Source organism: Sciurus carolinensis, chromosome X, assembly GCF_902686445.1.
Source record: "Sciurus carolinensis chromosome X, mSciCar1.2, whole genome shotgun sequence".
In the NCBI taxonomy this organism is placed as follows: Eukaryota; Metazoa; Chordata; class Mammalia; order Rodentia; family Sciuridae; genus Sciurus; species Sciurus carolinensis.
In genome coordinates this window covers 129,466,151-129,538,239 of record NC_062232.1, presented here as the reverse complement: position 1 = coordinate 129,538,239, position 72,089 = coordinate 129,466,151, and the positions used below count along the sequence as shown (strand labels likewise).

At 41.6% G+C, this 72,089-nt stretch overlaps 1 protein-coding gene across 2 annotated transcripts; it reads right to left on the bottom strand.

Moving 5' to 3' along the window:
• Positions 1 to 12,441: 12,441 nt before the first annotated feature.
• Positions 12,442 to 30,026, bottom strand: Znf275 (zinc finger protein 275). Of its 2 annotated transcripts, none has more exons than XM_047537114.1 (6): positions 29,779 to 30,026; positions 27,624 to 27,798; positions 20,143 to 20,234; positions 19,589 to 19,694; positions 18,853 to 18,954; positions 12,442 to 18,521 (listed from the first exon to the last, which is right to left on the bottom strand). In XM_047537114.1, the coding sequence occupies exons 2-6, from the start codon at positions 27,649 to 27,651 to the stop codon at positions 17,365 to 17,367; spliced, it is 1,485 nt and encodes a 494-aa protein (XP_047393070.1). In that variant the 5' UTR covers positions 27,652 to 27,798; positions 29,779 to 30,026; the 3' UTR covers positions 12,442 to 17,364. The 2 variants fall into 2 exon arrangements, with proteins under 2 accessions (XP_047393070.1, XP_047393069.1); XM_047537113.1 differs by having other exon boundaries at positions 27,624 to 27,699.
• Positions 30,027 to 72,089: the final 42,063 nt, after the last annotated feature.

The window sequence follows — 72,089 nt, the reverse complement described above, 5'->3', positions numbered from 1 at the left end:
ACTGCTGCATCTTTACCAATTATAGTGGTAGCACGGCACTCCAGTCTGTTCCAGAAAGAAGATGTATTGAGATACCCAATCATAGAATTGTCCTCACTTTTCACAGTACCTACAACAAACTCCAACTTCTTTAAACTCTCCCCAATATTACCCAACCAAAGTCCAAATCCAATATGTGCCTTTTAACACCCTGAAGTTCCCCAGTGGTTCTTTCTCACTTTAAAGAGGAATAAGCATACCATATTCACCTACAGGTATGTTCCTGGGAGTCAGGAGGGTATTGACAGTCACAACAAAAAGATAACTAAAAGATAAAAGCTGGTGCATGCCTTTAATTTTAGTGACTCCAGAGGTTGAGACAGATTGCAAGTTCGAGGCCAGCCTCAGCAATTTGGAGAGACTCTGCCTCAAATATAAAAATAAAAGGGCTGGTGATATATCTCAGTGGTAGAATGCCCCTGGGTTTAATTCCCAGTACAAAAAAAAAGAACCCCCCCCACACGTTTAGAAATGAAGAAATTCACAAAGACAGTCCCATGGAAATGTTTTATTGAATGATAAAAAATTATACATCTTTATCAGTCAGCTGGCTGATAAGAACCAGATGGCATATTTAAACTGATTAATTTGAGGAATGTGAAATAAAGGGATTGAGGTGACTTTATAATATGCCAACTTGGTTAGTCTGAACTACATTTCCCAAAATTTCCTTCCCCAAAGATTTCAATTAGGTGGGCCACAAGAGAGATCGATGCAAAGTTTGAAGAAGAAAAGGGAAACACATATAACTGACAAATTTCTCATAACTAGAAGATAAGAAATAACAAAATAACATTAGGACAAATGACAACAGAAAAATGGACCAAAGACTTGAACACAACCAATGCAATTCAAATGGCCCACAAACATTTGAAAGGTGCTCAACCTCATTTGTTGTTACAGAATTGTAAATTGGAACTACCAGTATACACAGTGTAATGGGCTGAATGGGGGAATCTCAAAAGACATGTCCATGTCCTGACCCATGGACCCTGTGAATGACCTTATCTGGAAAAAGGATCTTTGTAGATGTGATTAAGTATCTCAAAACAAGATCATCCTGGGTTATCCTCATAGTTTCTAAATCCAATGACAAGTGTCTTTATAAGGAAGAGACAGAGGGAAACTTGAGAGAGAAGTGGGGTAGGAGGGAGTGATGTGAATGTGCAAGTAGAGATTGGAGTGGTATGGGCCACAGGCCAAGGAATGCTTGGATCCACCAGAAGTTGGGAGAGGCAAGGAAAGTTCTCTTCCAGAGCCCTCAGAGGGAGTGGGACCCTACCAACATCTTGATTCTGAACTTCAGAACTCTAGAATTGGAGAGAAAAAATTTCCATTGTTACAAAACGCCACATATATGACACTTTTGCTACAGCAGCCAGAGGAAACTAATACAACTGTTCATTGCCACATTTGGAAATGAAAACAAAACAAATATCTAGGAGGTACAAAATGAATAAATACACTTGGTAAAGATATGTAGTAGAATAATCCACCAAAACAAAAAAGAATAAAATTTATAAACACCACAGTGTGGATGAGTTGTAAAGACAGAGTTTTGAAGCAACACACAAAAGAACACATAAATTACAATTGCATTTACACAGAGTTCAAAACTGGCAATATTGAACCATGTTATTCACACATGGACGTGTGTTTAAATGGCGAAATTCTGATGCAAAGCAAGAAAATGTTTACCATGGGAGAGGGTTGTGATTGCACACACCCTTGGGGCCATGTGTGGGACTCCAGCCCCTGATCTGTGAGTGGTTATGTGAGTATGTTCACTTTATAATTGTAGATTATAAAATGCAGAAAATGCACATAAAATATATATGATCTACCCATTCCTCTGCATCTGGGCTGTACTTCACAGTTTGAAAAGTTGAAACTTTATGAACTAGAGTTAAAATAGTGGCATAATAAACAGAGCAATTAAAAAACAATGTCATACTAGTGTATGAATAGAACGACAGAACCATAGAAATGCAAAGTTTAAAATACACCAGAATACAAACAAGGATTTAGCATAAGATAAAAATATCATTTCAGTTCCTTAGGGGGAAAATGGATCATTCAATAAATGAGATCCATCTGGGAAAAAGACAAAGTCGAATTGTACCTCATGGCATTCAAAACACTAAATTGTGGATAGAACAAATTAAATGATTAAATAATGAAACCATAAAATACTAGAGTAACCATAAGAAAACACAATGCTGGAGAAGGAAAGGCCTTTTTAAGTTTGACTATACCTTAAAGCCAAAAAGAAAAGCTTGATTAATTAAACACATAAACCAAAAAGTTTTGTCAATACAAAAATAACATTAGCAAAGTTGAAGGCAAATGATAAACTAGGAAATTCTTTTGCTATTCATATCTGAGAGAAAGGGGCTAAAAATCTTATTACATGAATAGCTACTCCAAAATAATAAGAAAAATGCCAACAAAGCAATAGAAAGATGGACAAAAGCTATACATACAGCTTACAAGAGAGAAAAAAAACTTCTGAATAAGAAAAATCAAAATCAAAGTTACAGTGAGACACTCGTTTTAATTTTACAGATTGGCAAAAGCAACGAAGTTTGATAGCACAAAATGTTGGTGGGGGATGGGTCACAGGCACTGTCGCTTATGGAAGCTGGAACTAGTACAACTTCTATGGATGTAATTTGAGGACATTAATCAAAATTACAAATGCATGTACCTTTTGACCCAGCAATTCCACATCTAGGAACTGATTCTACAGATATACTAGCATGTGTGTGAAAAGGTAAGGGAGTACTCAATAGACATTAAGGAGAATGAAGAAACTGTGTGCTGATATGGAGCTATCTCCAACATACATTGTTAAGAAAGGAAGGTAAGGTACTGTGTCAGGAGAGCAAAACAAAAATATGTGTGTGCTTGTGTATTTGTGTGTGCGTGTGCATGCATAGATTACTGATGAATAATTGAAGCTGAGCAATGGGTACATGGAAGTTCATTGTACTATTTGCCATTTTTTGTAAATGTCTGGTAATTTCCATAATAAAACTCTTAAACTATACTTAGAATAATGACAACAAAGAGTATGTTTATAGAAATAAACACAAGAAACAAAATATTGGTTACATCCACAAGCAATGTGTCAATTAGGAACTATGTTCAGTGGAGTAACAGTCAACGATGGTGATTTAAACACAAAGAGTTTACTTTTCTCATGTATTGAGATGTTTGGAAGCAGGTATTTGCTGGCTTTGGACAGTTGCTCAAGGATGTCAAGAGAAAAATCATTAATGATTCTTTTGGCAACTTTTTTTTTACTGTATCAACATAGCTGCTGAAGCTACAGTCATCAAATACATATTCCAGGTTAGGATAAAGAGAAGGTGAGGGGAGTGCCAAAGTGCAGCAGCTCCCACTAATTCAGTCCACTGTAAAGAACTTTCCAGAAATCCCAGCCAATTGCTTCTATTGTCATTTTATTGGCCACTTTTATCTGGGAACTGTAGATTTGAAACTTGCATCACAGCTAACCCAATACACTCAGGATCTTGTTACAAAACAGATAAGACGTGCTAAGACAATTTTTTAAATTTTTATTGTAAACAAATGGAATACATGTTATTTCTCTATGTACATGGAGTAACAGCATACCATTTGCGTAATCATACATTTACATAGGGTAATGGTGTTTGATTCATTCTGTTATTTTTTCCTTCCCCCACCCCTCCCACCCCTCTTTTCCCTCTATACAGTCCCTTCTTCCTCCATTCTTGCCCCCCTCCCACCCCCCATTATGTGTCATCATCCGCTTATCAGTGAGATTATTCGTCTTTTGGTTTTTTGAGATTGGCTTAGTGCTAAGAAAATATTAAAAGAAAGAAAATAGGTAGAACAAAATTAACTAATAGGAAACATCCCCAAACTGTTGAAAAGATCAAAAATTTAAAAGATGTACAAATTCATAGTAATTTTGGTCAGGAGGAAATAAGGTGAAGGAGCAAATATGGTAAGAAACAGGATGGGGTGTAACTTCACATGCAGTCAAGTTTTCTAAAACTTAGAATACTATCTGTAGTTTTATGTGAATAAATATGAAAATCTAGGTAAATAGATAGCTTTCTATGAAAATATTAATTGACCAAGAAGTAGAGAACAGAATAAACCAATATCTATAAAAGAAATGTTAAGAATGTCAAAGATCTATCCTTCAACACTGTATCAGATCCAAGTTTTTTACGGCTAAATTCTTCTAAACCTAAAAAGAAACAGGTAATTCTTTTTAAAAATATTTTTAAGTTGTCAATGGACCTTTATTTTATCTTATTTATTTCTATGCAGTGCTGAGAATCAAACCCAGGGCCTCACACATGCACTTTTCCTACCACTGAGTCACAATCCCAGCCCAGAAACATGTCATTCTAATATTACATAAACCCTTCTTTTCACTGCAAAAATGAAAACCTTCCAAACTCATTTTATGAGGCTATTATAATTCTGGTACCAAAACTGGAATAAGATAGCACAGTAAAATCGCTGTATAGACCAATCTCTCTGATGAACAAAAGCACAAAGATACTAAATCATACCAATAAAAGAATTTCTTACCATGCCCATGTATGGTTTTCTCTAAGAATGCAATGATAAATCCGTATTAACAGAGTTATTATTGCAAATCACTTCATTACTTGTTAAAGGGGAAACAAATTTAACATTACAACTAATGTAGGAAAAGCATTGATAAAAATCAACCATCACCCCTTCATTGCCAGTCTCTAATGGACTCATTCTGATAAGATGACAAAAAGAAAGAAATATGGAGAATAAATACAGGAATAAAAAAGATTATAATTATTCAAATATGCTATGATTATTTTCTAGACTCCAAATGAAACATTTAACAAATCATTAGTGCTCATTTAAGAGGTTTTTCACAAGCTTTATCTTCCCAACAGTGATGGAAAAACAAACATATTTTTCAAAAACCTCCTACTGCTAAGAGCAATATAAATTATAAAAAGCTTTGAACTAAAATGTATAAGGTGGATGTGAAAAAATATAAAAAATCAGGACATAAAATTGCCCATAAAAATTATAAGATAATGTTATAATGTTATAAGATTATGTTCTTGGATAGAAAATTTTCAACTTTGAAAGATGTCAGTTGAAAGATGAAATCAATTCATACCTTCAAAGCAATCAGAATAAATATCATAAGATTTTAATGGAAACTAACAAGCTAATACTTAAATTGATTTGGAAAAGAAATATACAATATTGGCCCAAAAAACTTAAAGGAAAAAAATCTACTAGGTATCAAAACGTATTATAAACCTATGGTAGTTTAAACAGTATTGATGCAAGATTCTGCAAATTAATAACAGGATCCCAGAATTCCAGAAACACATATGAAAATTTGTCAATTTGGGAATAGGTGTGATGGCATATGCCTGTAACCCCAGTGACTCAGGAGGCTGAGACAGGAGGATTACAAGTTCAAAGTCTGCCTCAGCAACTTAGTGAGGCTTATTTTTTGAGACAGGGCCTCACTAAATTGCTGAGACTGGCCTGGAACTTGTGATCCTCCTGCCTCAGCCCCCTGAGTTCCTGGGATTGTAGGCATGTGCCACCATTTTATATAGATTTTTATGTTCATATATTTTAATCATTCAGGTATTTAAAAAAAATTTTAGGGTGCTGGGGATTGAACTCAGGGGCACTCGACCACTGAGCCACATCCCCAGCTCTATTTTGTATTTTATTTAGAGACAGGGTCTCACTGAGTTGCTTAGTGCCTTGCTGTTGCTGAGGTTGGCTTTGAACTCTCGATCCTCCTGCCTCAGGCTCCCAAGCTGCTGGGATGACAGGCTTGCACCACTGTGCCCAGTTAGGAATATCTTTTCATCTATGATATCTAGGTAAAATCTACCTATTCCTTGTCCTTGGAAAAAGATGCTATTCAACAATGCACAAAATGCAGACACTCTTAAAGAAAATCCCAATATTTTTGATGGCATAATGATGAAAAACACAATTTCTGCATAACAAAAGATGCACCACCATTAATTAAGTTAAAAACAGCAGCATGGAAGAAAGTATTTGCAGCTTGTGGAGCAGATGAAGGGTTGCTACCAAGCATGTAAAAGGAACTGCAAGTCAGGAGGAAAAATGGCAAAGAATATGAACAAGTAGTCCACAGAGGAGTTCATTGGAATGGACTATAAATATTTGAAAAGATGCTCAAACTGAAAACACTAGTAATGAGAAAAATGCAAATGATCATATGAAGATATCATTTTTTTTATCATTAGCGTGGCTGAGGTTGGGGGCCAATGGGAACTCTTTTTAAAAATGTTCTCTTATCTTTTTTACCATATTTTTATTGGTGTATTACAGTTGTACATAATGGTATGGTTCATTGTTACATATTCATGCATGTACACATTATAATAATGTAATTTGGCCAATATTTCCTCTTCCCCTCCCCTCCTGCTCCCTTTCCTCTACTGATCTCTCTTTGATGTTTAGGAGATCCACCCCCATCTTTCTTTTCCTTTTTCTCCTCTAGCTTCTGTATATGAGAAAAAAAATACAAACCTTGACCTTCTGTGTTTGACTTATTCTGCTTAACATAATGTTCTCTAGTTCATCCATTTTCCTGCAAATAACATAATTTATCTTTTCTTTTTGGCTGAATAAAACTCCATTGTGTATATATGCCACATTTTCTTTATCCATCCATCCATCGATGGACACCTAGGCTGGTTCCATAGTTTGGCTACTGTGAATTGTACTGCTATAAACATGGGTCTGCATGTATCACTATAGTATGATTTGAATTCTTTAGGATAAATACCCACTAGTGGTATAGGTGGGCAATATGGTGGTTCCATTCCTTGGGAACTCTTGTACATACCTCATACAGTCTCTATATTTAATATATTTAATATATTTTTGGCACTGGGGATTGAACCCAGGGGTGCTTTACCACTAAGTCACATCCCCAGTTCTGATATTTTTATTTTGAGATAGAACCTTGCTATGTTTCCCAGGCTGGTCTCAAACTTGCAATTCTCCTACCTCAGCCTCTTTAGTAGCTGGGATTATAGGCATGTGCCACTGCACCTGGTTAATAGTATCTGTTTTTAAAATGCCTGTACCCTTTGAACCCAGTAAATACCACTTTTCGGTATCTGTGAAGGACATTGTTTGTTGCCTCCCCTGTCTGAGGGCTGTTTCTTCTGGCACTGGGCTGCTCAGTTGGACTAGCTGCCTTTGGGGTAGTTAGGTGCCACTCGAGTAATAGTTCACCTGTGGAATTGGAGCAGTAGTGATGTGTCCAACTTTTATCTCATGTGCTTAGAGGGACAGTGCTTGCCCTGATGTTTACTCTCTTCATCCCCTTGCTCTTCACAGGAGCCAGAGCACAGATATGACACTGTGACAGCCGGACTGTGGTCAAGGCAATGCCATCCACAGGACCACTGTGCAGCCACAACTGTTTGTTAGCACTCCATGATTGGGTGAGTACAGATATCAGGAAGAAGTGCTTTGAAATTCCTACAAAAACTGTATGTTACCATGACATATTTACTGCATGTTAGAGAAGTTTCAGTCTGCAGTTGATCAGGGGAAGTAAAGTATTTTTCATCACGTGTTCTTTGAGAACTGCTGCCCTGGTGGAGAGAGGAGAAACATGATGTAAGGAGCCGGGGTCCCTGAGTGACTGCATGGATCAGGGCTGCCCCCATCAAAAGGCTGCTCAGCTCATACTAATGTGAGAGAGAAACAGTATTGAATTCTCCCTACGCCAGGGCTAGGAATAGAGCGCAATGGCAGAGCACTTGTCTACCATGTGCAAGGCCCTACACTCGATCCCTAGCACTACAACAAAGCCAAAAAAAGCAATTCCCCTGAGCCATTGCATCATTGCAGGTGTCTTTGTTGAAGCCACCTAATTTCTGCCCTCCCTCATGTGGCGTCTGTCCTATAGCTCACACAGAAGCACAAGAGATTGGGGTAAGGCTGAATACCCCTCACTATATCCATGCTGTGGAATACTGAGCTGTATTTAACATCCTCCTGGGTATGTTTACTTGAAAGTAAGTTGCAGAATGAACATACAATATGGTCAAATCTCTATTGTATACATGCACATAAATAAACAGAAAAATGTCAGAACACATCTTCCCAGAAAGGATAGGTTTGGGAGGTACCAAAGAATGGTTAAAAGGGACTCTTATTTTATCCATATTTATTAAAAAATTTAAAATGAGATTATATTCACATTTTGCTTGTGTAATTAAAAAGAAACTTTGAAAGAATGTAACATTAAGAATGTTCAAACATTTTTAATAGCAATAGAAGACAGAATAATTATCCCACTCAATGGTTTGGCATACTGGTTTTGGTGGCATTAAATGAAAGAACTTTAAGAATGGAATCAAGTATTTGATTGTTTGACTTCATTTAGGTCATGAGTGTTTCCAGGAAAAGCCCCAAGGGGAATTCTCATGTTGCAAAGATAAATAAATAAAGGAGGAAAAGTTCTAAAATTGTTTATGCTTGTGTCTTTCATATATCATCTCTGATCCCAAAATAATAAAGAATATGAATATATAAAGAAAACAATAAAGTGTTAGTGAACAAGAAGGTTCTTAAACAGATTTTTATATCAATTAAGCAAACTTCAAACCAGACTTTACAAAATGCTTTAGAAAAACAATTGCTGAAATTTATTTTTATAAACAGATTATTTATTATTCTGTGTGTGCATGCATTTTTTCAAAATGTGTCATCTTTATTCAATTTACAAGTTACACACAGGAATGTATACAAACGCACACATACAATTTTTCTCTTTTACATACATAGGATCACACTATTACAGTATTTTGTAACTTGCTTTTCCCTTTCAACAATGTTTCATTTTTTATATTAAGTATTCTAACAGTATATAATTTTAATGATTCCACAGTAAACCACTATGTAGTGGTATTATAATGATATTTGGCCAGTCACCTATTGGTCTATTTGGGTTTCCAATTTATTATTATATAAATATGCTGCACTAAATATTCTGGTAGCTGACTCATGTGCATCTATAATTACTTCTTTTTAATAATTGCTAAACATTTTAAAGGGAATCTTGTTACAAGGACTCCTATAGATGCTGATTGTTTTCAGTAGTTAAAGGCAAAGGAGTTTTAAGATTTGACCAAGCTGTTAACCCTAAGAACAAAGTTTCTTGTGGTAAGCAAGCTGCTAAAACCCTTCCTCTGAGATCCAGTCAGCAAAAGCTGTGGTATGAAAATGGATAACAAAATTATAACAGTTATGTTATGAGATAAATTTCAGAATTATTGAGCCTCAGAAATTCATTCCCTTATGGTAAAATTTGGACTTTGGCCTTGGCCATTTGGCATTAGACAAATGTATCTTCGATGCCCTTCCAAAGTGAGCTTGGTACTTTGTGACCTCTTGAGGATCCAGGTCAATAGACTCCAACCTCTACTACTAGACTCCCCTCCATTTGGCCACCAAGTCTGTAGGCAGCTCTTGGCCTTGGGGACCATCTTAGTCCATTTTCTTAGTCCATTTAACGGAATACCAGAGACTTAGATAATTTACAAAGAAAAGAGGTTTATTTTGCCTCCTGGTTCTGGATGCTGGAAGTATAAGACTGGGTAGCCACATCTGTTGAGGGCCTTGAGCTACTTCAACTCATGGCAGAAAGTGAATGGGCAAGAGGTCCATGGGGAGAGAGAACATGAAAAGTGACCTTGCTTTATAACAAGTGGCTCTCTTGGAAACTAATTCAGCCCCAAGAAAGTGACAACTCACTCATGGCAGAAAAGCATTCATTCATTCATGCCTCCCCCATAACCAAACACCTTCCAATACTGCCACATACTGCTCAGGGCGCTGGTTCCTTTCCCCCAGTCCTCAGCCCCAACAGTTCTCTGCCATGTGGCATGCTTGCACACCACCTTCCCTAGGGCCCTGGGCCACACTTCACCCAGATGAGACTCTCTGGTCTCTCCTAATGTCTGAGAGCAGGCCAGTGTGAGCATAGGAGGTGCTATGGGGAATGGTAGAGAGGAGGTCACCCTGCCCCCAGCTCCCCACCTGGACATGCTGCCAAATTCTCTGGGTGAACCATCTTCCAGATCCATGTATTTGCTTGCCAGCCTTGACTGCCTCCCGGAGCTGCATCATGGATCAGGTTGAGCAGCATCATGAGCACTGCCAGGTGATCTGTGGTTGGGCTCTACAGGAGCCGGGGCTGGCCCAGACTCAACAGGTCCTCTCACAACCAGTGGAGGATCTGAACCATCACCTCCATCGCTTTGCTCTGCAGGGAGGGGAAGCAAGGGCAGGCCCAGGTGGAGGCGGTGTTTTCTCTGTCCCAGATGCCCGATGCCTTAGGAATCTATAGGGTAGAGAGGACTTGTCCCTGAGGTGGGAGGGCTTTGCTCTTTCACATGTTCCAAGGACACCTTCTCCAAGGGCTACTCTGAGACAGGTCTGAGGTCAGGTGCTGGGGACCAAGCGGATCTACCCCATCCTGCATCAGGTCTCCCAGTCTGCGAGTACAGGCCAGTCCCAGGCAGAGGGACTGGGGTCTATAGCACAGGGGGCCAAGATGGGAGAGGACCCCTCCCAACCAGACAGGGGATATGGATTGCTGTCCAGGGCCTTGGTGGAGGTACAGAATGTGTAGTTCAGAAACGAAGACCTTTCTGGAGCAGGGAGGAGACACACATTGACCGAGAATGACAATATAGTGCAGTAAAGGGAGGCATTGCTGGGCCTCAGGGGCCAAAGGCAGGAGTTCAGGATTCTGCAGAACTTACAATAGGGAAGAGAGGACTTGAACTTTCAGGTGAAGTTGGCATTTTAACCCTGTATCCTGATGCTGAGCTGGGCCAGCTCTGGCTGGCACACACAAAGCATGCCTGACTGTTGGACAGACTAGTGAGGGTGGATTGAGACAGGTAGGGACTCTTCAGGAAAATGGGTCGGGAGACCACTGGGGAAGTGAAACTAAAATGCAGTGAGCATCAAAGCAGAAGCCATTTCTATCCATGGGCCAGCTGTCCTCCTGGGTGGTCCTCTAGCTAGAAGTGGGCTGGCGCAGAGGATGTGAAGGGAACCTGGGCTAGGGGAACGAGGGTCATCTAGACACTGGCCCATGAGGTTGGTATGCAGAAGAGTGCTAGGGGGCCTCACAAGATCTCTCCAATAATTTTGAATGTGCCACTCAAAGGGAGAGCTAGAATGCATGTCCCTGTTTCATCGGATGCCTTTGTGCTTGTTCTATAGTGGGTGGTGTTGGAGAAGCTACCAGACTCAAGAAGTCAGAGGCTGTAGGAAGGGCCAGAAGGATTATTTTGAACTCTGTACTAGAGGCTTACAGGACCCCTGGCGAGAAATCCCAGATTGTCTCCTCCCCCACAGTCTTTGCTGGCTGTCCAAATGATCTGTGGCTTTTACCCATGCCAAGTGAAGCTTGCCAGAATAGCTTGCATACGTTTTAAGGAAAAAAGATGGAATTCTAAGAAACAAGCACCTCATGAACCCATAAAAGCAAGTGAAAGGTTCTTTCCCAATGGCTGGCTTGCAAGCTGATGTGGCTGGGTCAGACTGGGGCAAGCGCACAAGGAGGTAGTTGCACGGTCACGTAGGTATAGTGTAACTCCACCTGCCTAGAGCTGCTTTGGGATGGGGCCCTTGAGGAAAGATGACATGGCTTTCTTGGGTCCCTGTTAGAAGCCAGGGAAACAGTTGGTGGGAAAGTCATTCTCCTTCCTAGAACGTTTCCCTCTCTTGTTAGGTTCCCCAAAGTTAGCTGACTTTGTGCTTGTCTTTCCACAACTGGGCAGTTGTCTTCACAGTCGAGCCCTGTTTGCATTTGGAAGGGTAAGAAAACCAGGGGCCTGCCTTTGTTTTCTAAAGCAATGGTCACCAGAGAGGGTCAGCCACTAGCCACCAAAATGACTGACTTCCCCGCCCACTCCCACCACCTCTCAGCTTGGAGAGGTGGGCTGATTCTCAAGTTCCAGAAGCCATTTGTCACCCATCGCTGATCCCTAAGGGAGGAACTCAAGGTCTGACCTTATCTTCTGCTTTCATCTGGAATTCAGACCCTGGGAGCCCTAGCTGAGGTGGGGAAAGTACCTGGATGGATGAACAGTCCTCTCTGCCAAGGGATAGCTCAAAGTTCCAGGAAAACCAGTCCCCACTCACCAGGGTGCTTCTCTCCCTCCAGGTGTCTAGCAAGCCAGTCCCAGCAGGGACCAAGAAAGCACCTGGACTCCAGGAGGGGGTGGTTCTCCAAGTGTAAAGACATGCACAGGACTCCATGGTATGAAGAAGGGAGAAAGGGAAGACTTGGTAAATAAAGATTTGACAAAATAAGTCAAGGAAGACCAATGCCATTTAACATTTATTTATTGATATCTACTTGATGCAAGGCACTGTGCTAGATTTGGTAGGGGATCAGACATGAAGGGCCACCCCTGTCTTCTAAGAGCTCACAATCTAATGGGCAGGGGAGGGCCAGGGAGGGGAGAGGAGAAGCCAAGTCCACAAAGAGCTCTAGAGCAAGGCTGATTATAGTGAGTGCCAATAAACAGACAAGGTCATGAGACTGGGGAGGGATAAGAAGAGTGGCGACGACCTAAAGACAACCGGGGCAGGACACAACTACTGTTGTCAGAGTACGCAAGTAAAGTTGAGGGTCAAGTTTAAAGAGACCATGTGTGTTTTGGAAAGTAAACACCCAAACTGATGCAATGAGAACTACAGAACACAGGTCTAGTAACAGGAGTTATCAACCTCCCAATCTGATGGATTTGCTGGAAACAGGGTGATGAACTCATTTTATGGACCAAACACGGATCAGGAAAGGAACCATACTCAGAAAACCAATTAACATACTCACTGAGAGGAAAAGGCATAGGTGTTCACCCATCTTGGTGAACAGAATACAGTACCACATTTAAACTGGTATTCACGACAGTCAAGGTGGGACTTGGGCCAGGAATCCTGGCTGGGCAGAATGAGAGAAAAGCCAAGGTTGATTCTTCTCAGAAAGTAGACAAATGGTCAAATGCAATTGGCTATTGACAAAGCACAAAGAAGAGACCCATTCTAGCTGGCTCAAATCTAGGCTGGGGACACAGTGTGGACTGATGAGGGCAGGAGCCAGCCATCCAGAAAACATAAAGCAGTCAGGCCTCCTACAGGTGCTGGGACTGGAGCATCTCTGGGAAGCCCAGTAAGAGCCTAGAGATCTCCAACCGTGTCACCCACAGGGGCAACACCTCTAAATACCACATGGCTTCTTCGATGGTCCAACACCAACTAGAAACTTTGGTTTTCTTGTTTGTATTTCGCAGATGTGAGAGGCTCACTCCATCATTTCCAGCTCTGACAACTGAATGCTGCCCTTGGGTCAGGTGTTTGGTTCTGCTTTAATTAACATGACCTAGAAGGGGGGTGTCGGGTCACACGGTACACAGCAGGGCCATGGCCCAGGGCTGTGGGCAGGGCAGGTGCCATGCCACTTCATGCACACAACAAAGCACAGAGAATGCAATACGATCGAAGAAAGATGCCCACTGTGATCAGGTAGGGATTTTTCCAGAAAGGCAAGTATGGTTATGACACAACTGATTGACAGTTAATCATAATACACAGGAAAATGGTAAATGATTACTTTCTTTGAAAAATTTCAGCAAGTAGCCAAACTAATAAAATCAATGGAGGGTTTCTTTGTTAATATGGCAAGAAATTCTGAGATGCAGAATTCCATGTAACCCAACTGCTCTCCATTTCCCTTGCAATAGTAATACATGTGGTTAGAAAGAAAAACAGAATGAGGTAGATACACGAATGCATAGACAAGCACATACCATGGGAAGCTTGCTCACACTTGCATTGGACACAGCAGTATACCTAGAGAATCCAAGAAAATCCACCCTCATGTTCCCAGAGGCAGAAGATGAACTCGGCAAAACTATGGACACATGCTGAAGCCACAGACTAATTGTGTTTGGACAGAGCTGGGATTTTACCACCAACACCATGAAAAGCTGCTTCATCAACAGGGATGGAAAAGACATGACCTTTAGTGTTAATTTTAAAGAGGATTTTTTGAGAGAAATTTAAAAAACTGAAACTAGAAAACAAGTAAAGGAGGGCAGGAAGGAATGCTAAGATGCCATGTCCTGGCTGGGAGCAGTGAGCACTGTGCTACATTCAGAGCCAATGGTAATCTAGACTTCAACGGGACCCTTCATCAAACCTCATACATGATGAGTGAATGGTCAAGAAATGGCAGAGTCCTTCAAGGTAAAGGTGCCAGACTTGCCCCTGGTAGATGTTAACTTTGCTTACCCAACGATAGCTGTACAAAACATGTCCTAACAGCTCCAAAAGAGAAAACTGATCTGAGAAAGTAGTGAGTTCAGACAGATTCACAACTACTGCAAGAACTGAGCCCACACAGCAAAAGGAACTGCTATGTAACAAGTGCTGTTGGCTTGTCTCCAGCCTGGGGTCAGGATGGAGATGTCGCACAGGGCCAGGGGCCATCTGAGAGGACCTTCTGGCCAAGGTCATGGCGGTCACTGTCAGACCCTGTTTCCAGGACAGGGCCTGGAAAGCCCTTCCAGGCTGTGCCTGTTGGGGAGCTCTGCCTCTCCTCTGGGCTGCTAGAAGAGGACACTTCCTCTCCATGCACCCCCAGGGCCCCCTGGGCACAGTTGCTGGGAAGTTTCAGGCCACAGTCCTGGTGTGGCCAGCTACCTCTCTACCCCTTGCTGCTGTTCCTCTTAGGGGAGGCTGCAGAGTGACAGCCCAGCCCCAGGATGACCAGCTCCTGTTTGGATGCCACATGGGCCACCAGAAGGGCTCAATGCCCTCGAACCCTTGCTTTACTGCCCCTCCCAGGCACAGCTACTGCAAGTCCTAGTCCAGGCCTTGTGTAGCCAGCTTCTAGCAGCATAGCACGCAGGCAATTGGAGGGATGTGGTTCCTCTCTGAGCCTCGGCTCTCTTGAGCCCTTCGATGTGGCTACAGAAGTAATGCCAGAACACATGGGCAAATTTCTCCTTAGTTGCCCAAAGCAGTGGCCACCAAACCAATCTCTTTCTCATTCCAGAGTCACTTGCTGGGAGGAGGCTGTGGTCCACATGATGATATCAGTCAGGTGAGTCTTCTTGTGTCCGAGGAGATGTCTCTTGAGTGGATCTGCTGCTCAGTCACCAAATCCACACCCGGCATTGTCAAGGCTCCCGGGAACTTGAATGATGGCCGGCTGCTGCCAGACCAATTTTGGACCATCCCATTGGTCTAGGTGAGGCCAAGCCCTGCTGCTGGTGGCTGGGGCTGTACTGGTGAGTTGTCACAGAGTGCTCCTGGCATTCCATGACAGACATATCTCTAGTGTGCCTCAGTGGCTAGGTTGGATAGTCAAATGCTGCCCACAGATATACATGGAGTCTGCATCTTGGATAGGAATAGGCCTGCTTCTCTGGCCCTTTCCCATCCAGCCTGCCCACCTGGTGCCTCCACCTGCTGGTGGGCAGAAGTTTCAACTTTTCATTTGTGATTAAAATTCTAGAAGAAAACATCATATTTAAATACTGAAGCAATGAAAGTTATGACTTAACAGACAAAAACGAATGCTGGGATATGTAAAAATTAAAAGCTCACACAACAAAAAATGTAAAAGAACCGCTACAAAGAGCAAAGCAATAAAATCAGAAGAGAACACCACAATCAATATAGAAAGAACTGCTATATAAAGTCAATATATTCAAAGGTAACTTGATAATTAGTCAAAGGAGATGAACGTACAATTTGCATGCGAGAAAACAGAAACGGTATTTAAGTCATTGCAGGAAAGAAAGATGAGGCTAGTAGTCAGGAGGCCTGGGGTCCACTCCCAGTTCTAGTACTAATGAGCTGTAAAATGATAACAAGAACTACGGTGATGCCAGCACATGATCTTCACTGAATGCAGGTGCCAGGTCATCACGTGCAGTGCTCTGCAGGCATGATGCCAGTCCTCTTGATAACCTTAGGAGGTAGGTACTGTGATTGTCCCCCCATTTTACAGATTTGCAAATAGAGGGCTGGTGAAGTACCATCTAGGCCCCATACCAGGAGAGGCTTTTGTTCCCAGCGAGAAGGCATCACCTCACCCTTGAGTCCTGGAGACGTCTCTCTTATTTGGGGCTGCACTCTCACCTACTGTATTTTGAACAAAATAGTACTGGGTGAGGACAAGAGTCACTAGGCTGAAACAACCCAATTGATGCTTGTTTTGGATATACATAGGGGTCACCAGATTGAACTGGTTTAAGAAACAAGAAGGCAAAGAACCTTTAATCCACATTCAATAATTTTTACTGGGAGTATGACCTCAGGATGATACTTCAGGTGCTCAAACAAAAGGAAACTAAACAACCCCCAGCCTTTTATAAGGCCATTTGAAAAAGCACCACCTTAAGTAGCTATGTTGTGGAGCTATAGGACTAATTACAGAACACACTAAACAACTGTTGTAAGGGTACAGGAATATGTTCTTATGGCTTGGGAGGAAATTTCTGATGAGAGCCTCATGCAGGGATTGTCACAGTGCTACCACTCATAGCTTAGATGGAGTGACTGGATGTGCTCTGAGACTCCAGGGTTCCCACGTTGGTGAAGACGGTGAGGTTGAAAACGTACGTGAGGAGTTAGAATAAAATGACTTCCTGAAATGGAGCGTGGCAAAAAGGCATATTTCCTAAATTAATATATTATTCTATATAATATGTGATTTACAATATGTATGTATAACTAAATTAATAAATTAAATATTATAAGACATTTGAGTATTCTATTTACATCCCTAAAAATTTATAAATTCAAGTAGGCCAAAAAACTCTTTGGGAGAGGTGGGGTCACATTATCTTGATGTCATCGTTGAACATCTCTGCACTGGTTTCCTCCAGACTTGGGGCTTGGAGCGGATGAGCCGCTGAGACCCTCCCCACCCCCACATTCGAATTTCTCTTCTCATTCAAGGCATGAGGATCGAAATCCCTTGACGGTTCTTTCTGCCAGGTGAACTAGCCAAACTAAGTTAAAATGGTAAAAGCTACTCTCAATGGGCATAATGGGCAACGTGTACACTTAAGAAATTGCTGGTGGCAGTATAAACTGGTTCGACCTCTTGGACGATAAAATAGACAAGCGCTACAAAATTGTTCATCTCCTTTGACTCCCCCGCCGGCCTCTGGGGCCCCCTCTCGTCCCACCCGCGGCGGGTGGGCGCAGGGCCATCTACTCGCGGTGGGTGGGCTGATGCTTCTGCAGTGCCGAGCGCCTCTTGAACACGCGGCCACACTCGCTGCACTCGCAGCGTCTCGCCCCACTGTGGATGCGCCGGTGGCGACTCAGGCCCGAACTTCTGCGGAAGGCCTTGCCGCACTTGTCGCACTCATAGGGTTTCAGTCCGCTGTGGATGCGCCGGTGCTTGATGAGGTCGGAGGGCCCGCGGAACGCCTTCCCGCACTCGCCGCACGCGTACGGCCGCTCGCCGCTGTGGATGCGCGCGTGCTCCAGCAGGCTGGAGCTCTGGCGGAACGCCTTGCCGCACTGGCCGCACTCGTAGGGCTTCTCGCCGGTGTGGATCCGCCGGTGCTTCGTAAGCTCCGAGCTCCGCCGGAAGAGCTTGCCGCAGTGCGGACACCCGTATGGCTTGGCACCGCTGTGGATGCGCTGGTGCTCGGCCAGGCCATTGACGCCACGGAAGGACTTTCCACAGTCGTCGCAGTCGAAGGGCAGGTGGCCTGTGTGCATCCGCTGGTGCTTGAGGAGCTCCTGGCAATCCAGGAAATCCCTGCTGCACGACTTGCACGCGAAGGGCTTCTCCGAAGTGTGAAGCTTCTGATGTCGGAAGAGGTGGGTGTTGGCTTTGAAGGAGCGCCCGCACTCCTCGCAGTCGAAGGGCTTCTCTCTGCTGTGCACCCTCAGGTGCTGACTGAGGCCTGCGTTCTTCTTAAACCTTTTCCCGCACTCCTCGCACTCAAAGGGCTTCGCCTCCCTCTCCATTTGCTCCCTCTTCTCCACGACGTCATCCTGGGCCCGACTAGGGCCGGGCTTGGGCTCCCCAGCCAGGTGGCTCTTCCTGTGCTCATTAAATTCTGACACCCCCCTGAAGACCTTCCCACAATCTCCACACTCCCAGCCCTTCTCCTCACTGTGAACCCTCTGGTGCTGAACAAGGAGCACTTTTAGGCGAAAGGTGTCCCCACACTCTTTACATGCAAAATGGTGTTCTATGGGCAGATTCTGTGGGTTCCCTCCCCTTCCCTCAGCATTCCCATTCTGTTTGACCTCAGCACTCGAGTCACTGGCCCTTGGGGAGCTTGTGGAAGCCATCTCCTGAGGCTGGACTTCTACATCCATTGTCTGGTGGTGGGTCACAGAAGTGCTTTCTAGAAGGATAAACATAAGACACTGCAGACTACAGAGGGCATGAGGAAGGAGGTCACTCTCTCCTGTCAACAACACCCCCCAAAACATAGAGCTGCTGGGCACCAGGCCTGGAAGCCAAGGAAGCAAGTGCCTGCCAAAGGGATCCTGAGGACGCCTCTCCTCCTCACCGGACAGCATCCACACCTGGCAAAGCCTCAGCTAGGCTCCGGAACCTAACTTTAGACCCCATGAGTTCAGCTGAATCCTCCAATCCTAACTTGAACCCCACAATAGCTCAGTTGGACCTCTCCCCAATTTCTTCACATTTCCCTAGGTTTCTTTTTCACTCACCTGGGTGCTTAGCTTGATCCGTGCTGAGGGATGGGTCTGATACCAACATCACTTGTCCTTGAGCCAGGTGTGAGACCAAAGTAGGGTTCAAAGCAGGAACTCCTGCTTATGGAAAAGGAGGAAGCAGCCACAGATGACATCAGAATGGAGGAACAGGGAAGGCATTTGAAGGGGAACTGTTTTGGATCCTCAAGAACTGGGCTGGCTATAACCTTAGGTAAGTCATTTATGCAGATCGAATGCAGTTCCCAAGGGCCAGCTCCTTCCAGGGCTGATCCTTACCTTACTTCCCACCCTCCTGGTGCCCACACACTGAACTTGAGCTCTTCCCAGACCTGGGGACTTCCATAACTCCCAAACACAATCCCGAAAGTCTTTCTTTCTGAACACTACTCCTCCCAACACATAAACATCCCTGAGAGGTAAATAAGAGCTTGACCTCTCAAGAGCAAACTCCAATCAGATGGCCATGTAGTTTGTATAATTCGTGAATTAAAAAACATTCTTAACTATAGTGGCAGGTTTTCTCTAATATCTTTCCAATGAGAGACTAAGGGGGGCTGTTTACATGCCATGAGGAATGTGGAGCTCATGCCACTGAAGATGTCAAGTACAGCAGGCCCTTTACATTTCTCTGCAACCTGGAGACAAGGCAAGCTTGTGTGGGGGTGGCCATGTGCCCACGGCCCACTCCCAGCAGGTGGTGAAACTGGGGAAGGGTTAGGGAAATCCTTACCCACGGAGGTCATGTTCCCATAATATGCCAGTGTCTTCTGCTCAGGGTCCAGGCTCAACCACTCTGTTTTTGTCAGGTTCCACACATCATCAAATGGCACCAAATCCTGAAAGAATTCCCGGGATAATCAGTCTATCCATCTGGTCTCAAATGAAGCAGGGGTGGCACCCAAAATGCCAAGGGCAAGGGGTGAGGGCCTGGAGTGGTGTGTGTGCTGCTAACATGGAGATTCAACAACGAGCCCTGAGAAGTCCTGGAAAGAGAACATGACCAAGCATGAGGAGACCTGGCCTCCCACCATCTTCCCAAGGGACCTCAATTTATTGACTTTCCCGGATGAAAACTCAGCTCTCCCAACTGTATGATAGGAATTCCAAGCCCAGTGGGCCTCCATTCCTTGGCAGCCTCCAGGAGAGAAGCAGAGGGTGGGAAGGAAGGCAGCAACCAGGGTTCACACCCTGCCATGTGTCATGCTGGGCAAGAGGCAGTGGCTGAGGCCAGAATCAGGGAGCAGTGATGGAATCCCAAGCAAGGCAGAGGGAAGCACAGCTCACCTGGGCCTCCGGCATCTCAAGAGGGACTGCCAGGACCTGGTTTCCCGGGGTTCCATCCTGGGGAAGGGCAAGACCTTGGGGAGCAGGTGGAGCTAAGGAAAGTGAAAAAAGCCATGAGTGACAACAGCCTTGTCTCTGGGTCCCCTGGGATGAGACTGGTAATTTCCTGTTCCCTGGTTTTAAATTTTGTTGAATCTTCTCTTGCATGTGGCCGAACAACAAGCCAGAGCATGGGAAAGCCTTAGAAAACACCTCAATGGCAGAGTGGGATGGCAAAGAATTAACTCAGGCAGGACGGAGGGAGCCAAGATAAGTCAGACAAATGCCAGCTCAGGCACAGCCACAACACAGCCACAGACTGTGACAGAGAGCCAATGGCAAGGAGATAGCTCTCCAAGACAGGCTGACCACAGGCCTCCCTCATCGTGCACAGGATGGAGGTGGACCAAACAGGATACCAGAAGAAATGATAGGAGATGAGGCGTCCTTAGGAGCCTTGTAGAAGGCAACACAAAACTGGATCAGGTGACTGAAGGGAAAAGAGGCAACAAAGAATGGGAACCCAGGCTTTCAGACCAGCAGCAAGGCCCTTCAAAGCCACACCACACAGAAGGACTTCATCAGTGAAAGACAATGAGAATGTTTCTCTCACATACTCGACAGTGAAAAACTGAACAAAATGGAAAAGATCAAGGCCAAGATCTTCAAACAGCAGGTTGCGAAATAAAAGACCTGAACAATATAGACAAGTAACCTTTTCCTTCCAATATTCAAAATTAGTAAAATAAGACCCTATCACAGGTGTCTGTGTATCATAGGCAAGAGGCAGTGACTGAGGCAACTCTGTGAGTTCCAAAGTTCGTGTTCTGATGTCAGTTCAACTCATGGTTAAATGAAAAGGAAGCACATTTTAAAAAATTTCATGGAAATTTATTCAGTAAAGTAGAAGAAAGAACAATGAGAACTTAACTCCATGAGTGACAAGTGAATGGGCCTTGTGATTATTTTCTGTGCACCTCCAGCAACCCCTGAATTAATTTCTAAGGTTCATGCTTTCAGTTCCAGGGGCCAGAGGCCCTAAGCTATGAATAATAAAATAGAAGAGTCAAGAAGACTCCCAAAGGGGTGCCTCTCTCAAGGGAAGTGTCATCAATTTTACCTGTGCAGTGTCTTCTGAAAACCTCCAATATTATTCTGAAGATTTCCTTTTGTCATTGGTGCATAATAATTATATATAATAGTGGGATTGTGATAAATTTGTACATGCATATAACATAATTTGATCAGTTTCATTCCCTAGAACCTCCCCGACCCTCACTATCCCTAATCCCCTTCTTATATCTTACTGGTCTCCCTTCTATTTTTCTTGAAAGGAAGTATTTTGATAGTAGCTTCAAGCACTACAAAACCCTAATACTCCAGAAAGATTTTTACATAAAACTGAAGATGTTATATTAAAAGAAATGAATGGAAACTTCCACTTATAGCCACAATGGAGTAACAAGAAACAGATTTCACATCCTGCCATAAACAAGTAGCAAACTGGAGAAAATATATGTGAAACAACAGTTTTCAGACACTGGATAGCAGGAAGCACAGGATCATCATCCTGGAGAGAAACAAATGAGGCGAGTCCACTCAGTACCTCAGCTCTCTGCCTGGAGGCAATTTCCAGACTAAGAGTGTAGGAAGGGTGAAACTAAATAGAGGTTAGTGGCTTCACCAAGTTGAGGAGACACAGGCCAGCATTCGGGGTAGCAGAGGCAGCTGGAAGTTGTGGAACAGAGTCCCAGAAAGGAGTGTGCTGTGCAGAAAAGAGCTTCAAAAATCTGCATAAGGCTTCCCTTGAGTCTTCCCTAACTACTAAGTCATGCATGCATACAGTAAAACTCCAAAGGGCTTCGAAAACAAGGACCAGGAAGCTGTAAGATGAACAATACCCGGGATACACAAAGGTAGAAAGATGTTCAAGGTCTGACTGACCAGCATCCTCTGTGATCACTTAGGACATTCAGAAGAGAATACACAGGGATCATGCCTCAGTAGTAAGGCTGGTCTATTCTACCTACAAATGCTTAAAACTCAGCTTCACAGAGAACAAACTGATACAAAAGTAGCTATTTCCCAAAGTCCAGACACTCAAAAACATAATCCTTACAATGTTCAACATTCAACAAAAATCTGCTGGGGGCAAACTCTGTCTTTTGATTGAAATGTTTAGTCCATTTATATTTAACCTAATTATCCATGTGATGGAGCTTAAGTTTGTCATCCTAGTATTTATTCCTCTTTGTCCCATCTGTTCTTTATCCTATTTTCCCTTCCTTTTCTTCTTTCATTTTCTAAATGAAGCTTAGGAAGAAAGTTATATAATCATAATCAAGTTTCTGAAAACCAGTGATAAAAAGAGAAATCTTAAAGTAAACAAAAGAAACAAATGATATTGTGTACAGAAGAACAAAAATAAGAATAGTCAGTGACTTCTTATTGGAAAACATGCAAACTAGAAAATACTGAATAACATTTTTAAGTGCTAAAAGTGAGGGAAAGTCTGTCAACCTACAACACTACATTCAGGGAAACTATCCTTCAAAATTGAAGGAAAAAATAAATTATTTTCTTGCAAAAGCTGAGAGAATTTGTCTCCAGCAGATCTGTACCATAAGAAATATTAAAGGATGTTGTTTGGATATAAGGAAAATGAAATACATGGAAACTTACATTTATGCAAAGACATGAAAAACATGAAGAATGTACACATGTGGGGAAATATACAACACTTTAGTCTTCCTGATTTTTTTTTTACGGTGCTGGGGATTGAACCCAGGGCCTTGTGCTTGTGAGGCAAGCACTCTACCAACTGAGCTATATCCCCAGCCCCCTCATTTTTAAATCTTTAAAAAATAATTGACCTTTTCAAGGGAGAATAGTGAAAAGGTAGTGTGAGGTTTGTAACATGCAGAAGTAAAACATGATTGTGTGTTTTAACAAGTCCTCAAGATTCCTGTGCATACTAGCAAGCTGATAGTGGAGATAAGATACAATACCAACAATCATCCAAAAGAAGAAAAGTAAAGAAAAAAAGGAAAAAAGAACAGATGGAACAAAGAGAAATAAATACTAGGATGGCAAACTTAAACTTGATTACATGGATAATTAGGTTGAATATAAATGGAGTAAACATTTCAATCAAAAGGTAGATTTCTGGACTGTATTAAAAAACAAAATGTGACTATGCTATCTACAAGGAACTTTGAATAGAAATACACAGACGGGTTACATGAAAGGATGGAAAGGATGGAAATGATGTACTATCCCAAAGGATAGCACTGTCATCAAAAAAGGTACTCAGTGGGGGTCGGGGGATGGGGAAGGTGAATGAGCTCTGGAGGTACTACTGAATAGTCCTAGAACTTGCAGCAGGAAGAAAACCTGAGGGTTTAAATACAAAATCACCAGATAGTCAATGTAGGATGACATGCAGAGATTACAAATGCATACATTCTTTTTTTTTTTTTTGTACCAGGGATTGAACCCAGGGGTGCTTAACCACTGAGCCGCAACATCCCCAGCAAGCCCCTCTTCCTTTTTAAATTTTGAGACAGGGTCTCACTAAGTTGCTGAGGCTGGCTTTGAACTCATGATCCTCCTGCCTCAGACTCCAACGTCGCTGGGATTACAGGCATCCGCTACCATGCCTGGCTTGAATTCTTCATAGAAAATGCAGACAGATATAATAACTCTTGATTGAGAACCCAAAGAGGGTGAAGAAAGGGGAGTAGACAACTGAGTATATATTTGTATTTTCAGACAATAAAGAAAACACTGGGAGTGCCTCAGAGCTGGAACAAGCACACCTACCTACACTGCAGTGTGTGTAGCCACATAGGAGGAGAGGCAAGGTCTAGAAATATCTGCTTACTGTTTCTGGTTCCATTTTTAGTAATGAAGGTGAATTTCATGGGTATCAGAAAAGAACAATTTAACAAGATTTTGGTGGGGCTGGGGCCGTGGCTCAGTGGTAGAGCACTTGCCTAGCATGTGTGAGGCATTGGGTTCCATCCTCAGCACCACATAAAAATAAATAAAAGTATAAAAATACAATAACATTACTAAAAAAGATTTCAGTAATCTTTGGGTAAGAAAGATGCTTGGCATGCAAGAGGACAAGGGCTGAAGCCAAGGAGACGATAGGGAGTGGCCCCTGGGGTCAGGTCAGAAGACTAGCACTTCCTGGGATGCCCACATACGCAAAGCAAGCACAGGGGAGAAGGCTAGGGGTGTGTGGGGGCAGTCTGAGAAGGGGGATGATCAGAAAGCATAGAGACGGCCCTCCTGGCTCCTTCCCACACACCATCAGCACCGTGGATGGGTGCGGGCAGAAGCTCTCATTTGCTCCTAAAATCCATGGCCGCCTGGCACAGGTGCTTCCCCAGTGCGTACATTCACCCTCAGGTACTCGGCAGCCAAGCCCTTCCTTTTGGGGCAGGGCCCCTCTGGTCCATTGCACTTTTCCTGGCCTATGTTCCCTAGTCTAGTTTGATTGTGGCTTCCCACACAAATAAACTGGTCCTGAATTATTTACATAATTCATTTTTTTAACAATTTGCTTCCAATTGATATTGATGTCTGGCTACTGAATGAAATGCAAAGGGGGACATTGTGTTATATATGCACTTTTTGAGAAAGATGACCCGTATAAAGCCCTTATTGCTGCCCTCAAACCAGAAACCTAAGGCCTTATCACCCCCTACAAGGTCCTGGCCCAGCCTACCAATTGCATATCCTGTCTCCCAAGTGTCAGTCACTCCATCAGAAGACTGGCCTTCATGTACTTCTGGATATGCCAAGGCTGTGGCCCTCAAGGCCTTTAAACCTGCCACTAATAACATCCCTACAGCTTATCAGAGAAAGCTCCTTCTAATAATTCAGGCCTCAACTCAAACGTCACCTCCTCAAAACCTCTTCACTTTCCAGCCACATCTGTTAGAACACTTTCACTACCTAAAAATTCTTCTAGGAAGTTGCTTATTTTTCCCAGGAAAAATATCAGCTCCAACAGGGCAGGGCCTTCTTTTCTTGGTTACCCCCGCAGTCCCCAGTATCTGCAGCAGCTCCTGGCACCAAGTAGACATATGATATATTGTGGAGCAACTACAACAATGCATGTGATGACTGGAGTGTTAAATGGAGTGAACTTCCACTTATACAGCACTTAGTATGTGTATTTGGAGCTGTGTGTCTTTCTTCCCCTAATTTAATGATCACAGCTATGGTCACTGTCACCTCCATTTTACAGAGAAGGAAACTATGGGTCCATGTGGTTAAGTGGCTTGTGTAAAGTCCAGCTCCCAAGACCAGAGAGGAAAGAAATATGCAGCCCTATTCTAAAAGGCCATCAGAAGCCAGGCTGGCAGCAAGCACTAGAGAAACCTCGTTGTATGCACGGGTGTTTGGGGGCTGCCTTTCAGTCATCCTGTTAACATGCCACTGCAGATCCTCACCGAGCAAGCCACACAAATCATTCTCTCTCTGACGCGCACGCGTGCACACACAATCATTCTTTCTCTCACACACAGTTCTTCCAAGCCAGCCATGTTTAATTGAGTAAATCCTCCTGAAGTGTTCCATTTAATTGAGTGAATCCTACCAAAGAGTTTTTACTTAATTGGCATGATTAACTGTTGAAATCCTGGAGCCACAAGCCCCAAATGAATTGTTAATTATCCTTTCCCATGTAGCAACAGGAGTGGCCCTTCCTGTCCCAGCTCACTGGGAAGATTTGGCTTGAGAGCACTTCAGCTCTCGGTGGCCGTGTGATCACCACCCAAAGTAACAGAGCCCATGGACACAGAGAGCTAATTTAGAAGGTGTTCAAAAAAATGGGAGGAAAAATGTGGACTTTAATTTCACAAAATGAAGCTAATCTCCATGTAATTAACCAAGCGTATCAGGTAACAGAGTTTCAGGAAAAGCCAAGGAAGATCATTAAAAAAAGATAATACACATGAATCCCCACTGTAGTTAAGAATAAAATTATCATCAATCCTGAAGACAATCAGATCACTTAGAGTGCATGTGGCACAACTGTTCTACTTCAAAATGGTGGAACAAATCTGCAAAAGAAGCTGGATGCAGTGACCAAAGTGACAAACGCAGGTGTCTTACTGCCTTCTGAAAGGATCTTCCAGGATCAAGGTCAAAGCAATTTCAGACAGAACATGAAAATCATTGTAGTGCACCGGATGGACACAGAGGGTAATGCTGACCTTGAATGGAAGGCACTTTCACTCAGAGCAGAAAAGAACACCCCAATCTCACGAGGTGCACTCCTACTTATGATTGGGAAATGGAAGCAGAGATACACCACAGAAAAACAAATCTTCAATTCTCAATGTAGGTGAAACCATCCTCCTTCTTTAAGTGGGATCTGAAGACAGGCTATCAACTCCCACAGAGCAAAGACCCTCTAAAGGTCAACTACAGATTCCACACTGGACCTAGCCAAGTGCCATGTATGCTACAGCTGTTTAACTAACATCTGCTTCTAGAATACATGGACAGTAATGATGTCAGTGTTAACATACTGCTGGACAATTTGAAAAATGATGCTTGAGCCCACACCCATGAAAAAATCTTCCTGCTAATTGCTTTAGATCACGATGTAAGTTTTAACCAACCAACCTATTAAAAAATTTACTGCTTGGAATCAGAAATGCTAAGAGACCCCCAAATAATCATTTTATTTTGATCTGAAAGAATAGAAACTGAGAATTTATTTCAACAGAGACAATTATTTCAACAGAGACAAAAACCCATGTCACAAAAAGTGGTGAAGAATTAGGTGTCTTCCGGTCACCTTGGACTTAGGATGTCCTGAGGGTGTCTGACTACTAGTAAAGGCAGTTCTTGAGCCTAAAAGATCAGCCTTCAACTGATATGACTGCACACACAGCCAAGCAATCTCCCTGGTCAGGTGCTGTCCTTCCCTGGGCGGTAAGGGAGGGGAGAGGCAGCAGCTCACCCAAACAAGACCCACCTGGCACCTTCCAGGGCATGCCCAAACACCTGGACTCTAAAGCACCTAAAGAATGACCTGCAGCAGAATGTCCTCAGGCCAGAAGATAGCAGGTGGCTTGTGATGTTCAGTTCAGTTCTGGGCCAAAGCAAACAAGCTCCAAAGGGTATAGACACAAGAGACCTAGTTCCGATGGGTTCCTTCAGCTCCCTCTTCCATCCAATGATCACCTGGACTCCCAATTCTCTTTATTGGGTATCTTCTCTCCCCTGTGCTGTGTCTCTAGGAATGCAATAACTGCCTCTGGGCAAAGACCATTCAAAAACTCTGTCATATATGGAAATCAAAGAGCTTTCAAATTTTGAACAATACTCTTTACCATCTCATATCCCCACCCATGGGTCTTCTAAAAGCAAGGCCCACCTTAAGCTAGCAGACATGGTCTGTAAACACCCAGACTTACCCAAAAGAGACACACAGGGATGACTCATCGTGTCTCTGAACAATACTGTCGATTAGTTCAGTAGGTAAGGTCCCACCTGTTGGATTGAAATAATCCAGATAAGCAGAAGCAGACGTGAGTGCACATTCCAGGAAACCTCTCCTCTTGTGCGGCGAGTGCTCAACAGCAGGACAGACTGTGAAATTAAACGTGCACTGCTGAGGTCCTCATGTGCCCCAGGCAGGCCAGAATGTGAGTGCTGAATTGGTCTCTGGGCAGCAGCCTGTCCTGGCCTTGATGTTCCCCTAACCTTGCAGGCTGGGAAGTGGATGTGAAGGCTCCATTTGGGCCCATCCCATATTCTGCAAGCCACTGCTACTGGAAGTAGCAGGATCCTAAAGGGCCAAAAGCGGGTGTCTCACCAGGAAAGTCTGTTTCTTTTGGGATATTTGTGTCTGTGTGTGTCTTTTTCTGTGTGCGTGGGTGGAAAGGCATCTGTTTCCTCTCTCAATTTGCCTGGGCACCTGTCTCTCTCTGTTTAGGTTTCTATCTTCTTTTCCTCCTATAAAAAGCCAGAAGGTAGACCAGAAGGGGATTTTGTAGTGTTTGTTGTACTTAATTGAGGAAAGGTTTATGTTCCCATTTCCCCAAGAAAATGCATGGCATCTTACTAAAAATCAAAATAAATTGTAAGTATAGCACTGAGGTTACACTGCCTAGATATAAAAGATCTTAAAATGGGGGTGGAGTGGGATGTTATGCAAATCTCAAGGAGCACTGGGCCATCCAGGGAGCCCAGGCAGGTTTGGAAGGGCTGGATCACTGCGTTAGAAACCTGGTTTAAGTGGCAGAGCAGCAGGTCTGGGTGGGCCAAGAAATCTGCATTTTCACAAGCACTCCAAGGACTCTGAGATGGACACCGGGCCTGTCTAGAATCTGGAGGTTCCCTCACCTCTGGCTCATACGAGACAGTGGTCCTGCCCAGGAGCCTCCTGAGATGAAAGCCCACTGAGTCTGTGGCAATGGTCAGATTTCTGGGAAGAGAATTCTTTTTCAGGAAGATTTTCTAAGGGGTCTATCACCACCTAAGGAAGGCAAGAAACCACTGCTTCATAGTATTCTAAATATAGATCCAAGAATATTTTGGGGGAAATTCACTGGACTATGTTAGACACTGTGCAAGTTGCTTCTATGGAAAGGTTCAATGGCAGGGTAAGTACCTAGTAGAGCTGCTATTCCAGCAATCCCATCTGAAATCATCTTATAAAGGAAAATGTTGGGGGCGGGGGCTGAGGTTGAAATGTTTGTTTCACTGACCAAGGAGTCTGGGGGAGGGGGCGCCAGCTGGGCTAGGCCAAGGCTGGCTGGAGGATGTCAGTTGGAACAGGGTGGGACCTCTGGGAAGAGGGCCAGGAATGGGGGGTGTTTGAAAGGTACCATGGGCTTTGGGCAGCAGTCAAGTGTGTGTGTGTGTGAGTGTGTGTGTGTGTAAAAGGACATGTAATTAATCACCCAAATATAGACTGGAGGAACCAGAAAAGGAGTTTAGGAGGAAAGGGCAATGGGGTGGGGTGTAAGATGGTGGGCCCCAGGAAGGCAAGAGAAAAAGCTCTGTTCAGACATTGGGCCTTAAGATCTCTTTACCCTGCAAGGGCTTCCCCTTTCCCCCATTTCCCTCCCTCCAGCTCTCATTCCCTAGACAACCTAACTGCCTCATTCTCCCCACCAAGCTGAGACTTGACCCCCACCCATTAGGAAGGACCGACTCCCCTAGCAGAAACCATCCCTAGCGCCCTAGATTGTGGCTCAACCCTTCCCCCATATTGGGGCAAAGCCCTTTAAGGCGCCCCCCGCCACACTTCCTACCCCATCGCCTCCACTGTGCTTGGGGTTGCGGGGTGGGCACTCTTTCTCATTCCCTGACCAGTTCCCACCCATTAGCGTCCTCCATAGAGCAGTGTAGGCCTCTGCACATCCTCGATTCCCGCCCTTAACCACCGCCCCCCGCCCGCAGCTGGAAGGCCTTCGGGCCTCTTCGTACCCGCCATCTGGGACCCATCCCCCTTGGCCACTGGCCCGCACCAAGGCCGAGCAGTTCTCCTTACACTGAGATGCCCCCTCCCTCGCATGTGCTCCCACGGCTCGTACATTCACTTCGGCCCCCAGCACGTCCTACCTCGACCCCGTACGCTCACTCAGGCCCGTACATCCTTTCGCCTCCTTCGCGATCACTCGGGCTGGTACGTCCTTCCCGCCGCCCGCACGATCACCTCGATCCTACACACTCTTCAGCGGACCGCACGCTCACCCAGGCTTGGCGGCGACCGATGCACAGCCCTCAGCGGAGTGGAGCTGGCGCGGCCCAGGCAGGCCTGGCGTGGCAGGAAGCGCCACGGAGCCACCCGCGCCTAGTCTAGCCCAGCAGCCCCGCGGCGCGTTTCCGGAGCCGGGGGCGCAGCCGGGGGTACTGGGGAAGCGAGGCCCCGCCCCAGTCCTTGCCCCGCCCAGCAAGTCCGCTCCTATTGGCCTGTAAAGGGGGCGGGGAGGAAGGGGGCGGGGAAGAGGCGGAGCGAGACTTGGAGGTGGGGCCGGCGAGACCGCGGAGTAGAGGCGCGCGCGGACTGAATATCTAGTCCTAGATGTGGAGGAGGGAGGGGTGGGATGAATGCGCGAATGAATGAATGAACGAACGAACAAACAAATCGACCAGCTGATGAAAGAGAGAACGAAGAAATGGACAGGATGGTTCTCTCTTGGGAGCCTTCAGGATGATGGTGGGCCTGGTAAGGTGTCAAAGACCAAGCGAAGCAGAGAAAAGTCAAACCTTCACTGCCGCGTTCAAAGATTCATAGAGTCGTGTTGTGAGCCCCTGCTGTGCCAGACCTTCAGAATACTGCTGTGAGCAAAACTAGATAACCCTCATCCCTGTCCTAAGGGGGCACACATTTGGCACCCTAGAGCTTCTGTGAGTGTACGTGTGTGTTGAAGGTGCACACTATGAAAGAGTAAATACTTGCCTTACTTTCAAAATAGCAGCTCATATAATGAAAACAAAACAAAGCAAAACAAAACAAAGGATCTTTGAATCAAGGGAGCTACAAGCAGAAGACAGCCAGTTTCAGATGATTTTTTTTTGGTCAATCAACAGAAATCTACAATGATGCTATTGTCCTGCCCTGTGATAAGCCCTGGAGTCACAGGTTACTGCTTTCTTGAAGATTTTGGTTTCTTGAGGAAGCCAGGAATAAACAAGGAGCAACAAAAACACCTGAGAAATGATGAGAACTTTGGAGAACATCACTCAGGTTGAAATTTCAGAGTGACAGGTGTGTGTGTGTGTGGGGGGGAGTGCTAGACCATCCTCAGGGAAAAGGAATAGCAAGTGCAAATGCCTTGTGACAGGAACAACCTTGGCATATTCTAGGACCAAAAAGGAAAATACAACTGGAGTTCAGTGAACCAAGGGGGAAAAGAGAGGTGCTGGAGACGTTAAGTCCCACAATGAATCAATTCTAACTTTTTTCGTCATTTTTTTATTATAAGCATTTAATGCATTATTAGCAATAATGATTATAACCTACTTTCTAAATATTCTTGTAACAATTTTATCCACTAGATAACATTTTTCTTATTTTCCTTCTACATTTTGTTGAGAGCTTTGCAATGTACAGAACAACTGAAAGAATTGGACGCATGTACCAATCACTAATATTCTACAATTAGCATTATGTTGTATTTGCTTGATTGTAAGGTTGTGCTCATTTTACTAATACATTTCAAACCAAGTTGCAAACACAGTACACATCACCTCTATCAAGATACAGTGCATTATCAACAACCCCCAAATCTCCCTTGTGCCCTTCTCTTGTCAGTCCCCCCACAATCCCCCAGAGAAAACTACTGTTCTAATTTTTCCCAGCATGAATTACTTTTGCCTATGGAATCAGAGTATTACTATTTTGTGTTTTTTGAAAGTATTTTGTGTTCTTTGAAAGTATTTTGAATACTTTCATTTGATATGATGTTCTGGGGATTTATATGTCATTGAACCTGTTTGTGCTCCTTTCTTTTTAATGTTGAGTAATTTTCCAGTGTATGGGTATATCAGAGTTGGTTTATTCATTCACCTGTTTATGATCTGAACTGTTTCCAGTTTGAACTGTTACAAATAAAGCTACTAGATGAACACATGCTTGCATTTTTCTTGGGTAAATACGTGGGAGGGGAATTTCCATGTTATAGGACAGTTGTTTCATCAGAAACTTCCAGAATATTTTCCAAACTGGTTGTGCAATTTACTTTCTCACCAGAAATATATGAGGGTTCCTTTTCTTTCCCATTCTCAGCAACATTGGGGTTGCCAGCTTTTATTTTTATCCATTCCAGTGTGTAGAGTGGTATCTCATTTTCATTTCAATTATCATTTCCCTGATGACTAATCACATTATGTTTTTATGTACTAACTGGTCATTTCTGTAACTTTCCTTATAAAGTATGTGTTCATGTCATTTGCCCAATGTTATATGGTTGTATTTTCTTGTAGGTATTTTCTTTTTTAAAAACCAGATCTATCAAGGTATATTTGATATATAGTAATTTGTACATGTTTAAACTATATAATTTGATAAGCCCCCCCACAACTATGAAATGATCATCACAATCAAGGCAATAAAAGTATCCCTCAATGTTTCTTCAGCTACTGGTAATGTCTCCCTTCTTCCTCCAGTCCTGGGCAACTACTGGTCTGCTTCCTGTCACTACAGGGTAGTTTGTGTTTTCTACAATTATATAGAATAAGTATTCTTTTGTGTTTGGTTCTTTTCACACAACAAAATTTGCTTAGTCCACTTGTGTTGCTGTAACTAAATGCCAGAAACCGAGTGCTACCGTTTCAATATGTTCCCTCCCAAATTCAGGAGGATGCATTAACAAGGTCTTTATGAGACATCAAATGGACATGCCTTGGTCTTGGACATCCCAGGCTCCAGAACTCTGAGAAAATAAATTTCTCATTTTTTTTAAATTACCTAATGTCTGGTATTTCGTGGTAGTAGCCCAAACAGACTGAGACACTGGACAATTTACAAAGAACAAAAATTTATTTCTCATAATTCTGGAGGCTGGGAAGTCTAAGGTCAAGGTCACAGAGGATTTCTTGTCTGGTGAAATTTGCTCTCAACTTCAAAAATGGTGCCTTCTTTCTGTGTTCTCCCATGGCTGAAGGGGTAAAACGGAATGAACACGGTGTCCTCACATGGTAGAAGAGATAGCAGGACAAAAATGGCTAGGCTGCTCTCTGAAGAGACTTTTATATATAAAGGCATTAGCCCCATTTGTGAGTATAGAGCCTTTGTGACTTTATCACTTCTCAAAAGGCCCCACTTCTTTAAACCCACTTTGGGTTTATTTTCCAACATAAGAATTTTGGGGGCATAAACATTGAAAACATAGCATAGATTCACTATTGGTGAAGACACAGTTCATTGCTTTTTATTGCTGAATATTTCTCTGCATGCATATGCCATAATTGGCTCATTCATTCTTCTGTTGATGGATGTTGTTTGTTTCCAGGTTGAGGCTACTACACAGAAATAAAGCTGCTGTGCAAATTCATGTACAAGTCTTTATATGTACATATTTTTGCTTTTATCTTAAGTGAATACCATGGGTAGTATGGCCGGATAATATAGTAGAGGTACATTTAACTTAAAAAACTATCAAACTGTTTGCCAAAGTGCTTGTACCATTTTACCTTCCCATCAGCAGTGTATGAAAGTTCCAGTTGTTCTGCATTCTTGTTAACATTTAGTATAGTTAATCTTTTAAGTGTTAGCCATGCTAATAGGTACAATCCACTTTTAAATCTGAATTCATTTGACTACTGACATTGAGCATATTTTCAAGTCCTCATTAACCACTTATATGTATTCTTTGGTGAAGCATCTGTTCAAATGTTTTCCCATTTTATTATCAGTGAGTTTCGTCTTTTTATTTTTAAATTGTAAGAATTCTTCATATATTCTAGATTCAAGTTCTTTGTCAGGTTATGCTTTGCAAAAATTTTCTCCCAGATGTTGGCTTGCATTTTATTTTCTTAGCAGTAGTTTTTGAAGAACAGAAATTCTAAATTTTGATAAAGTAAATTTATTAAGTTCATCGTTATGGATTATGCTTTTGGTATCATGTAGTAAATCTTTGTCTAACCTAAGGTCACAAAGACATTATTTGCTTTCAGAAATTTTACAGTTTTAGGTTGCATATTTAAGTCTTGGGTCCCTCTTGAGTCAATTTTTGTATATAGTACAAAGTAGAGATCAAAGTTCATTTTGGAGTGTGTGTATATCTAATTATTCTAGCACCATCTGTTGAAAAGGCTGTCTTTCTCCACTGCATCACTTTGCAACTTTGTCAAAGACATAAATGTGTGGATTTATTTTGGGACTCTGTAGTTCCATTGAGTAATTTCTATTTTTACACCAATACCATACTGTTTCAATGAGTGTAGTTTTATAATAGTCTTTGAAATCAGATAGTGGAAGTTCTCCAACTTTGTCCTTTTCAGTGTTGTGTTGACTAGTTTGGGTTTTTTTTTTTTTTTTTTTTGCATTACCATGAGAATTTTAGAATCACTTGTTAGTTTCTAGAAAAAAAAAACTGAGACTTTTGATGGGATTGAATTGAATCTATTGATTAATTTGGGAAAATCAACATCTTACCAATACTGAGTCTTTTGACCCACAAACAAGGTCTCACTTTCGCTATCCATTTATTTTGGTCTTCAATTTTGGTCTTCAATTTCTTTCAGCAATGTTTTGTGGTTTTCAGGGTATCATTCTTTCATATCTTTGTTACATTTATTCCTACATATTCCACATTTTTGATGCTATTTAATTTGTATTTTTTACAATTTTAATTTCAAGTCACTCGTTGCTAATATATATAAATATAACTGATATTATACTGTATCCCAAAACCTGCTAAACTCACATTTCAATTCTATTAGATTTTCTGTAGATTCCATTATTGGATTTTCTACATAAATAATGATGTCACTTGTGAATAAAGACAGTTTACTTCTCCCTTCCAAATCTGGATGCTATTTATTTCTTATCCTTGCTTAATTTTCCTGGTTATCACTTCCAGTAGAATGTTGAACAGAGGTGTGAAAATGGACACCTCTTTCTTGTTTCTGATTTTAGGAGGAAAACACTTACTTGTAGGTCTGTCATAGATAAGCATTATCACAATAAGAAAGTTGCCATCTTTTTTTTCTTTTTTCTTTATTTGTTACTTTAATCAGGAATGGATGTTGGATTTTGTCAAATGCTTATTCCATATCCAATGAATAGATTATACAGTTTTTCTTTCTTTTTTTTTTTTTTTGGTTTGCTAATTTGCTGAATTACATCGAATAATTTTCAATACTGTGCATTGAACCCTGGGACTTGCACATGTTAGGCAAGCAATCTACCACTAGGCTACATCTCCAGCCCTTTTATTTAATTTTCATTTTGAGACAGAGTCTCACTACAATGTTCAGGCTGGCTTCAAACTTGTGATCCTCCTGCCTCAGCCTCCTGAATACATAGAAAAATTTTCAAATGCTCAAACCAAAATTGTATTCTCATGATAAATTCTATTTCCAATGTGTTATTTTTACTATTATTATTTTGGTACTGGGATTTTAACCAGGAGCAATTTACCACTGAACCACATCCCAAGCCCTTTTTATTTTTTTATTTTTATTTTTTGAGACAGTGTCTTGTTAAGTTCCTTTGGGCCTCAGTAAGTTGCTGAGGCTGACCTTGAAATTGCAATCCTCCTGTCTGAACCTTCCGAGTTGCTGGGATTACAGGCATGTGCCACTATACCTGATTTTTTTTTTCTTGGTATAAGGGGAGCTTAACTATTGAGTCACATTCCCAGTCCTTTTTATTTTTTATTTGGAGACATGTTCTCACTAAATTGCTCAGGGCCTCACTAAGTTGCTGAGGCTGGCATTGAACTTGTGATCCCCCTGCCTCAGCCTCCTAAAATGCTGGGATTATAGGCATTCACCACCATGCCCAGCCTGGCTTTATTTTAAACTCAATGTGCTAAAATTAAAAAAATTTGCATGTATTATCATGAACCATATTGGTCTGTACTTTCATTTATATGTAATGTTTTTTGTATGATTTTGATATGAAGGTAATGCTGGTCTCATCAAATGAGTTGGGAGAATTTCTTTCTCCTTCCTTTCCTAGAAGAATTTGTGTGGTTTCTTGCTTTGATAGTTTGCAGAATTCTCCAGTGAAGGCATTTGAGCCTGAAGTTTTCTTAAGGGGAAGATTTTAAACCATAATTATATACATTATATGTAACATATATATACATATATATATATATATGGCTAATACACACATATAAATGGCTATTCAGATAGTCTTTTTTTTTCAATGAGCTGTGCTAATTATATCTTTCAAGCATTTCATTTAAGTGGTCAAATTTGTTAACATAAAAGTGTCCAAAATTATAAGAGAATATAATAATTATATCAACACTTTCATTCCTGATATTGGCAGATTGTGTGTTTTGTTTTTTTTATATGTGTATCTCTCTCCTACAGATCTTGTTCTATCCATGTCATACTATATAAAGCAGAAAATGGCAATTTTTTATTCTCTACAACATAGTTTTCTTTATTGTCATTAAAAAAAATTTGTAGTGTCCATTGTGTTCAACATAATGAATATTTCATGCCACTTGCCCCCAACATGGGAAACATGGGAAATGAAGAAAAATCTCATAAGAGTGAAACAAGAATGCCCTGAAAACCCAAGGGAGGGAAGGATACATTCTGCTGCTACTTACAAAATCATTATGGTATGGTCTTATCATAAAGATGTCTTCCACATTATTTGTGTGTGTGTGTGTGCCTGTGTGTGTGTGTGTGTGTGTGTGTGTGTGTGAGTGTTTAAATCTAAACTGCTTTTTATTAGTACATTATAATTGTACAAAATACTGGGATTCATTGTGATATATTTCATTGCCTGGCACCTCTTCTTTCACTCCCCTCTTCCTACCCCCACCCCATCCTCTACTCTTCTGGTCTCCTATTTTCATGAAATCCCCTCCTTTTAAAAAAAACACTTTTTACTCTCTAAAAAATTTTATGAGAGGAACATACAACCCTTGTGTTTGAGTTTTGCTTGTTTCACTTAACATGATATTCTCTAGTTCCCTCTATTTTAGTGCAAATCACATAATATCATTCTTCTTTAAGGTGTTGTATATATACAACACATTTTCTTTATCCATTCATTCTTGTGTGGACACCCAGGCTGGTCCCATAACTTAGTTATAAATAGGAGTATGCATGTATCACTATGCTATTCTGACTGTAGATTTTGGTGATAAATACTGAGGATTGTGATAGCTGGGTCTCATGGTGATTCCATACCTAGTCTTTTGAGGGATCTCCATACTGATTTCCATATTGTTTGTACTAATTTACAGTCCCACAAACAATGTCAAAGTGTTTCTTTTTCTCCACATCCTCTCCAACATTAATTATTACTTATATTCTTGATGACTGCCATTCTGACTGGTGTGAAATGAAATCTCAGTGCAGTTTTTGATTTGCATTTCCCTAATTGCTAAGGATGTTGAACATCTTTTTACAAATTATTGGCCATTTGTATTTCTTCTTTGGAGAAATTTGCCTATTTATTTCATTTGCCCATTTATTGATGGTATTATTAGTTTTTTTTGGTGTTTTTTTAGTTCTTTATATATTCTGGATAATAAGTCTCTGTGAGAAGAATAGCTGGCAAAGATTTTCTTCCATTCTGTAAACTTTCTTTTCATAATCTTGTTTCCTTTGCTGTGACAGATGATTTTTAATTTGATGCCATACCATTTACTATTTTTTAGACTTGTTTCCTGAGTTTTAGAAGTCCTATTGAGGAAGTTGTTGCCTGTGCCTATATGCTGGAGTGCTGACCCTAGGTTTTCATCTAGGAGATGCATAGTTTCTGGTCTAATTCCAAGATCTTTGATCCTTTGGGTTGACTTTTGTGCAGGGTGGGAGATAAGGTTCTAGTTTTATTCTTCTACATATGGATAACCAGTTTTCCCAGCACCATTTGTTGAAAATTATCTTTTCTCCAATATTTGTTTTTGGCACCTTTGTCAGGGTTCACATGACTGTAGATGTGTGGGTTTTTAAATGTGTCTTCTATTCTGTACCACTGGTCTATGTGTCTGTTCTTATGCCAGTACCATGCAGTTCTTGTTACTGTAGCCTGTAGTGTAATCCAAAATCATGTACTGTGATTCCTTCAGCATTGCTTTTCTCTCAGAATTGCATTGGCTATTCTGGGTCTTACATTCTTCCATGTGAATTTTAGGACATTTTTTCTAGTTCTGAGAAGAACGTCCTTGGTATTTTGATGGGGATTGAATTTAATCTGTAGGTCGCTTTTGATAGTATGGCCATTTTGACAACATTAATTCTGCCTATCCATGAACATAGGAAGTCTTTTCATTTTCTAAGGTCTTCTTCAATTTCTTTCATCAGTGTTCTATAGTTTTCATTTTAGAGGTCTTTCACCTTATTGATTAGATTAATTCCCAAGGTGTGTTTTTAGTCTATTGTGAATGGAATTTTTTCCCTGATTTATTCTTCAATAGATTCACTATTGGTTCACCAATTTTTGTATGCTGATTTTTTTTCATGCTATTTTGTTGAATTCATTTATTAGTTTTAGAAGTCTTCTGGCAGAAATTTTTCATCTTCTAGGTTTAGGACATTATTATTGGGGGATGGGGTTGTAGCGAAGTGGTGGAGCACTTGCCTAGTATGTGTGAAGCACTGGATTTGATCCTCAGCATCACATAAAATGAAAATAAATAAAATAAAGGTATTGTGTCCATCTACAACTAAAAATATTTTTTGAAAATATCTTATCATTGGAAAACAATGAATATTTGCTGTCTTTCTTATTTGTATCTCTCTTATTTCTTTCTCTTGCTTAATTGTTCTGGATAAAATTTCCAGTACTCCATTGAACAGGTAAAGTGGATATCATTGTCTAATTTCTAATTTAGAAGAAATGTTTTCAGTTTTTACCCACTTAGTAAGATGTTGGCTATTGTATATAGGCTTATTGTACATAGGCTTTATTATGTTGAAGTATGACCTTTCTGTGTTTAATTGGTTCAGTGCTTTTACTATGAAGGGACGCTGAATTTTATCAAGTGCTTTTAATGTATTTATGGAGATGATCATACAATTTTTATCCTTCAGTCTATGTGATATATTACATCATTGATTTATATATGTTGAGCTATCCTTGCATCCCTGAAATGAAAACAACTTTATCATGATATACAATCTTCTTGAGGTGTTTCTGAACATGGTTTTCTAATATTTTACTATGGATTTTTGCATCTATGCTCATCAGGGATATTAGTCTGTAGTTTTCTTTCCTTGGTATGTCCCTATGTTGTTTTGGTATCAGGGTGATACTTGTTTCAGAGAATAAATTTGGAAGGATTCCTTCACTTCCTATTTCAAGGAATAATTTGAGGAATATTGGCATTAGTTCTTTAAAGGTCTGGTAGAATTCAGCTGAGATTTCATCTGGTCCCGGGCTTTTCTTTGTTGGAAGACTTTTCATTACTACTTCTATCTCAAATGTTTCTCATTGGTCTGTTTAGGTTTTATATATCCTCTTGGCTCAATTTTGGTATGTCACATACATGAATAAATTTGTCGATTTCTTCTATATTTTCCAATTTATTGACTATAAACTTTCAAAATAGTCCTTAATCATTCTCTGGATTTCAGTGATGTCTGTGAGAATACCTCCTTTTAAAAGTTTAAATTTATTAATTTGGGTTTTCTCTTTCTTTTGGTGAGTTTGGATAAGGGTTTATCAATCTTGTTTATCTTTTTGAAAAACTGTTACATTGATCATTTTTGTTTTTTATCTTCTATTTCATTAATTTTGGCTTTGATCTTAAAAATTTCTTTCCTTTTAATGATTTTGGAATTGGTTTGTTCTTGGTTTTCTAGGACCTTGAGATGAATCATTAGGTTATTTATTTGGAATTTGATTTTTAAAAATGTAGGCACTCATGGTTGTAATCTTCCCTCTTAGAACTGGCTGCACGGTTTCCTAGGGATTCTGATATTTTGTATCTCTATTTGATTCTAAGAAATGTTAAACTTCTCCCTTGATTTATTCTGTGATCCATTTGTTGTTCAAAAGTGTATTGTTCATCAAGAACCTAAGCATTAGACCAGAGACCCTGCACTTACTAGAAGAAAAGGTAGTCCATAATGTCTCCATCATATCAGCTTAGAAACCGACTTTCTTACCATGATTCCTAAAGTGTAAGAAATAAAATCAAGAATCAATAAATGGGATTGTATCAAACTAAAATCTTCTTCACAGAAAGGAAACAATCAAGAGCTTGAAGAGAGTATCTACAGAATGGGAGGCAACCTTTACCACCTGCACCTCAGATACAGCATTAATCTCCAGGATATACAAAGAACTCAAAAAAATTAACACCAAAGAACCCCCCAAATAACCCAATCAATAAATAGGCAAAGGAACTGAGTAGACACTTCTCAGAAGAAGGAAAACAATTGGTCAACAGACATATGAAAAAATGTTAAATATCTCTAGCAATGAGAAAAAGGCAAATAAAAACTACACTGAGATTCCATCTCACTCTAGTCAGAATGGCAATTATCAAGAATACAAGTAACAATAAATGTTAGTGAGAATGTGGGGAAAAAGGTACACTCACATATTGCTGGTGGGACTGCAAACTGGTGCAACCACTCTGAGAAGCAGTATGGAGATTTCTTAGAAGACTTGAATGGAACCACCATTTGACTCAGTTATCCCATTCCTTGGTATATATCCAAAAGTTTTAAAATCAGCATACCACAGTGATGCAGCCACATCAATGTTTATAACAGCTTGATTCACGATAGCTAAGCTATGGAACCAACCGAGGTGCCTTTCAACAGATAAATGCATAAAGAAAAAGTGGTACATATACGCTATGAAATATTACTCAGTCATAAAGAAGAATGAAATTATGGCATTGGAGACTATCATGCTAAGTGAAATATGCCAATCCCAAAGAACCAAAGACTGAATGTTCTCTCTGATATGTGGATGCTAACGCACAGCAAGAGTGTGGGGCAGAATAGAACTTCATTGGATTAAACAAAGAGGAATGAAGGGAAGGGAGAGGGAATGGGAATAGGAAAGATAGTAGAATGCATTGAACATTACTTTCCTATGTTCGATTATGATAATACCAACAGTGAAACTCCATGTCATGTACAACCACAAGAATGAAATCCTAATTAGTATCAGTTATACTCCATGTATGTGTAATATGTCAAATACACTCTACTGTCATGTATATATCTAAAAAGAACAAAGAAAAAGTGTATTGTTCTAGCTCCATGTGTTTATACGGTTTCTGTAGTTTTTCTTGTTGATGATTTCTAATCTCATTTCATCTGATAAAGTCAAGGAATTATATAGACTCTTTTTTTGTATTTGCTAAGACTTGCTTTGTGACCTAGAATATAGTCTACTTTGAAGAAAGTTGGTGAGCATCTGATAAGAAAGTGAATTTCGCTGTTGTAAATTTTAGTACCCAATTTGTTTACATGCCCCTTTGCCATTTTGGCAGCTACTTGAGAACAGGGACTATTTCTAATTTGTCCCTAAATTCCTAGATCTTAGAATAATGTCTAACGCAATAGGTACACTGTAGATTCTTATTGAATGAGTAAATAGATGACAAATAAATAAATGAATGGATGAATTATGTGAAGCAGTCCCACCTAACACTTTGGCTAGAGTTTTTATTTTTTTGACTCATACATAACCAAGTGTATACTGTAAAAACGTAAATGTGAAGTATAAGATACGAAAAATGTAAATGTCAAAAATGGTCATGGAGGAGGTTTCAAGATGGCGGACCAGAGGGTGGCTGCATTTCATGTTGCTCCAGGACTCAGGACTCAAAAGAGGAGAGTGTGAGAGACTTGGGACCAACTCAAAGCCACTGGGTGAGTCTCTCCCGTTGGGGAGGTGTCCCGGATGGGGCGGTAGCCCTGGAACGCAGGGAACTTCGTGAAGTAGAGCTGCCCGGCGAGACGTCCCTCCCCCCACTAGAGCGGCAAACACAGACCACTGGGATCATCGTAGAGGACGCAGCTCAGCACAGCGCTTGGACTCGGAGCAACCACTGGGGCTCTGGGCAACTGCCTGAGGAGGAGATGCGTGGCGAGCTGTTTGGACTCAGAACGACCGCTCCTGAACACCGGGGGGCTGCCCGGAGGAAGAGGAGGAGCACGGCGGGTTGCTTGGTCTAGGAGTGACTGCATCAGAGCCACAGGCGGTTGCCAGAGGAGGAGGCGAGTGGTGAGCTGTTTAGACTCAGAGCGACCGCTCCTGAACACCGGTGGCCTGCCTGGAGGAGGAACGCGGTGGGTTGCTTGGTCTCCGAGCGACTGCTCCTGAACACCCGGAGGGCTACCCCGAGGAGGAGGAGGAACAGGGCGGGTCACTTGGACTTGGAGTGACTGCCTAGGGCTACGGGCGGTTGGCAGGAGGAGGAGACGCGAAGTGAGTTGCTTGGACTCCTAGTGACTGCGTTGGAAACCCGGCCGCTGTCCGGAGGAAGAGGTGTGTGGCGGGTCTCTGGGTCTCGGAGCTATTGTACGGGGCTCCAGGTGGCGGCTCAGAGGAGGGGCCGCATAGCCAGGCGATTAGGTGCAGAGCAGGGTCCCAGGAGCTAGGTGGCTTCTTGCTGGAAGAGCCGCACAGAGACACGCGTAGGTGCGGAGCAAAGTTTCCAGGACTGCAGGCAGATTCTCTGAGGAGAGGCAGCCTAAGGAGACTCGCCTGCGAAGGGTGAAGCTCCCAGGCCCAGGAGGTAGGTCCGGGCCCCTGGGAACGTTGCAGAGGAAGGCAGCCTAACTCAGGTGGTAGTTGTGGATTGAGGGGAACCTCTAGGAGGGGAACTGACCAGCGAGACCTCCTCACTGGGTGAGTCTTCCCCGCCGGGTGAGATTTTCCCACAAGGACGGTAAAACCAGAGACACAGGCACAAACAGGCCTTGCCTCAGTCCCCAGCCTAGTTCCCCTTTGGATGACCATTGGTCAACAAGTGGAGGCACCTCTGCCCAGTATCAGGGAATATACCCCACCTGAGGGTCACCACCCCTAGAGAGGGAGCTTCCTTGTCGAGCACCGCATTATCAACTTCCTCCAAGACTTCAGGCTACTGAAGGATAAGAGGGGATATACTAGCAATCTTCAGGGACATTATTAGTCGATAGAGGAAATCTGCAATATCTTAATGACCTACTGATTCCTGAACATTATGAGAAAACAAGGGAAGAAAATGCCCCAAACAAATCTAGATGTTACATCAATAAAATCCAACAACAGCATGGCAGAAGAAATGACAGAAAGGGAGTTCAGAATGTACATAATTAAAATGATCAGGGAAGCAAACGATGAGATGAAAGAGCAAATGCAGGCATTGAAGGAGGAGATGAAAGAGCAAATGCAGGCATTGAATGATAGCACCAATTGACAGTTAAAAGAGCAAATACAGGAAGCAAAAGATCATTTCAATAAAGAGTTAGAGATATTGAAAAAAAACCAAACAGAAATCCTTGAAATGAAGGAAACAATAAACCAAATTAAGAACTCCATAGAAAGCATAACGAATAGGATAGAACACCTGGAAGACAGAACTTCAGATATTGAAGACAAAATATTTAACCTCGAAAACAAAGTTGAACAAACAGAGAAGATGGTAAGAAATCATGAACAGAATCTCCAAGAACTATGGGATATCATGAAAAGGCCAAATTTGAGAATTATTGGGATTGAGGAAGGCTTAGAGAAACAAACCAAAGGAATGAACAATCTATTCAATGAAATAATATCAGAAAATTTCCCAAATCTGAAGAATGAAATGGAAAATCAAGTACAATAGGTTTATAGGACTCCAAATACACAAAATTACAACAGACCCACACCAAGGCACATTATAATGAAAATACCTAACATACAAAATAAAGACAGAATTTTAAAGACTGTGAGAGAAAAGAACCAAATTACATTCAGGGGGAAACCAATACGGATATCAGTAGATTTTTCAATCCAGACCCTAAAAGCTAGAAGGGCCTGGAACAACATTTTTCAAGCTCTGAAAGAAAATGGATGCCAACCAAGAATCTTATACCCAGCAAAACTTACCTTCAAATTTGACGATGAAATAAAATCTTTCCATGATAAACAAAAGCTAATAGAATTTACAAAAAGAAAGCCAGCATTACAGAACATTCTCAGCAAAATATTCCATGAGGAAGAGATAAAAAACAAAGAAGCATATCAGCAAAGGGAGGAATTATCCTAAAGGAACTGTCAAATAAAAGAAGAACCAAGTTGTGTCAAAAAAATAAATAAATAAATAAAATTTTAAAAATGAACAAAATGACCGGGAATACAAATCACATCTCAATAATAACCCTGAATGTTAATGGCCTAAATTCATCAATCAAAAGACATAGACTGGCAGATTGAATTAAAAAGAAAGATCCAACAATATGTTGCCTGCAAGAGACTCACCTCATAGAAAGAGATACCCATAGACTAAAGGTGAAAGGATGGGGAAAAACATACCATGCACATGGACTCAGCAAAAAAGCTAGAGTATCCATCCTCATTTCAGATAATGTGGACTTCAAGCCAAAGTTAGTCAGAAGGGATAAAAAAGGACATTACATGCTGCTTAAGGGAAGCATAAATCAGCAAGATATACCAATGATAAACATCTATGCCCCAAACAGTGGCTCATCCATGTATGTCAAACAAATCCTTCTCAATTTTAGAAACTAAATAGACCATAACACAATAATACTAGGTGATTTTAACACGCCTCTCTCACCACTGGACAGATCTTCCAAACAAAAATTGAACAAAGAAACCATAGATCTCAATAACACAATCAATAATTTAGACTTAACAGACATTTATAGAATATACCATCCAACCAAGAGCGAATACACTTTCTTCTCAGCAGCACAGGGATCCTTCTCTAAAATAGACCATATATTATGCCACAAAGCTAATGTCAGCAAATACAAGAAGATAGAGACACTACCTTGTATTCTATCAGATCATAATGGATTGAAGTTAGAAATAAATGAAAGAGTAAAAAACAGAAACTACTCCAACATCTGGAGATTGAATAATATGCTATTATATGATGAATGGATAACAGAAGATATTAGGAAGGAAATTTAAAAATTCTTAGAGGTAAACGAGAACAAAGAAACATCATATCAAAATCTCTGGGACACTATGAAAGCAGTACTTAGAGGAAAATTTATTTCATGGAGCGCATTTAATAAAAGAAGTAAAACTCAAAAAATAAATGACCTAACACTATAGCTCAAAGCCCTAGAAAAAGAAGAAGAGACCAAGACCAAAAGTAGTAGAAAACAGGAAATAGTTAAACTCAGAGCTGAAATCAACGAAATTGAAACAAAAGAAACAATACAAAAAATTGACAAAATAAATAGTTGGTTCTTCGAAAAAATAAACAAAATTGATAAACCTTTAGCCACACTAACAAAGAGAAGACAAGAGAAAACCCAAATCACTAAAATTCGGAATGAACAAGGAAATATCACAACAGACACGAGTGAAATACAAAACATAATTAGAAGCTATTTTGAAAATCTGTACTCCAACAAAATAGAAAATTTCGAAGACATCAATAGGTTTCTAGAGACATATGAATTGCCTAAACTAAATGAGGAGGACATACACAATTTAAATAGACCAATTTCAAGTAATGAAATAGAAGAAGTCATCAATAGCCTACCAACAAAGAAAAGTCCAGGACCAGATGGGTTCTAAGCCAAGTTCTACAAAACCTTTAAAGAAGAGCTCATTCCAATACTTCTCAAAGTATTCCATAAAATAGAAGAGGAGGGAACCCTCCCAAACTCATTCTATGAAGCCAATATCACCCTGATACCTAAACCAGACAGAGACACATCGAGGAAAGAAAATTTCAGACCAATATCCTTGATGAACATCGATGCAAAAATTCTCAACAAAATTTTAGCAAATCGCATACAAAAACATATTAAAAAATAGTGCACCATGATCAAGTGGGTTTCATCCCAGGGATGCAAGGTTGGTTCAACATCAGGAAATCAATAAATGTCATTCACCATATCAACAGACTTAAAGTCAAGAATCACATGATTATTTCAATAGATGCAGAAAAAGCATTTGATAAAATACAGCATCCCTTCATGCTCAAAACACTAGAAAAAATATGGATAGTGGGAACATTCCTTAACATTGTAAAGGCCATCTATGCTAAGCCCATGGCTAATATCATTCTAAATGGTGAAAAACTGAAAGCATTCCCCCTTAAAACTGGAACAAGGCAGGGATGCCCTCTTTCACCACTTCTTTTCAATATCGTCCTTGAAACTCTAGCCAGAGCAATTAGACAGACCAAAGAAATTAAAGGGATACGAATAGGAAAAGAAGAACTCAAACTATCCCTATTTGCTGATGATATGATTATATACTTAGAGGAACCAGGAAATTCCACCAGAAAACTTTTAGAACTCATAAGTGAATTCAGTAAAGTAGCGGGATATAAGATCAATGCACATAAATCTAATGCATTTTTATACATAAGTGATGAATCTTCAGAAACAGAAATTAGGAAATCTACCCCATTCACAATAGCATCGAAAAAAATAAAATACTTGGGAATCAATCTCACAAAAGAGGTGAAAGATCTCTACAATGAGAACTACAGAACACTAAAGAAAGAAATTAAAGAACACCTTAGAAGATGGAAAGATCTCCTATGTTCTTGGATAGGCAGAATTAATATTGTCAAAATGGCCATACTACCAAAAGTGCTATACAGATTCAATGCAATTCCAATTAAAATCCCAATGATGTACCTTACAGAAATAGAGCAAGCAATTATGAAATTCATCTGGGAGAATAAAAAACCCAGAACAGTTAAAGCAATCCTTGGCATAAAGAGCGAAGCAGGGAGTATTGCAATACCAGATCTTCAACTCTACTACAAAGCAATAGTAACAAAAACGGCATGGTATTGGTACCAAAATAGAAAGGTGGATCAATGGTACAGAATAGAGGACATGGACACAAACCCAAATAAATACAATTTTCTCATACTAGACAAAGGGGCCAAAAATATGCAATGGAGGAAAGATAGCCTCTTCAACAAATGGTGTTGGGAGAATTGGAAATCCATATGCAACAGAATGAAACTAAACCCCTATCTCTCACCATGCACAAAACTAAACTCAAAATGGATTAAGGACCTCAGAATCAGACCAGAGACCTTGCATCTTATAGAAGAAAAAGTAGGTCCAGAGCTTCAACATGTCCGCTTAGGACCAGACTTCCTCAACAGGACTCCCATAGCACAAGAAATAAAAGCAAGAATCAATAACTGGGATAGATTCAAACTAAAAAGCTTTCTGTCAGCAAAGGAAACTATCAGCAATGCAAAGAAAGAGCCTACAGAGTGGGAGAAAATCTTTGCCAATCATACTTCAGATAGAGCGCTAATCTCCAGAATCTATAAAGAACTCAAAAAACTCTACACCAAGAATGCAAATAATCCAATTGACAAATGGGCTAAGGAAATGAACAGACACTTCACAGGAGAAGATCTACAAGCAATCAACAAACATATGGAAAAATGTTCAACATCTCTAGTAATAAGAGAAATGCAAATCAAAACCACCCTAAGATTCCATCTCACCCCAATTAGAATGGCGATTATCAAGAATACAAGCAACAACAGGTGTTGGCGAGGATGTGGGGAGAAAGGTACACTCATACACTGCTGGTGGGGCTGCAAATTAGTGCAGCCACTCTGGAAAGCAGTGTGGAGATTCCTTAGAAAACTTGGAATGGAAACACCATTTGACCCAGCTATCCCACTCCTTGGCCTATACCCAAAGGACTTAAAATCAGCATATTACAGAGATACAGCCACATCAATGTTCATAGCTGCTCAGTTCACAATAGCCAGATTGTGGAACCAACCTAGATGCCCTTCAGTTGATGAATGGATAAAGAAACTGTGGTATATATATACAATGGAATATTACTCAGCCATAAAGAATGATAAAATTATGGCATTTGCAGGCAAATGGATGAAATTGGAGAATATCATGCTAAGTGAGATAAGCCAATCTCAAAAAACCAAAGGACGAATGATATCGCCAATAAGTGGGTGATGACACATAATGGGGGGTGGGAGGGGTTAGTGTTAGGGTTAGAGTTAGGGTTAGGGAGGGGGCAAGAATGGAGGAAGGAAGGACTGTATAGAGGGAAAAGAGGGGTGGGAGGGGTGGGGGGGAAGGGGAAAAATAACAGAATGAATCAAACAACATTACCCTATGTAAATTTATGATTACACAAATGGTATGCCTTTACGCCATGTACAAACCGAGAAACAACATGTATCCCATTTGTTTACAATAAAAAAAAAGGTCATGGAAGTAATAATGAATTTAAAGAAGGCAAATACGGAACTTTAGCACATAAAATAAACCATCAAAAACCAACTATAAATTCTAGAACAAAATACACAATATCTGAAGTGAAAAACTCTAGACAGTTTTTTAAAAATATTCTTTAGATGTTGATAGACCTTTATTTTATTCATTTATTTGTATGTGGTGCCAAGAATCGAACCCAGTGCCTCACACATGCCAGGCAAGCACTCTGCCACTGAGCCACAACTCAGCCCCTAGACAGTTTTAATAACAGATTGCAGATGACAGAGATGCATGACGTTGAAGATAAATCAGTAGAAAGAATCCATTCTAATAAACTAAGAGGAAAAACAAGAACAGAACCTCAGTGTTCTGTGGGACAATATAAAAAGTTTTAGCGTATGTATTTTGAATGCCAGGATAAGATGGAGAAAGCATGCAAGAAAAGTTATCTGCTAAAATCGCTGAAAATTCCCCAAACTTTAGGAAAGACATAATTTATAAGTTTAATGAAGCTCATTGAACCAAAAGGAGGATAAATACCAAAGAAAAGTACATCTGTTTCTACCTAAGGGAGATTAATGGAGTAGAGGGTGTGGACAGAAGGGGAAGAAGGAGTGGGGGGAAAAGAGGAAGGGTAGAAAGACATTGACCAAACTCTCCTATGTACATTTACGAATGTCACAGTGAATCTTATATTCATGTATGTTTATAAAGTAATAATTAAAAAAAGTAAATAAATTGAAGGAAGACTAGTTGAGGGAAAGGGGAAGCACTAGGGACTGAAATGGAGCAAATTATATTCCATGCATGTATGATTATGTCAAAATGATGCCCAGTATTATGTATAAGTATAATGCACTCATAAAAACCTTAAAAAAGTAGGGACTGGGGATATAGCTCAGTTGGTAGAGTGCTTGCCTTGCAAGCCCAAGGCCCTGGATTTGATCCCCAGCACCGCAAAACAAACAAACAAACAAACAAAAACCTTAAAAAAGTAAACTACATCTAGGTACATTTTAGTGAAACCATCCATAAATGCATTCTAGTCTCATATGTAACTAATTAGTACAAATAAAAAGTGAAAAAACAAAATACAAAACTGTACATATTCTAGGACATTAAAAGGGATTTCCACCAAGTTCTCATCAAGATCAATAGAAGCAAGACACACTGAAAAGACATCTTTAAAGCACTGAAGGAGAAAAATTCTAATTCTAGAACTCTATATGCAGGGACTATATCCTTCAAGAATAAAACAAAACAAGTATACTTTTAAAAAAGCCTTTATTTACTTTTTATACCTTTATTTAATTTATTTATTTTTATATAGTGCTGAGGAATGAACCCAGTGCCTCACAGGTGCCAGGCAAGTGCTCTACCACTGAGCTATAACCCTAGCCCCAAAACAAGGATACTTTGAAAGCCAAGAAAGCTAAGAGAATTCATCAATAAACATGTACTAAAAGAAATGCTGAGGGAAGTCTTTCAATCTGAAGAAAAATGACACTTCCCTAAAAAATAGAGAAGGAAAGAAAAAAATGATACTTCTGTTTTAGAGGGAAGTCTTAATTTTTACCTTGAAATGAAAGACAGCATAAATGGTAAAAGAGCACATAAATATGACTTTTGTTACATTTATGTATAACATTAAACAGACAGTGAAAAGTTAAAGATCCATATTGTAATCTCTAGAATTACCACTAAAAATGATGCAAAGTGTCATAAGCAAAAAGATAACAGACACATTCAAATTGAATTTTTAAAAATATTTGTTTAGCCCATGCAGGAAAAGATAAACATGGAACAAAAAAAGAATAGATAGTAAAAGGATAGACCTAAATTCTACCTTACAAAAAGTACATTCAGTATAAATTGGCTAAACAGTGGGATGATGAGTAAAAGATGTGATAAGCTGTGCAATCAAAAGCATGAGAAAGTGGGAGCTGCGGGTGCAGCTCGGTGGCAGAACACTTGCCTGGCATGCACAAGGTCCATCACAACACACACACACACACACACACACACACACACACACACACCACAAAGTGAAAATGGTTTTATTAATAACAGACAAAGGAGAGATAAAGGCAAAGAGTATCACCTGTGATCAAATGTGATTTAAGGGTCAATTAATCAGGAAACATAAAATTCAGAGATCTGTTTCCACTGAATAAGAGAGTTTTGAAATATGTCAAAGAAAAATTGACAGAATAAAGGGAGAAAGAGACATTTCCACAATTATCGTTGGAAGTTTAAACATTCCTGCCTCAGTAATTGATACAACTGGACAAGAAATCAGTAAATATATAGAAGATCTGTATGATGCCATCAGTCATCTTTAGTTCATTGATATTTATAGACTACTTTACTCAATGACTGCAGAATATCAGTGCTTTATAATAGCCCAGTATACGTTTGCCTAGGTAGATCAAGTGCTTGGAAGATAAAATAAATTTCGAAAGACAGAAATATGACATAGTAAATTCTCTTGCTACACAGTAGAATTCCATTAGAAACTAGTTAAAGTATGTATCCAAATATTTGGAAATTCCACATTATACTCCCCAAAACCCATGGGTTAAAGCAGAAATAACAAAGAAACAGAAACTATTTCAGACAAAATGATATAATGAAACTTACCAAAATCAGTGAGGGACTGCTATAAAAGTGATTATAAGAAAATTTATGGCTTTAAATGTTTGCATTAGAAAGAAGGAAAAATATAAAATCAATACAGTAATGTTATATCTAAAGAAGTTAGCAAAAGAATAGCAAGGTAAATCCAAAATAGGTGGAAGGAAGGTGACAGTAGAGATAACTGCAGAAATCAATGAAACAGAAAACAAATTTGGGAGAAATTGAATGAATCATATATCTTTTAAAAAGTAACACAATTTGTAACCCTTAAGTTTAATCAAGAAAGAAGAGACAATCTGCTAAGCATCAGTATTCGGAATGAGAGAGGGATATCACTACACATCATTAGAAGAATACTTAAGGCATAAAATGAGCATGTTTACACGAATAATTTTGACAAGTTCAATAAAATTGATACATTTCTTGGAAGTAATTTACAGAAACCTACAGCAGATTGAAAAAATACCAATAACCCTATATCTTATAAATGAATTTAATTTCCTATCCAAAAACTTTACTAAAAGCAAAATAAACAAAATTCAGGCCCAGATAATTTCATGGGTGAATTCTGGCAAATATTTAAGGAAGAAAAATTACCAATCTTACATAACACTCAGAAAATAGAGGAGCAGGGAAGGATTTCCAACTCACATTATGAGGCCAGGGGAAATCTAGTATTAAATCCTGATAAAAGATTATACATTAAAATTATAAAAAAAAAACAGCCCTCATGAACAGTGGCAAGAATTTCAACAATTAGCAAATTAAATTCAGCAATATACAAAAAGGAAAGTGTTTCTATTGCCCATTTATAGATGGTGGGGGCAAAGATGTTCTGTGACATGTGTAAGTCATCCAGCTGTTAGGTAACTTGGCTTTGCCTGACTCAAAGTCCATGCCCTTTCTTATGCAATGGCTGCTTAGGTGCTGAAAGGCTGGATTTACAGTGTGAAGAACTGTGATGAGGAACACAGACAGTCTGTGTCTGCTATGGAAATTCCCAGAATAGAAGAGAAACACTATGAGTTCAGGGTAGTACTGGGAACCCCATATTTGGGTCTCCTGACCACCAATGTCTGGTCCATTCCTGCCCTATATCCCCACAATAATTGATGGCAGCCATTTTGTTAGTGAAGGGCCATTTTGTTGCTAGAGGGTCCAGACCTTACCACATCCAGGCCTTACCTCACAAGTCCTTTCCCCAGGGCAACACTGACACCTCCTTCTCTCCAGCCATGTGCCCTGCACAGAGATGCAAAGATTGTTTTCCCTTTTCTACCTAGAGCTTCTGGGAGACACATACTTGGCCTTAGCACCCTACACTGTTGGACTGTGCAGCCCAGTAGTGTGTGGTGGAGGTATGTTCTTAAAACTCCTTTTCCAAGGCTTTGAGGCAGACATCAGAGTTGGCTTCCAGCCTCAAAGAGGCATTTCTGTGCAGCCTACTGAAACATGTACAGAGTCAGAGAAACTGAGCAGGCAGTTAGGGGCTTTGCTCAGAGGAACTCCAGAGTGACCACAGGCACACTGCGAAGAGACCAGATCTTTGCAAGAAGGAACTCCCAATCCTACATCTGCAGAGAGTGGAGGTGGGTCTTCCAGCAACAGGGCTCAGCCCTGGCAGCAGAGGTGCTGGTGACCTTGGGAGAGGGAGGGACTCTGCTGGAAGAGGGAAAGGGACTCCTTGTTCCAGTGTGGGAGGCACAGGAGGGCGTCATCTGGTTGTGGGGATATTAGGGAGGGACGAATGCAAATCTGGAGATAGGAAAGAGAGGAGAGGAAGACTCCTTAGATCTCTGATTCTGATTCCCGTGGATTTGGGTAGTGAAGAAGTCTTGGCTTCTTAAGGGGGGTTGGGGAATGTTTCAGTCAGCTGTGACAAAAAGACTTGAGAAGAACAATTTTAGGGCAGGAAAAATTTATTTCAGGGTTCATGATTTCAGAGGCCTCAGTGCATAGACAGCCAGCTCCATTCTTGGGGGCTCAAGGTGAGACAGAACATCATGGTGGAACAGTGTGATGGAAGGAAGCAGCTCACATGATGATCAGAAAGGAGAGAGAGAGAAAGGGAGAGTGTACACTCACCAGATACAAAATATATACCCCAAAGTCAAACCCCCAATGAACCCACTCACCTTCAGTTACCACTCAGTTAATCCCCATCAGGGGGTTATTTCACTGACTGGGTCAAGGCTTGCACTTTTGGGGGACACCTCACATCCAAACCATAACACAGGATGAAGGTAGATTTGAGGAGGGAAAGATTCCTGGCTTCAGAGTTGTAGTTGGTGGAGGGAGGACTGGTGTACCCACTGTTATGGTCCTATGGACTGGAGGAGCATCAGTTCAGATGAAAGAGGATATCACAAAAGAGGTGACAGGGTGTACTGAGGGACTCATAGTGACTGCCTAGTCAGGTAGGGAGCAGAGGTGTGGAGAGCGCTTCTTCTGGAGAAATGGGAATGGGGTTCTGGCTACTGGAGTAGTTGAAGGTGGTGAGAAGGTAATAAGGCTCCTGCCCTATGTGGGGCCAAGCTGTCTGGCACCAACATCCCTTTCTCCCCTCGTCCTCACAGGCTGCAGCAGAGACTGCCACCCTCAGCTCACACCCTGTTGGATCATGCTCCCCCCGACCAGGTCTGCTGCTATGGCGCTGGCGATGCTGCAGGACTGGTGCCAGTGGATGGGCGTGAACGCGCAGTGCTCACTGCTCATCCTGGGCATCCCTGATGACTGCGACGAACGTGAATTCCAGGAAGCCGTGCAGGCTGCCCTGTGGCCCCTGGGCAGGTACCGAGTGCTGGGCAAGGTCTTGAGGAAGGAGCTCGGGCCAGGGTAGCCTTGGTCGAATTCCCTGACAGTTTAAACAGAAGTTTAATTCCCCGACAAATGCCAGGCAAGGGGGGACCCTGGACTGTGGTCAGAAAGGACACATGTGCTCCCAAGCTAGCAGACCAGGTCAGGGAAGGACCCCAGAAAGTCCCTGGCATGAGGTCAGATGTCTCTAGTAGGAGCTGGGTGCGTGACCAAGAGGGTAGTGGTGACATTCTCCAGCCCACCCCATCTGCTTCTGCCTACCTCTGGAAGCCAACAGGTGGCCAGTGCTAGCTTAGCCACTGAGGGACCTTTAGGGATAGTGGGAGTCAGGGGTTGGTCGTTGGGAAAGGATGGACTGAGCAGGACTTCCATGTACTCATGCCATGGGGGCAGGAAGGCAGGCAGAGAGTCGCCCTCCACCCTGTGTCTGAGATAGCTGGGAGGGGACCCCTGGGTCCTGGGAGCAGCATTGAGCCATGAAAATGAGGATTTAGATGGGGCCAGGGAGGCGTCCCTTCCTTCTCTTAGTCCTTGCAGCCTGCTGAGCTCATGGCACCAGTGATCCAGAAATTGAGTGGCCCTGGGGCTCACTCAGAGCTCCCAGAGCCTGCAGGGTGGTAGGGCCAGTGCCCACAGGTGCACACAGACCCAAGCAGCCTGGTAGGCCATGGGCTTCCTTCCTCTCACCATCAGTTGGCAGCAGCTACCCAGTTTGCAACCAGGAGCATTTGCCCCTAGATGACCCTTGGTGTTCCCAGGATGCTGCTTCCTTGGCCCAGAGCCAAGCACATCTTTTGTTGTTGGAGGCCATCAACCTTGTTGGGAGACAGCCCCTGGCAGGTGCCTCCCTGTCGTCTGCTTCCTCCACCTTCTGGGGCTCCATCTGCAGGTTCAGCCGTGGGGCCCTGCAGCCTCAGGCTGTGTCACTTGTCTCTGGATTTTCCCGAGGGACCTTAGGATGTGAGTAGCTGTCCTCGGACCTGACTCAGGCCATCCTCCCCTGATGTGAGTGTGGGGAGAGGAGGATCTTCTATTTCTCAGTTATTCAAGAAGGGAGGGCAGGAATTCCCATGCCCTAGCACAGAGGGCAGTGGCCCACCGAGCCCACCCAGCACCACTCTGATCTGGACAGAGACTTCCCTTTGCATGTCACCATTGTGCCCACAGAGGGCCTGCGTGTCCTCCTCCTGTATCAGGGATCAGAACTGCTGAGACCATCCAGGGGTCCCCTCAATCCTCCGCTACATGGACTCCAGCTTCTCCTCTGTCTCCTATTAAACAAAATGGAAAACACAATATTACTTTAACAGGAATTACATCAGGTGTATGTGGAAAGATTAAAAAGATGCTTGACATCATTAGTCCTCAGGGAAATTCAAATTGAAGCCACAATGAGATAGCACCTCACACCCAACAAAGGCTCATGTGCTGAAGGCTTGGTCCCCAATATAGCAATGTTCAGAGGTGAGGATTTTGGAAGTGATCGAATCATGAGGGTTCTGACCTCATCGATAGATTAAGTCCTTGATTAGTTCATAATTGAATGCATCATTGGGAGCTGATAGGAACTACTAATTGGAGGAAGTAGGACACTGGGGGCATTCCCTGGAAGGATTTATCTTGTCCCTGGCCTTCTCCTCTTTTGCTCTCTCTGCATCCCAGCTGCCGTGAGTTGAGTGGCTCTGCTTCACTATGCTCTCCCTCTGTGTCATGGTTACTTTGCCTTAACATAGAACATGACAATATAGCCAGCTGAACATTGCCTGAAATCTCTGAAGTCACAAGCTCAAATAACACTTTTCTCCTTTAAGTTATTTTTCTCGGGTATTTTGTCACAGTGACAAAAAATCAACTAACACTATTAAAAATAAAAGCACACCAAAGTTAAGATTTCTTTAAAATTAATTGTGCATATAGGAGAACAGTTCAAAACTGGGAGGCCTCAAATCAACAATGACAAGAGAAAAGTCACTGGCGTGGAGCTACACACTGGCTAAAAAAACAAAAATGAGGAAGGCGTTTCACCTTTACAATGATTGGTTATTGCAATTGGGATTTTCATACAGCAAGGGATTATTTAAAACTGATCATCTTATGCCATTTTTGGAAACTGGTTTAAGTTTTGTTTCTGATTATCAGAGACAATTATAAGAAATAATCTAAGTTTTGCTTGCATGTTCTCACTGTTTTTGACTGCTCTGGGTATTCTTAAGTATGGTCTCAATTTAATTTTTTAATGATACCTGATATAAATGACAATCTATGTCCACACAAAATCTTGTTGAGAGGTATTCCCAAGTAATGTTGTTCATAAAAGCCAATAGGCAAAAAGTAAAAACAACCCAGATATCCATCAACCGATGAACAGTTCAATAAAATGTGGTATTTATATACAATGAAGTATTATTGAGACATAAAGAAGAATGAAGTCCTTACCCATGTTACAATATTATATAACAAAACATTATGCTTAATGAAAGAAGCCAGATAGAAAATGCAACTTAGCATATGATTCATTCTCATGAAATGTTTATGATAGGTATATCTGTAGAAGCTGTCAAGTTTTGGATATGAAGTGTTCCCCAGAGACTCATGTTAAATGCTTTGTCCCCATTGCAGCAATGTCCTGAGATGGGGATTTGGGGAATGACTGGATCAGGGCTCTGGGAGGTGGTGGAAACTGTAGGCAGGTGGCACGTGGCTGGGAATCTGATTATTTCATTTGTTCCCAAAGAGTGGGACTTAAGTTTAAAAGCACCTCACCTTCCAGGAGATGACCAGGTGCCTCACTGACATCTCAGGGTGTCTGCAGGGTAGAGCCGGTCCCTGTGGTAGTAGCTAGGGTCCTGAGAGGAAATGGCCCATACTCCACACTCCAGGAGCCCACATTTTCCCAGAGGAGAGACCAAGGAAGGCTTACCATCACCCTGGCATGGATAGTGGTGGCCAGGGACACCTCTTTCCCTTCCTTTCTTTCCCCACACCCTTGGCCTTTGAAGGCACTACAGTGGCCCTCATGAGCGCTTGCTACTTCCTGGGCAACCCTTTGAGACACTGTGTGCATTGGGGCTTTTGGTGCCTGTTGAGGCCACGCCCTCTGGTGGGGTGGGCATAAGGCACTTGGGATGGCATGTGTTCTGCCTGGGACTGGGGGAGAATTGGGCCAGACTAGGAGCACCTTGGAAGACACAGAACTCAGCCTGGGGGGAATCCATGGGGTCCCTGGACGAGAGCGTTCTGAACTTGGTCTTAAATGCCCAGCCAGGGCCAAAGAGCAGAGGACTTGGGAGGATAACATTGACAGTAGCAGGAGCAGCACCTGGGCAAGAGGACAGGAGTGCTGGGAACACAACAAAAGGGTGGTAGTGGGTATGAGGCTGGACATGGGCAGCAAGAGTGAAGGGTTTTTCATAACAGAGGCCCAAGTTGGGGGGAGGCAGAGAGATCTAACTGTCTCTAAATATGTGGTGGAAGCACAGTGTGTGGAAAAATACGCCAGAGTGGTCTGCACCAGGAAGGAGGCCGCCAGCTCCAGTTGTTGCTAAGGGAACCGCTGCAATCATAAGCCAAGAGCGGCTAGAAAGCAATTTAGAAGGGTTGAGAGTTTTTGAGAATAGAGCAGAGAATAATCCTCTGGTGAATGGAAAATTCAGTCTCCAAAGATAGCCTTCTCAGAGACACAGGGTTGCCTCCTGGGCTCACAGCCATGACTTCGTATTTACATGGCAAAAGGGCCTTTGCAGATGTAATTCAAGTTAATTTAATTAGTCAGTTGTCTTTAAAATCAGGAGATCTTCTTGGGTTCCCTGCTAGGTGTGCCGTGATCACATGGGCCTTTATAAGCAGAGCTTTCTCCCTGCTGGGGGCAGATGGGGAAGTCAGAGAGGTGTGCAGGGTGAGAAGGACACAGCGCACAATTGCTGACTTTGAGAGTGGGAAGAGGCACTTGCGATCCATCCCCAGGCAAAGAAATGGGAGCTGCAGTCCTTCAACCTCTAGGAACTCTGTGAACTGGAAGCGGATTCCCCCCGAAAGCTTCCAGAAATTAGTTCAGCCAATGACACCCTGATTACAGTCTTGTCAGCGGAGAATCCACTTTAGCCAGGCCTGGACTCCTGACCCAGGGCAGATGTGATATAATAAATCGGTGTTGTGTTAAGCTTCAGATTTAAAGTAATTGCCTATGCAAGGCTGGAGTAGGTAGATGACATGGTGTCCCCCTTTCAGTGTAGTTCCTTCTGGCGGGTGTGGTCATTCTCATTCCTGCCAAGGCCGTGAGGAATGATGGGAGATGGGGTCAGTGTCCCTCAGTTTCCTGGTTCTCTTTGGTCAAGTTCCAACTGTATTCCTGGCCCTGCTCACTACCATGTTTGCAATAATGCAACTCTGGCAGTTTTTATGCCTCATTTCATCTTTCTTTACAAAGTCTCACTCTCTAAGTTCACTAAACAAAGTCATCTTATTCCTAGCAACACTTTTCAGCACCAGACATTACAAATTTAAGTGACTTTGAGCTCCCCAGTTGTAGAAGATTTTAAAGTTCTGGAAGACTTCTTTCATGTGCTTTCAACTCCCCTCCTCCTTCTTTTCCCTCCCCCTCCATATAGTCCTTTTTCCTCTGTACTTTTGGTGCAAGGATCTTGGAATTGATTCTAAAACTTGCAGGTCCAAGTCATTCTCTCTATCCTGGGTCATCTGAGCAGATATGTCTTAAAAGAATGTGAAATCCCTCTCCAGCCCAGCATGCCCTCCGTCACCTCTGGAAGGCCCAATGAAGAACTTCGCAGCACAAGATCCAGTTCCCAAAATATTGCCATGCATCTGGTGACAAAACACAACACAACAAGGAATTGTAATATTTTCCCTGAAAATTTATTCCAGTTACTTATTATCAAATAATTACCAAAAAACAAAGTTGGCTTTCTTGACATGAGCTCATAATTCTCCCCACATCTTTTTCCTTTATAATTTCTTTAACTTTTGTCATTGCCAGTTGTCATGGGTTGAATCATGTCCTCTTTAAAAGGTATTTTAGAGTCTTAACCTCCAGTACCTCAGAGGAGATCCAGTATTAACAAAAGTGATCAAGTTAATATGACATCATTAATGTGGTCGTTAATCTAATAGGATGGGAGTCCTTGTAGGAAGACAAATTTGGAAACACACACATACACACACACACACACACACACACACAGAATGCCAAATGAATATTGGAATTGTGCTATAAGAACCCATGAAAATACCAGAATCCAGGAGAGAAACCTGAAGTAGATCCTTCCATAAGAGCCTTCAGAGGCAACATGGCCCTGCCCACACCTTGATCTTGGCCTTCTAGCCTCCAGAAGTATGAGACATAAATTCCTGTTGATTAAGTGTCCAACTTGCCACATTTTGTTATAACAGCCCCAGCAGACTTGTACAACCCATATGATTGCATGAACTTTTCAAGCTGAATTTATAAGTCCTTATTTGTGTTGCATTTATAAGCCTTTCCTATATAAGAACAAGAAAAGAAGATAATAAAATTAGGGCATAGAAATGGCTAATGCAAATATCTGGTGTTTTGCATGGATAACAAAAATCTTCCCTGCCAGCCCTCTTAAATTTGCATTCTGTGGTACCTGCACCATCATCACAAAGGAAGGAAAAAAATATAAAGTCATGTTTAAAAAGACAAAGATCCCCCAGTCAAATACACTGTGAAATATTTTTTCTTCATTCCATTTTGGAACATCAAACTAAGCAATACCGACTTATCAGTTTTTTTTAAGTTTTTTTCAATGCAATGTTTTTTTCAGTACATACACAACAGTGGGGTTCATTTTGACATAATCAAACATGCATGGAATATAATTTGCTCCATTTCAGGCTCCAGTGCTTCCTCTTTCCCTCTCCTGCTCCCTTTCCTGTTCTCTTTTATCTACATAATTGCTCTTCTATTTATTTGTTGTTTTAATTGATGCTTTATAGATATACATAAAGTAAAACTTCCTATGGTATACTCATATATGCATATAGCATAATTTGATCAATTTAATTCTGCGGTTCCTCACTTTTCCTATCCCTCCTACCTGCCTCTCAATCCCCTTCCTCTACTCCATAGATTTCCTCTCTATTTTTGTGGGATCTGCCCCTCTTTTTAATCCTTTTCTCTCTCTGGCTTCTGCATATGAGAGAAAATATTTGACCCTTGACTTTCTCAGTCTGGCTTATTTTACTTAACATGATGTTCTCCAGTTCCATCCATTTACCAGCAAGTGGCATAACTTCATTCTTCTATATGGCTGAGTAAAAAAAAAAAAAACTCTATTGTATATATACACACAGTTTCTTTATCCATTTGTCTGTAGACAAGCACCCTGAGCTGGTTCCATAACTTGATTATTGTGAACTTCACAGCTCTAAATTTTGTATGCATGCATCTCTACAGTATGCTTTTAGTTCTTTTAGATAAATACCAGGAGTGGGATAGCTGGGACATATTGTGATTCAATTCCTAGTCTTTTGAGGAATCTATATACTGCTTTCCAAAGTGGTTGTATTAATTTGTAGTCCCACACACTACGAGTATTCTGTTTCCCCAACATTCTCACCATTTATTATTTGTATTCTTGTAACTGGAAAGAGATTAAATCTGAATGTAGTTTTGATTTGCATTTCTCTAATTGATAGGGATGTTGAACATATTGTATATTTATTAGCCATTTGTCTTGCATCTTTTGAGAAATGTCTATTTAGTTGTTTTGTTAGGGTCTCTCACCCTGTAAAAAAGTCAAATCAAAGTGGATAAAAGACTTAAGAATTAGACCAGAAACTTTCTGACTACTAGAAGAAAACATAGGGTGAACACTCCAACACATTGGTGCAGGCGCTGACTGCCTAAAAAAAAGACCTCGAAAGCTCAAAGAATGAAACCAAGAAACATTAAATGGGATGACATCAAATTAAAAATCTTCTGCCCAGCAAAGGAAATGATTAAGAGTGTGAAGAGAGAGCATAAACAATGGAAGAAAATCGTTGCCAGTTACTCCTCCAACAGGGGATTAATTACCCAGAATATATAAAGAACTCATAAAAGTTAGCACCAAAAAACTTACCAGTTTTCAATATCAGAAACTCTCAAACTTTTTGGTCTCAGTCCTCTCTGTACGCTTAAAGTTTAAGGACCCTAAAAAGTTCTAGTTTGTGTGGGATAACATATATAACGTGTGTGTGTGTATATATCAGTACGATTTTACCGTATTAAAAATGAGAAATTTAAAAATTCATTATTTAAAGATGACAATAAAATGTGGTAATGCAAATAACATATTATATGAAGAAAGTAAAAATAAAAACCATAAAATGAAATTTAGCAAGAAGAGTGATTTTGTTTAACGTTTTTGTGACTCTTTCATGTGCACATGTTCATGCCCACTTCTTACTTTGTTCTACCATGTTATCTCACTTGGGTAGCCTCCAGAAAGCTCCTCTGTACCCTTGGGAAAGTAGGAGGGAGCAAAAAGCAGAAATGTCTTATCATTATGAAGAGAGATTTGAGCTATAGATCCTGCCTCAAAACTGGAAGGCCTTAAACCAACAATGACAAAAGTCACTGGCGTGGAGCTACACACTGGCTAAAAAAGCAAAAATGAGGAAGGTGTTTCACCTTTACAATGATGGGTTATTGCAAAGGAGGTTTTCATATAGCAGAGGATTATTTAAAACTGATCATCTTATACCATTTTTGGAAACTGGTTTAAGTTTTGTTTCTGATTATCAGATATTCATAACAAATAGTCTAAGTTTTACTTGCATGTTCTAACTGGTTTTGTCTGCCCTGGTTCCCCAGACCCCCTTGAAAACTGCTGTGTCATTCCATACTTCTTGGGTCCTGTGGATGTGCATCATCTCTGCACTGACTGGGGCAGAACAAAGAAGAAAAGAATACGGAAGACTGTCTTGCACATCCGTGACTATCCCTCTCTCAGTCCTTTTCATCGCTGCTGGGGTGGCCTTCCGTGTGTTCCCAGCATCACTTCTGCAGGGTGTGTGGTGCAGCTGTGAGAAGAAGCAGTAAGTTTTTCCCCAAGGGCCATTGACAGTCCCGTGCTGCTTGGGCCCCCATCTTTGGGCATGCAGGCTGGGTCTTACCACCCATTGTCCCTCCACCTCCTTGTAGTGTGGGGGCATGGACATCTGAGACAAGGACCTGGATGACTGGTCCCTGTTTGCTCAGCAGGCAGAGTCTGGAGGATTCTTGCAGGGAGATCCAGAGTGTTTGGGAGATGCAGCGAGTTCCTGGTCTGCTCAAATCACCAAGGCTCCAACGGACCTCAGGCCTGGATTCCTATCAAGCAAAGTGCTTCCTCAAGCATCTGGGTTCTCAATGGGCATAAGAAAATGCAGGTGCCAGGACTTTGGCCCAGATCCCCAAGATTAGACTTGCAGTGGGGAGGGGCCAGAAGGCTACAATTTGGCCACTTGGGCAGGATCACAGTGAAAAACACTTGTGCAAAGCTACCTTTCCGGGGTCATTGGTGGCCCAGGCAAAGTTGAGAGGCTTTTGAAAGGTCCACATAGTCTTAGAATTGACCAAGACTACAAATTTTCAGTGTAATTTTGAGCATATTTTTGTTGTTTTCCATTGAATTAAAATCCTTGGGAATTAAAAATAGTGGCCTGATAACCAGAAGCCATTCTTATGAAAATTTGTTCTTTTTAGTTCTACATGACAGTAGAATGTATTTTGTCATATCATAAATACATGGAATATAACTTATTTTAATTAGGATCCCATTCTTGTGGTTGAACACAATGTGGCATTTCACCATCATGTGTTCATATATGAACATAGGAAAGTCAGAAGCCATTCTTGATAACCATATGTGCTGGACTCCTGCTGTGGATATTTATGGTTTAGCATTGGGACAGAAATGCCCCAGTCTGTGGAGTAATCAGCAAAAACATATCATGTCATTGCCTGATGGAGTCATTATTACTGAGTACATTCAGGAAGAGGGGAGAAGTTGGTCAATTGGAGGTGACCTGAGGGCAATGGCAAGCAGAGGTGACATGAGCCAGGAGAAGGTTGAACTCCATGACTCAGCTTCCTTATGACTGCAGGAGTCCAAGTGTGCATCAGCTGATCACAAGGCATGTGTTAGACATTTCACAGCAGTGAGCTCATAGACACCTCACAGGTTCCCAGTATGACCATTTTTCAGATAAAGAAAGGGAAACTGAAAGGTTGGGTGACTTGCCAAGGCCATACAACCAGGTAGGAATGGGAATTCAAATGCCCTTTCTTCTTACATGTGCTGTGTCTCTAAAATGTTTCTTGGTAGATATTACTTCTTGAGGCTATGTGCACTGGGGTCATTTTAGAAGTTAATGATTTAACAAGTTTGGTCACAAGAGTGTCCAAGAAGTGGACACTCAACACTGTGGGAGATGTGAAATTAATAGATGATGTTCCCTGCTCACATTAAGTAATCAGCAAGTTGTTTCTCTTTCTCTCCCTCTCCCCCGGCTTGTTTTCTTTGTTTCTTTTGGTGCTGGGGATGGAATCCAAGACCTGGCACATACTAAGCAAGTGATCTACTAAGCTACTTCCCCAGCTCAGTAAGTATTTCCTACGGAGCTCCTGCCATGCTCAAGGCAGCATTAGGCTGAGTGCACTATAGTGAGGCAAAGCCAATCCCTTGCCTCATGCGTTTGCAGGTGAATGAGGGGAGAGAGATTACTCCACCACAGAATGTAATTTACAGCTGAGACTGCGAACCAGAGATGTTCTCAGGGAAGTGAGGGGTAATGCACACAGGCCCTGGCCTGGCACAGTCAGTCCCAAAGGCTTCCCCAGGGAAGATTTATACACAGATGTACAAAGCATGTGCATAGAAAGTGAGGAGGTACCAGTTTCTTTTTATCCATTCACTGAGCACCTTTAGGACCAAGTCCGAAGTCTTCAGTCTTGGCAAAACATGGTGGCTACCCCCACAGACCCCACTCTTTAGTGGGGAGATCTAATGTGAAAAACTGGAGAATGTTGTTCAATTGGTCTATGGAAGTAAGAGAAAGAAATGGTTCACTTGAACTTTGAGGATGACTGTACAGAAACATCAAGGATGTGCCAGTTCACCCCCTCTGTTTGTCCCTATCCCTTTCTCATCTTTTGGCTCCTTGCTGAAGGTACACCAGCAACCTTGCTAGACAAGGAGGGACTGCTTGTTATATGCTCCCCTGGCACCGTAGCCAGTGTCCTTGGAGTACTGCCTGTGCCACAAGATGGCACAGTGCCTGTCACATAACAGGTGTGCAACAACTCTGCAAAGTGAGTGGATTGGACAAGGAACAGCTGTCTTACAGGTTTGGAAGGGTGTCAGAGCATGGCAGCATTAGAGAGCCACAGGGCTTCTGGGGACAGCTGTTGAGGAGTCCTGGGCCAGATCATGAAGAACTGTGGAGGCCTCGTTTGAGATTTTGGATTTGCATCCAGCAGGCAGTGGGGATGTCTGAAAAGCTTTAAAGCAATCACATGTCAATGATATTTGCTTTTATGAAAGTTCTGTTTGGTAGTATCATGGAAGACAGGATGGGCTTGGGAGAGGGTGGTTTCTGGGAAACCTGTCGGGACTGTCACAGGAGTCTACACTGATGTGTTAGTGTCTGTTGTAAGGCAGTGGACCTGCAAATGAATGGAATGTGTTCTAGAACTATTTAGGAGGTGACATTTCCAGGACTTGGTCAGGACTGAATGAGTAGTGTGAGGGAGAAAGAGTCAAAGTTAATAATGGCTACCATTCCATCTACCAACTGCTGCAGATGGGCCAGGCATGCACACTGATGACTTGTAGCCCTTCCCAGCACCCTTTGGGTTCTGAGTTGTTACCTCTGTTTAAGGATAAGGAAACTGAGGCCACGCAAGTGAGCCAAAGAGTGAGATTTCAGAAGTTCTAGCCAGGACAGTTTTGGAGATGAGATTACCATTCCTGCTCTTGGGAATTTGGGCAACATGGTGAGCATGTGGGGAAGTAGTAACAAGGTAGGTTTTAAGCATGCTCTATTCACAGATACCCCAAAGGAAATGTCTCCTAGGCAGCTCGAAATGCACGACTAGAGGTTAGGAGAGAGTCTGAGGCTGAGGTAAAGATTTCAAAATCACTCAAATGTAAATACAGAGGAATGGCCATGTGAAGATGGAGGCAGAATGCTGGGGTGAGCCAAGTGCTGAACCCAGAAACGAGACTGACTGTGAGGAGGGTAATGGGCCACTGGAGACTTTTGTAAAATGTTTTCTTGGGGGGAGGGAAGGGTGGGAGACTGTAGAAGGTAGGAAGGATCAATGCACAACGTCTGTATGGAAGGAAATATCTCATTGAATCGCATGAATTTGTACAAGTAATGTGCTATAATAATTGTCATTTTAAAGTTTGGCTTCAAAGGTAACTGGAGGTGGACCAGTAGCTAGATGGAGACAGGAAGGAGTATCATGTCATGTTTGTCCATTCATTTGGGTTTTTAATTTTCATTTACTGTTACTACTTTTCATTCCTTTGTTTCTAAAGCATGGCAATCTTGGATGGATGGATGGGATACAGAGAGCTAGTGGTTAAGAGACCATGGGTTTTCACTGGATTGAATGACTGTGTAGAGAGGACTTGCGGGGAGAAGGTAGTGGTGGTGGTGGTGGTCACCTTTCTCATGTGTTGGCTTCTTGGGAGCTTGAAGAACATCATCATTCCCTTATAATTAGGTTATTTATTCGTAACTCAACAGCCTACAAAGGGTACAGGAAGCCATCATCCCTGGAGGCAGATGGCTTGAAAAACCGCATGGAGGCTGGGCCCCAGGGAATGCGCTCATTCTGCTCACATTGTTAAAGATGTATTGATTTTCATCAGCATTGTGAGTAGCAGTGCAGGGGTTACTGCACTGACACAGTGCCATTCTTGCCCTCCCAGTGTCTAATTCTTTTCATCCTGTCCCATTTCATTCATCTGAGTGCATCAAGCTCCCTTGGCATGCCTGGCAAGGAGATCTAGTAGTGAGGAACAAAACAGGCAAAGATCTTTGCCTCAGAGCTAACACTGAAAGGAGAGAAACAGACAATAAAAATTGACAAATACATGTAGAATAAAGGTGTCAGATGGGAAAAAGTGACAGCATAGCAGGGGAAGTGGCTAGGAAGCGTGAGGGGGAGGTTGATATTTTCCTGTATAAAGGGTGGTCTGGAAAGGCCTCTGAAAATGTGGCATTAGAGTAGAGGATTGAAGGAGATGGGGATAGCCATGCAGATATTGGGAGGAAAGTGGTCTGGCCAAGGGGGATGGCACATGCAAAGGCCCTGTGGCAGGAGCTAACTGAAGTGAGGGCCATTCGAAGCCTCAACAAATGCATATGGTGCTCTTGTTGCTTAGTACTTTATGGCTCTGACATTTTGAAACTGCCCCGTATTCTTAAAACCTTGGGGCAGAACTTCAGAGCAGATGAACTTGGATTCAAACCCCACTGTGTCTGTTTTTCTCTGACTTGCCAACTGGGCTTTCTGCTGGGAGAAGCACAGACTCTGGGTACCTTTGAGTTGGAAGGGGTCCTTGAGCATCTTCCTGATGTCCCTCACTTCAGTGGAAAGGAAACTGAGACCCAGAGAGAGTCGTTTTCTCTGTTTTCCTAGGAGACAAGCTACTTTGGTCAGTTCCTTCGTGACCACCCAGCTTCAGAAAATTGTAATATTTAGAAAACATTCCTTTTTACCTCCTTGAATTCTGTCTTAGCCTCCCCTATCTTCTAGAACACAGTTTTATCTTGGGATTCTCCTTCTAGAGCAGATTTTAGAAGGGTATGGGATGATAATGTCAGTACCAGCTGGGAACGGTAGTTTCTGATTTCTCAGATTTTATCATTAATTTCCATCACTCAATGTTCTAAAAGGGTCTCTTCATCCAAGAGGTCTAGAAGTCGTTGAACAAATTTGCATTTTCTTTATCTTCTCTTCGTCATCTATTTTGGGTCTTCTTAATCTTTGTGGGCTGAGGGGCCCTTGCCATCCTTTTCTGTTACTTCAGTAACAAACTGTATCGCTGCAAACATCCCTTCTTGTCAAGTAGCCATGTCAGGCTCCATCTCCTCTCTCTTACTTTGAGCAAGCTGTGCAGATTCTACCCCCTGGCGCCCCACTCACTTCCATCACCCCAGTGTCAGACAGATGTTGCTGTGCTGGTTGACATCCTCATTGACAGTAAGAGTAAATTTTACAAATTTGATCAACATTTGTTGTTCCATCTGAAAAGGGGCTGACAGATATTATTGCCTGAGATAGCCAGTCCCTTGTGAAGGTACCAGAGACTGTTACTCAGAGCAGCATCAAAACCTTATAGCTTATTTAGGGCTAGAAAGGCCTACCTAACATTCACCAATGAATACAGAAAAGAACCACCAAAATCCTTCTCTTTTCCTCTCTTACCATGAGTTAGGCATGCACTGGTACCCAACTTCAGAGTGCATAGATGGTTGGGTTCAAATAACTAAGTAGTGCATACACTGTTTAAAAAAATAAAGTTACCTCACTGTTTTATAAGACATGAAATGTAGCCATCTAAAACAAGGAACAGCATAAATTAAAGGGAGATAGCATAGAGTCTTCAGTCACAACTAGTTTGCGATTGTAGCTTGCAAGCAACCATCAACAGTATGCCAGATTTCCAGAAGGATTTGCAACCATAAGAATCACCAACTTAAGTAATTTCTGTCCTAAGACTAAAGAAGTTATTTCCCCATCCCATTTGGAAGGGCCATTCCTGGAGGAGTCTCCTGGGGATATCATGGAAAGCCTCCATTTGGATCACTTAATGGTGTTGGTGGGACAAAAGTCAAGTCTTTCCTTACACAAAATCTAATCTCTTATATCTCTCACTGAGTCCTAAAATGAATACTGAGTTTCTCTAAAAACATCACAAAGACCTTGTTCAAAGTCTTCTTTTCCATTAACGCAACCCGAGGGGCTAAGCCCCAGACCTTTCTTCCTGCCCTTCATGTTTGCAGTGCATGTGATGCTGATCCCTCCCTTCAATTGCTTCTGGATTATGTTCCCATCAATTTGAAACATTTAATGGGCTTCCATCTTTTAAGAACAGGATGTTAAAGATTGTATTATTCTTCTTGCTGCAAGATGTGGGAGTGTCTCCTTTATGGGAACAGTAGCAGGTTCCTGCCCTTCCCTGCTGAGTGTTAAACACACAGAGGATTATGACTAAGGCCTCCAGGCTCACACTCCCTACCTGCTAGACACAAGCGGGGAGGGTGGTCTAGTAGCACTAGCTTCCTGGTATGCTCCTGGCCTCCTGAGATCAATAGATGCCACCCAGGCCCTCTGGATTTTCCTTCCATTTCTTGCTCGATCCCAGAACTACTGATTTGCACACTACCTTAGGCCACATATTCATTCCTTTAACATGGAGAACCACTCTGTACTGTGTCCTCTCTCATTCCAGTACCACTTGAACTATACAATGCCCAAAGCAATCTAAAATCCAACAATAGAATGATTAAGTCAACTTGGTATAGCTATCCAACGAAATAGTGTATACTTTTTGTTTGTTTTGTTTTTTGTTTTTTTTTAATTTATTTTTATTGTAAACAAATGGGATATATCTTGTTTCTCTGTACATGAAGTAGACGCAAGTGTATACTTTCTATTAATTAAAATGGTAAATTTTATATCTGTCTTATTACCACCACAAAAATAAGGCTGTGCTGTATCTCTGCACTGTGCTGTCTAATTTCCATAAAATGTCTACAGGGTTTCGCACATGTGCACACACACACACATGCACACATGCCACAAGGCACCACTTCTGACCTCTTAGCACTGACTCACTCATGCTCTGGTTGGAAACACCCTGCAGTGCAGATAAAAGCCCAAAATATCCCTGGACAGTTTCTAGGCATTCCATGAGCAAGAACCTCTCCTGCAGGGACTGGAGCATGCACAGACTTAAGCAAATGTGCAGCAGTGCTATGGCCAGGTCCAGGGTGGGCCTGGGGCTCAACAGCTAGTTTGGCGACAGGTGATATATTCATTTCCTATGGATATGACAAATGATCACAAATCCAGTGGTTTACAACAACACAGATCTATCATCTTACAGTTTTGGTGGTCTGAAACCTAAATGGGCAGTTATAGGAGGAGAAACATTTTCCTTACTTTTTCCAGCTTCCAGAAGCTTCCTGAATCCCTTGGCTGATGGCATACCCAGCAATATCTGACTGAGTCTTTGTCTCATGGCATCACTCTGACACTAACTCTTCTACCTCCCTCTCCCCACCCCAAAAGAGTCTTATCTTATGAATACATTGAAGGACTTGGATAATCCAGGCAACACCCCACCCAGGATACACCCACCAGGTCTCTTTTTTTTATTGTAAACAAATGGGATACATGTTGTTTCTCGGTTTGTACATGGCGTAAAGGCATACCATTTGTGTAATCATAAATTTACATAGGGTAATGTTGTTTGATTCATTCTGTTATTTTTCCCCTTCCCCCCCACCCCTCCCACCCCTCTTTTCCCTCTATACAGTCCTTCCTTCCTCCATTCTTGCCCCCTCCCTAACCCTAACTCTAACCCTAACACTAACCCCTCCCACCCCCCATTATGTGTCATCACCCACTTATTAGCGATATCATTCGTCCTTTGGTTTTTTGAGATTGGCTTATCTCACTTAGCATGATATTCTCCAATTTCATCCATTTGCCTGCAAATGCCATAATTTTATCATTCTTTATGGCTGAGTAATATTCCATTGTATATATATACCACAGTTTCTTTATCCATTCATCAACTGAAGGGCATCTAGGTTGGTTCCACAATCTGGCTATTGTGAACTGAGCAGCTATGAACATTGATGTGGCTGTATCTCTGTAATATGCTGATTTTAAGTCCTTTGGGTATAGGCCAAGGAGTGGGATAGCTGGGTCAAATGGTGTTTCCATTCCAAGTTTTCTAAGGAATCTCCACACTGCTTTCCAGAGTGGCTGCACTAATTTGCAGCCCCACCAGCAATGTAAGAGTGTACCTTTCTCCCCACATCCTCGCCAACACCAGTTGTTGCTTGTATTCTTGATAATTGCCATTCTAATTGGGGTGAGATGGAATCTTAGGGTGGTTTTGATTTGCATTTCTCTTATTACTAGAGATGTTGAACATTTTTCCATATGTTTGTTGATTGCTTGTAGATCTTCTTCTGTGAAGTGTCTATTCATTTCCTTAGCCCATTTGTCAATTGGATTATTTGCATTCTTGGTGTAGAGTTTTTTGAGTTCTTTATAGATTCTGGAGATTAGCGCTCTATCTGAAGTATGATTGGCAAAGATTTTCTCCCACTCTGTAGGCTCTTCCTTCGCATTGCTGATAGTTTCCTTTGCTGAGAGAAAGCTTTTTAGTTTGAATCTATCCCAGTTATTAATTCTTGCTTTTATTTCCTGTGCTATGGGAGTCCTGTTGAGGAAGTCTGGTCCTAAGCCGACATGTTGAAGCTCTGGACCTACTTTTTCTTCTATAAGATGCAAGGTCTCTGGTCTGATTCTGAGGTCCTTAATCCATTTTGAGTTTAGTTTCGTGCATGGTGAGAGATAGGGGTTTAGTTTCATTCTGTTGCATATGGATTTCCAATTCTCCCAACACCATTTGTTGAAGAGGCTATCTTTTCTCCATTGCATATTTTTGGCCCCTTTGTCTAGTATGAGAAAATTGTATTTATTTGGGTTTGTGTCCGTGTCCTCTATTCTGTACCATTGATCCACCTTTCTATTTTGGTACCAATACCATGCCGTTTTTGTTACTATTGCTTTGTAGTAGAGTTGAAGATCTGGTATTGCGATACCCCCTGCTTCACTCTTTCTGCCAAGGATTGCTTTAGCAATTCAGGGTTTTTTATTCTTCCAGATGAATTTCATAATTGCTTGCTCTATTTCTGTAAGGTACATCATTGGGATTTTAATTGGAATTGCATTGAATCTGTATAGCACTTTTGGTAGTATGGTCATTTTGACAATATTAATTCTTCCTATCCAGGAACATGGGAGATCTTTCCATCTTCTAAGGTTTTCTTTAATTTCTTTCTTTAGTGTTCTGTAGTTCTCATTGTAGAGATCTTTCACCTCTTTTGTGAGATTGATTCCCAAGTATTTTATTTTTTTCGAAGCTATTGTGAATGGGGTAGTTTTCCTGATTTCTGTTTCTGAAGATTCATCGCTTATGTATAAAAATGCATTGGATTTATGTGCATTGATCTTATATCCCGCTACTTTACTGAATTCACTTATGAGATCTAAAAGTTTTCTGGTGGAATTTCCTGGTTCCTCTAAGTATACAATCATATCATCAGCAAATAGGGATAGTTTGAGTTCTTCTTTTCCTATTCATATCCCTTTAATTTCTTTGGTCTGTCTAATTGCTCTGGCTAGAGTTTCAAGGACAATGTTGAATAGAAGTGGTGAAAGAGGGCATCCCTGTCTTGTTCCAGTTTTTAGAGGGAATGCTTTCAGTTTTTCACCATTTAGAATGATACTAGCCATGGGCTTAGCGTAGATGGCCTTTACAATGTTAAGGAATGTTCCCACTATCCGTATTTTTTCTAGTGTTTTCAGCATGAAGGGGTGCTGTATTTTATCAAATGCTTTTTCTGCATCTATCAAAATAATCATGTGATTCTTGACTTTAAGTCTATTGATATGGTGAATGACATTTATTGATTTCCTGATGTTGAACCAACCTTGCATCCCTGGGATGAAACCCACTTGATCATGGTGCACTATCTTTTTAATATGTTTTTGTATGCGATTTGCTAAAATTTTGTTGAGAATTTTTGCCTCGATGTTCATTAAGGATATTGGTCTGAAATTTTCTTTCCTCGATGTGTCTCTATCTGGTTTAGGTATCAGGGTAATATTGGCTTCATAGAATGAGTTTGGGAGGGTTCCCTCCTCTTCTATTTTATGGAATACTTTGAGAAGTATTGGAATGAGCTCTTCTTTAAAGGTTTTGTAGAACTTGGCTGAGAACCCATCTGGTCCTGGACTTTTCTTTGTTGGTAGGCTATTGATGACTTCTTCTATTTCATTACTTGAAATTGGTCTATTTAAATTGTGTATGTCCTCCTCATTCAGTTTAGGCAATTCATATGTCTCTAGAAACCTATTGATGTCTTCGAAATTTTCTATTTTGTTGGAGTATAGATTTTCAAAATAGCTTCTAATTATGTTTTGTATTTCACTCGTGTCTGTTGTGATATTTCCTTGTTCATTCCGAATTTTAGTGATTTGGGTTTTCTCTTGTCTTCTCTTTGTTAGTGTGGCTAAAGGTTTATCAATTTTGTTTATTTTTTCGAAGAACCAACTATTTATTTTGTCAATTTTTTGTATTGTT

Bases quoted from the DNA above. Each gene is read 5' to 3' on its own strand.
- Znf275 (XM_047537114.1), bottom strand. From the start codon at position 27,651: ATGAGTCATCCCTGTGTGTCTCTTTTGG. The intron at 20,235-27,623 runs GTAAGTCTGGGT...CACTTTCCTTAG, and splicing joins TCCCTGTGTGTCTCTTTTGG to CTCCACCTGCTCCCCAAGGT. The intron at 19,695-20,142 runs GTGAGCTGTGCT...GAATTCTTTCAG, and splicing joins TTGAGATGCCGGAGGCCCAG to GATTTGGTGCCATTTGATGA.